The sequence below is a fragment of the Carcharhinus amblyrhynchos genome, chromosome 9 (genome assembly GCF_965287045.1).
Source record: "Carcharhinus amblyrhynchos chromosome 9, sCarAmb.v2.hapA, whole genome shotgun sequence".
In the NCBI taxonomy this organism is placed as follows: Eukaryota; Metazoa; Chordata; class Chondrichthyes; order Carcharhiniformes; family Carcharhinidae; genus Carcharhinus; species Carcharhinus amblyrhynchos.
In genome coordinates, this window is record NC_137332.1 from 99,976,229 (window position 1) to 100,048,317 (window position 72,089).

Consider the following 72,089-nt stretch of genomic DNA (forward strand, 5'->3'; position numbering starts at 1 on the left):
ATACCAGCATACACACACACACACACACACACACACACATCCATATACACAGCAACATATATATGCACCCACGTACATATATCCACATACACTGACCCTCTCATACATTAGTTACTTTCATTAGTTTTGGGTCAAACACAACAATTTATTGCTATGATATTGCTGTACCTTTGCTCAGCAATTGTTGCTTTCATTGATTTTTTTTTGTTGGAAATCAGTATATTTTTATTCCAAACCCTTTTTCTGATATTTATTCATCTGTCCCTTGAGTGCGAAAAACATTTAAATGTGTTCTTGAGCGAACAGGTTGGGAAAAGCCTGTTGGTGAGACCGCACCTGGAGTATCTTGTTCAAATTCTCATGACCATAGGAAGGATATTCCTGCCCTAGAGTGCAATGGACTTTGACCAGTCTAATACAAAGGGCATGGAGTGGGGCGTTGGGTTGTTTTTGGTGGATTCCAGAACCAGGGGATACAAGCTCGGATTAAGGGATAGCTTATTTGAAAAAGAGTTGAGGAGGAATTTCTTCACTCAGAGGATGATGAGTCTTTGGAGTTCTCTATCCCAAAGGGCTGTGGAAGCTCAGGTATTGAGCAAGTTCAAAACAGAGTGACACGTCAAACAGAAGCAGAAGGAAGCCAGACGACCCATCGCATCTGCACTGACCACAATCCCAACCAGGCCCCATTCCCATAAGGTCACATACGAATCCCCCTGGCATGAATTTGGCATGGTCAATCAACCTAATTTTGTACATCTTTGGACTGTGGGAGGAGACCGGAGCACCCAGACGAAGCTCACGCAGACACAGGGACAACATGCAAACTCCACATGGACAGTAGCCTGAGGCTGGGATTGAATCTGGGTCCCCTACACAGTGAGGAGGCAGTGCCAACCACTGTGCCACCACGCTGCCTCAATAGTGCAGAAAAGTGGCGTTGAGCTAAATGGCAGAGTGGACTCAATGGGCCAAAAGGCTTACTCTTGCCCCTATACTCCAAAAGCAAACTTGAGAATATTCTCCCACTCAATCGTGCAAAGCTTTTTTGAAATTCATGTATGTGATGTGGGCATCACTGGCTAGGCCAGCATTAGTAGCTAACTGCCCTCCATTACAGAGGGCATTTCACATTGCTGTGGGTCTCATACACATGTAGACCAGACTGGGTAATGAAATTTCTTGAAACATAGAACTCTACAGTGCAGAAAGAGCTCTTCAGCCCATTGAGTCTGCACCGGCCACAAACTCACCCAGACCCTACCCCCATATCCCTACGTATTTTACCCGCTAATCCCTCTAACCTATGTATCTCAGGAAACTAAGGGACAATTTTAGCAACATCTTTGGACTGTGGGAGGAAATTGGACCACCCGGAAGAAACCCACGCAGACACGAGGAGAATGTGCAAACTCCACACAGACAATGACCCGAGCTGGGAATCGAACCCAGGTCCCTGGAGCTGTGAAGCAGCAGTGCTAACCATTGTGCTACCGTGCCACCCAAATGGGCATTAGTGAACCAAGTGGTTTTTATGACAATCAATAAAGGTTTCATTAGACTTTTAATTCCAGATTTTTTTTATTGTTGTTAGATTTCACCACCTTCCATGGTGGGATTCGAACCCCCGTCCCCAGATCTTACCCTAGATTTCTGGATTTCTAGTCCAGTAAAAATGCTGCTGTTCCACCACCTTCTCTTATTAATGGCTATTTGCCCTAATCTCACTGCCATCAATCAGCTGAGGTCTAAGGTTACAGTTGTGTTAAAATGATTGTGAACAAGGAATCCGGTGCTGGTGGAGTTGAGTCCGTCTCCCATTTAGCACTGGCTCCATCATCCCACCGAACAACTCGCCGAGGTTTCTTTTGGCAGCGCAAGCAAATGATAATTCTGTACCATAAATCTTCAAAGAACCTGTTGACCAAGTGTGGAGTATTCAATTGTGGTAAGGTACCCAGTGGAGACATTCAGAACCTGTTCAGTGATTTTACAAAATGTAATTATCTGAAATGTCAGATCAAGGAGCTGAGATGATAATTCTTCCAAAGCACAAATATTCCACAGGAGTTCCCGATACAGATTAGGAAGTGATTCCGCTGAACAAGAAATCAATGATGACTAATATCCCCGTCTGGTACACCATCGACTGAAATTTTTGCAGGGCACAATATCTCTTCCACTTTATTGCAGCTAAAGCTTTGAATCCTCTGTGTAAAATAAACTCAGGACAAAGTGAAGCAGACAGATGGAAAACTGCCTCACCAGCAATAAAACACTTCACAAGTGCAGTCCCTGTTATTATGTACGAGATACAGCAGCTACGTTGGGGACAGCAAGATCCCAATGCAGCAGTGATTGGCCAACATAACTGCCCTCCCACACCACCACATTGCTGCCACTACTGCTCCAGCCCTTTCCTTCCTCTTTGACTCCAATCCACCCCTCCCCTCACTCCAGATCAGGTATAGGCTGCCATTGCCAGGGATTTCCACAATGACAAATATATTCACCAACACAGACAAGAATCACATCGCATTGTGTCATTACAACTAAATAACTTCATCTTAGTAGGAAACAATTAGCAAACACATTTACGTTGTGGTACTGTTCAGGAATATTCCCGTCTCCATGGATGGAAGCGGGACTAGGAAAGTGATTCCACAAAGACCACAGTGACCAGGATTACAGAGTAACACTCGCCAAAGCTCAGGCTGTGGGGAACTTGGAACTTCTCCTGGCATTCACTCAGGTTTTGCCTGGTCCGCACTCAGCAATCCCTCATGGGAGGGAGGGAGGAAGTGAGGGAGAGAGGGAGAAGGAGGAAGTGAAGGAGACATGAGGGAGAGGGGAAGGAGAAACAGAGGGTGAATGTAACAGAGAGAGGGGAAATGAAGGAGGCAGCAGGAAGGAAGGAGAGGAAGAGGGGAGGAGGGAAAGATGGATGAGTGATGGAGGGCAGGGGAGGAAAAAGGGAGAAAGTAGTGGCTATATTACAAGAGTTAAAATGTACCAATGAGACCTTAAACTGAAGCTCCTGTCAAATAGGTGTAAGATCCCAGAGTCAGTAATTGAAGACGAGAAGGGGAATCTTCCCAGTGTGAATATTGATCCCTCCATGTCTATCACTGAAACAGATTATGTGGTCTTTAATGCATTGCGGTTGATTGAACAAGTCCCACATTGGCTGAAAGAGAGCTTTGGGATGTCCTGAGGTGGTGAAAGGTTCAGTAGAAATCCAAATCCTTTCTTTGTCCCAAAGCTGGACATGGGTTGAGTGAGTGGTGATTGGAGAATAAAGATGAGCAGTTGCCTGGGTCCCACCAGGGGGAGATTCAGAGAGTCCAGTTCCCCTGCACTGTCTGTCCATTCCTTCCAGTCTCTGAAATCCAGGACTCGGGCCTCAGTTCCAGTTTATCATTCCCGGGAAGGTGTGGGGGAGCAGGAGGGGAGAGTGTTTTGTTTTTTCAAACAGTGATTCAGTCAACGCCGGATTATCCTTCTGCTCCTCGCAGCTTCCAGTGAGCGGTCAGTGCGCTGGAAGTGGATCAGAGCCGGGGATGGCTGTTAGCAGCAGTGAGCAGTGCAGTCAGTGACAGCAGCACCCGGTGTAAGGTGGGGAGCGGAGGGGATTGAGATGCACATCCTGCCACTCCCTTCGCGCACTGGACTTTCTCACACAGGAGACCGGTGTAGGGAGCGGGGCAGAGACACCTCCCGTTGTCCTCACACACTCCTCCATTCTCACACCGCGTCAGCAGGTTATCACACACGCCCGCTGTGAGAGAACAGAGTAATAGAAAGGTCAGCTCATTAAATAAACTCCCCACTTTATAGACTGTTTTGACTGTTCACATTTACAACAAGATTTTATACAGAGGAAAAATAATCAGAAGCCAAGGATATTGTAATGATTAATCAGGTCAGATTCCCAAGGGAATATCACAGATCTATAAAAAGAGGCCAGTCAGTCCATTGTGCCTGGACTGGAAGAAAAATAAAAGTTAAATACTCTCTGGCCATTCTAATCCTACCTCCCAGTAGTGTCCTTGAATGTTACAGCAGCCTAAGTACAGATCCAGGTACTTTTTTAATGAGTTTGAGGGTATCTACCCCCCACCAGCAAACCAGACAATAAATTCCAAACATCCACCACCCTCTGGGTGAAGAAATAGTATGAAAAATAGAGTCTTTAAAAGAAATTAATTAACAATGAGGAAAATGCAGGGGATCTCAATAAATAAAGAAACACAGGAAATAAAATTAAATTGTAAAGTATTCAACAAGAAACTTAAAAAAATCAACTGGTTAATCAGGGCAGAGAAAATGTCACTCAGAAGTGACAGAGAAAAGGCAGAAATATTAAAATACTTTCTATCAGCATTTCCCAAGAAGAATAACATGGAGGAGGTGACATTAATTAAGGGAGGATATAATTGATAAGTGAATCAAGCTTAGAGAGGATAACATCCCTGGTCCAGATGGATTACATGTATGGATATTTAAAGATGTTAGGAAGAGGGAGCAGAGGCATTAGAACAGAGATAGCAAGTTTAATCAGGAATGGGAATACTTCCAGAGGACAAGTGCACAGTTAATTCCAATGTTTAAAAAATGGAAGACCAAACAAGTCCAGCATTTGATAGACCGATAAGATTACCATTCCTAATAAGAAACGTAACGGAATCCTTATTCAAAAATATTGTTGTAAAAACATCTAGAACTAAAATTATAACAAAAGATATTCACACCGATTCAAGAAGAGAATACCCTTGTACTGCCTTCTCAGGACAAAACAAGCAACTATTGCATATGTGGGGTCGAACGTAAACAACAACATGGCTTTATTTAATAGCTATTAACTCCACAAAGGTTTGATTCAGGCTGAGGTAAAGATGGTGAAACAGTCGATAACGACACAAACCATACATATGATTAGATTTGCAAAGAGCCTCTTAAAGTGAAACAGAAGAACCTCAAACAAATAACTGTTCACTCGTATACTGATTCCACACTCACTCCTTGCTCACTCCTACTCCTGTTCCACACTCACTCCCTGTTCACTCCTATACTTGTTCCACACTCACTCCCTGCTCACTCCTACTCCTGTTCCACACTCACTCCCTGTTCCACACCAACTCCCTGCTCACTCCTACACCTGTTGCACACTCACTCACTCCTCACTCCTACACCTGTTCCACACTCACTCCCTCCTCACTCCTACACATGTTCCACACTTACTCCCTGTTCCAAACTCACTCCCTGCTCACTACTACACCTGTTCCACACTCACTCTCGGCTCACTCCTCCACCTGTTCCATACTCATTTCCTGTTCCAAACTCACTCCTTGCTCACTACTACACCTGTTCCACACTCACTCTCTGCTCACTCCTACACCTGTTCCATACTCACTCTCTGCTCACTCCTACATCTGTTCCTCAGTCAGTGAGGAATGAGGGAGGTTTGAGTGGAGTTTTTTTTTTCAGAAATGCACTCTGGGTTAGTAGATCTTAGATCAGAGAGCTTAGGTCATACTTACAGCCCTTGGTGACAATGTCCGGGAGACCTGGAGAGGGAAAGAGAAACAAAGATTCAGAGATAAGTCTGAATAACAGTCTTTATCTATAAGCATATCAATGCCACTCCACACAATCAGTGGTCATGAGGTTGACTTTACTAAAACTCATGGACAAAAGTTTCTCTATGATCTTTGAATGACAGGCTGCATTTTCTGACCACTCACAGCAGCCCCCTGGGTGAGATGAGATTGAGTTGCTCAATCGGTTTATTTTGACACTCATGGGTAAGTGGATTCCAGTAAATCATGATTCATGTGTAAGTGCATAGCGTTAATATATGAGTGTGTCAGTAGTCACATATAGCTCTTTCCCATTGCCAATTCATGTCGCTATCTGTTGACTGAACTCGATGTGTTCCAGACACAGCAATGACCACAAATATCCCTCCCAGAATTCAGTGCCCAGTTCACTCACAGAGATTTATTATAAAGTGATGTGTTTCCCTGCAACCCTGCTCCAGCTGTTTCCCAGATGCTCATCTAGCTATTAATATTCCATACGCACATTAGTCTTCACCGCATTGCTGCCTGTACATCTTTGTGTGTGTCCACAATGAGATTTCATCATATTTATTCCAATAGACGACTATAACCTCACCCCCTGCAGAATGTCATCAATTTCACCTTGCCCATTGACTCTGTCATACCACCTAGAGAGGGGTTCAAAAATCGGAGAGGGCTCTGATAGAGAAAATAAGGAGAATGAGTTTTCAAGCGGCAGAAGGATCGGCAACCAGAGGAGACAGATTGAAGATAACTGGGACATAAGCCAGAGAGGGAGATGGGGAAATATTTTTAACTTAGCAGGCTGTTACCACCGGAAATTGTGGGAGTGCAAGATCAATGGGAGTAATTCCAATAGTAACTTTCAACAGGGAATTGGAACAATACTTGATAAAGGAGAACTTTCTAGGGTTATGGGGGAAGAGCAGGGGGAGTGGGACTATTTTGTTTGCACTTGTTTCATCGAAGCAAATGAATAGGAGCAGGAGGCCATTCGGCCCTCTGCACCTGCTCCCCATTCATCTGATCCGGCTCCCCCCATATCTGTAAAGTCCCTTTGCCTGAAAAGCTATATCTAACTCCTTCTTGAAGGCGTACAATGTTTTGGCCTTAACTGCTTTCAAATCCCACAGGTTACCATTTTCAGGGTGAAGACATTTCTCACTTCAGTCCTAAACGGTCTACACTGTATCCTTGGACTAATATGCCTGGTTCTGGACTCTCCCACCATCGTGAATAACCTCTTCCTGTGTCTGCCCTGTTTGGTCCTGTTAAAAAGTTATACGTTTCTGTGAGATTTCCCCCTCATTCTTCTGAACTCCAGCGAATATAATCCAAATTGACTCAATCTCTCTTCTTTCTATAGCAAGTACTTCCTTCCTTAGAGGAGGCCAAAACTACACAGACAATTCCAGATGTGCTCTCACCGATGTCCTGTATAATTGCAGCGACACAGTAAAAAGTCTGACAACACCAGGTTTTAGTCCAACCGATTTATTTGATAATACTCACAAGCTTTCAAGGTTTCTCTGTCAGGTGAATGGAGAGTTCTGGCCTCAGACAGAGCATATAAAGCACAGACAGTTTAGAGATTACTGATTAGAATGCGAATCCTTACACCTAACCTGCTGTTCAAGACCTGAAGTGGCCGACAATGTGAGTGGAAGCAGCATTGATCACAGGTTACAGAGATGTGTATTGTCTCCAGACAGTACAGTAAGTGAGGTTTTGCAAACCCAGGCAAGTCACGGGGGTTACAGATAGTGCGACATGAACCCAAGATCCCTGTTGAGACCGTCCTCATGTGTGCGGAACTTGGCTATCAGTCTCTGTTCAGCGACTCTGTGCTGTCGTGTGTCGTGAAGGCCACCTTGGAGAATGCTTACCCGAAGGTCAGAGGCTGAATGCCCGTGACCACTGAAGTGTTTGCCAACAGGAAGGGAACAGTCTTGCCTGGTGATTGTCGAGCGATCGAGTGAAGGCGGCCTTCACGACACACGACAGCGCAGAGTCGCTGAACAGAGACTGATAGCCAAGTTCCGCACACATGAGGACAGTCTCAACAGGGATCTTGGGTTCATGTCGCACTATCTGTAACCCCCGTGACTTGCCTGGGTTTGCAAAACCTCACTTATTGTACTGTCTGGAGACAATACACATCTCTGTAACCTGTGATCAGTGCTCCTTCCACTCACATTGTCATCCACTTCAGGTCTTGAACAGCAGGTTAGGTGTAAGGATTCGCATTCTAATCAGTAATCTCTAAACTCTCTAAACTGTCTGTGCTTTATATGCCCTGTCTGAGGCCAGAACTCTCCTTCACCTGACAAAGAGGGAAACCTCAAAAGCTTGTGGGTATTATCAAATAAATCGGTTGGACTAAAACCTGGTGTTGTCAAACTTTTTACTGTGTTTACGCCAGTCCAATGCCGGCATACCCACATCATAATTGCAGCGAGACATGCCTGCTCCTGTATTCAAATCTTCCAGCTAAGAAGGCCAACATATCATTTGCTTTCCTTAACACCTGCTGCATCTACATACTTACCTTCAGTGTACAAGGAAATTCAAGTCTCGTTGCCCTTTCAGGTAATGATCTGCCTTGCTGTTCTTCCTACCAAAACAGGTAACCTCATAGTTATCCACATTACATTGCACCTGTCATGCATTTGCCCATTAAATCAGCTTATTGTCCTCACAGCTCACTCTCCTACCCAACTTTGTCTCCTCTGAAAAGCTGAAGATATTGCACCTAAATATTGCATATAATCATGACTAGCTGGGGTCCTAGCAGCAGTCCCTTCAATAACCTACTCATTACTGCCTGCCATTGAAAAATGACCCATTTATTCCAACTCTGTTTCCCGTCAGCCAACCAGATTTCTATCCATTGCAATACACTACCCTCAATCCCATGTGTTTTAATTTTACACACTAATATCTGATGTAGGACTTGGTCAAAATCCAAATAAATGACACTTGCTGGCTCTCCTTCAACAACTCTACTAGTTACACCCTTAAAGAATTGTCTTAGATTTGTCGAGCACAATTCCCCCTTTTGTAAATCCATCTTGATCCTGTCCAATTCCAGCACTGTTTACCAAATGCTCTGCTATAAATTCCTCGAGAATGGACTCTAGGGTTTTGCCCATTACTGACATCAGGCTGATTGGTCTATAATTCCGTTATTTCTCTACCTCTCTTTTTAAATAGTGTCGTTATAGTAGCTGTAGGAACTGTTCTAATCCGTAGGAACTGTTCCTAAGTCTGTAGAATCTTGGAAGTTGACCACCAGTGCTTCCATTGTTTCTAGAGAGATGTTCTTTGGTACTCTTGAATATTGATTATCAGACCTTGGGATGTTTTGGCATTCAATCCCATCAATTTTCCCAACAGAGGAATAGATGGATCTTTGGGTGCTTACTCACAGATCCCTGAAGGTGGAAGTACAGATGTTAAAAAGGCATATTGGATACTTGTTTTTATCAGTCACGGCACTGATGATAAGAGCAAGGAGGTAAATTTGGAGAATGTGGGTTAGGATACAACTGGGGGAACTGCATGCAGTTCTGGTCACCTCACCATAGTAGGATGTGATTGCACTATAGAGGAAATTCACTGAGGATGTTGCCTGGAATGGGGCACTTGAGCTATAACAAGAGGCTAGATGGGCTTGTGTTTTTATCTTTATAGCCGAGGAGGCTGTGGTGGGGCAGGGGAGAACATGATTGAGAAGTATATGATTATGAGGGGAATGGACAGGGTAAGTAGGAAGCAGCTGTTACCCTTGGTTGAGGGGTCAATCATGAGGGGGCATAGTTACAGGGTGAGGGGCAGTAGATTCAGAGGTATTTGAGAAAGCCTGATTTCACTCAGCGGGTGGTGAGAATCTGGAATGCACTGTCAGGGAAAATTGTGGAGACTGGAAATCTTACAACCTTTAAAAAGTATTTGGATGACCATTGACATATGATAACATTCAAGGACATGGGACAAGCGCTAGAAAATGGGATTAGTGTGACCTTGTGTTAGTTATTGTTCGCACAGACTTGATGGGCCAAAGGGTCAATTCTGAATGTCCGACTCTGTGCACCATTTTTCTGCCAATATCGATTTCCTTTCATTCCTCCCTTTCACTAAAGTCTATAGTCCTCAACATTTCTGGTACATTATTTGTTGCCTTCATTGTCAAGTCAGAACCAAAGTATGTACGTAGTTGTCCAGCCATTTATGCCCTCCCCATTAGAGACCTCCCTGTTTCTGACTGTAAGGGACCTACATTTGCCTTCACAAATATTTTACTCTTCAGATAACTATAGAAAATTTTACAATGTGTCTTTTTTTATATTCCCAGCCTCGTTAATCTCATATTGTATTTTCCTCTTGATAATCAATCGTCTTTTGCTGTATATTAAACTGCTCCCAATCCTCACGTCTGTTCATCTTTTATTTCTAGCCAATTTGTATGCCTCTCCCTTGGATCTAACACTAGCTCTAATTTCCCATGTATGTCATGGTTTCCCATTTCAGTTTTGCACCAGACAGGGGTGAACAATTGTTGCAGTTCACCCAGGCACTTTTTGAATATTTGCCATTGCCTATCCACAGTCATCCATTCAGGTATTGTTCCCCAATCTGTTGTGAGCCATCAAGAGTTTCAGAAAGCTATCACGGGAAGGTCGGTCCGAAGGGCAGCCTCTCCCCATGCTGTCCGTTCCTCTGTCTCATCCCCAGTTGTGTGAGTCCCAGTTTGCAATGAACACAGTCACAGACGTCCACTGAGTCGGACAATGGAGAAGCGGGAGTGGAGAATGAAATCCGGGGAATGAATCTCTCCGCCCGTTTACTCACAGATATTGGCCGTCCCTTTGGGGATTGGGAGGTAGGAGCCAGCTCTCCACCGCCGCCCTTGAAAGCCTTTCCGGCATCTCCCGCAGTCCGGCCCTGTCGTGTTGTGCTCGCACACGCAGCTCAGCCTGTCCCGCTTCATGATGCAGTTGTTGGCGTGAAGATTGCACTTACACCTGGAAAAGAAAGGAGAGCGGGAGATGCTCAGAATCCAGGATTCTCCATTTCCCCCTCTCACCCTTCATCACCCTGCAGGGACACAGCCACATTTCTCAGTGTAGGGGCAGCAGGACAGTTTCTGCTGGTGTTTCTGCCCATTGATTCCGAGCAGCAGCAAATTAGGGGGGATTTGTAACCAGCTCAGCCCCAAGCCCCCCCAAAGGGAGAACTTGGATTCTTATAGCACCTGTCCCCTCCTCAGGACCTTCCACTGACTGTCAAGCTCTCTGAAAATGTACTGGTGAAATTGCAGAATCTTCCTTTCTTAATAACAACAACATCACCAGTACACTTTCATTTCTCTAGCGCCTTTCAATATAGATTTACAATCCGATCCCAAATTGTTTTGAAGTAGTTTTATTTTAAATCAGCACATATTGCCCATCCCTAATGTTCAGCACTGTGGTGCAGTGGTTAGCACTGCTGCCTCACAGCACTGGGCAGTTTGCACATTCTGTGTGGGTTTCCTCCGGGTGCTCTGGTTTCCTCCCACACTCTAAAGATGTACAGGTTACGTTGGTTAGCCATGGTAAATTGCCCATTAGTGTCAGGGGCATCAGCAGGGTAAATCCATGAGGTTACTGGGATAGGGCCTGGGTGGGATTGTTGTCAGTGCAGGCATGATGGACCGAATGGTCTCCATTCTGGGATTTTATGATCCTATACATTCTGAGAATCAACCATATTGCAGTGGACCTGGAGTCACATTTCGATCAGAACTTGTCAGTGGATCTCTAGGTTTCTAGTCCAGTGACAATTCCACTGCCTCCCCTTGAGTGTTATCAAATCAAATATAACCATTGGTGTCCGTGCCTTCCGCTGCCTGGACCCTCAGCCCTGGAAATCACTGCCTGAAACCTTTCCCAGTTTGTTGGTGGCATAGTGGTTAGCACTGCTGCCTCACAGCACCAGGGACCCAGGTTCAATTCCCAGCTTGTGTCACACTCTGTGTGGAGTTTGCACGTTCTCCTTGTGTCTGCATAGGTTTCCTCTAGAAAGACATGCTGGTTAGGTCCATTTACCTGAACAGACGCTGGAGTCTAGTGACTAAGGGAATTTAACAGTATCGTCATTGCAGAGTTAATGTAAGTCTTAGTTGTAACTAATAAATCAGCTCTAAACAAATAAACTTTTAAACTCCTCTGACAGTTAAACCTCCCTCTTCATTCAATCTTCAATTCACCCTTTCTAATATCTCCTCATGTGACTCAATGTTCCACTCTGATTTACAGTCTCTGATTTACATTTACCTCTTTCAAAGGTGCTATATAAATGCAGGTTGTTGCTGTTTAGTGAAGACAATTTGGAAAAGCCCAAGCCCAAAGGGTCATCCTGACCCGAAACTTTGGTTCTGTTCCCTCTCCACAGATACTATCAGACCTGCTGAGATTTTCCAGCATTTTCTGTTTTTGTTGTGTTGGGAATGCTGAGATTGGAGGGAGAAGGGTGTCAGTCTCTGCAGTGAATTGTGAGAATGTGGCTCTCGGTGTTAATAGCTTTGAGCCGCTGTTTCACTCTCTGCTGAAGAAAAGCTTCAAAATCTGCAGTTTGCTCATTTTACAAAAATTCCCAGCTCTGCCAGCTTTTTATTTTATTAAATTCAGCAAAACCCAGATTGTTCCTGGGAGATGGCTGAACAGCAGCGTAAACATTTTCCAGCTCCTGTTCTTTAATTAGTGTCTGAAAATTCTCCTGGATTAAGAACTCTGGTGAATCTCTTGGAAGCCTGAACAAAAGGGAATGAAGCCCAGGATCCCGGAGATTGTATGATGGGTGAATGGGAATGCACTGATACAGACTGAATGGACTTTGGACAGGAAGGGAATCTTAAAACAGAATCATTCATTAAATCATGGACCGCTTTGATAGAGTAAATGAGGAGAAACTGTTCCCATTGACAGGAGGGTCGGTAACAGGATGAATTAATTAGAGAAAGATCCAGAGGGAGAGATTTTTTTTTACACAGTATTGTGATCTGGAATTCACTGTCTGAAAGGACGGTGGAAGCAGGCTGAATAATAATTGGGAAATGTTAAGAGTGATAGGGAAACAGTGAGGGACTAGGTCTAATTGGATTGCTCTTTTACAGATCTAGCACAGGAATATACGGATGGAACAGCTTCTTTATCTTCAATCTGGTTCTCTGAATTCTGATGAGACTGGAGGTGGGCGGTGTTGAGAGTAAAGGGATAGGTTCTGTTCACTTGCTACTGAGAGATTGGCTGAAGGGTGAACGGGAAATCATTCCCTCAGTGTCAGCCAGCCAGCAGATCACAGAACTCACCAACAAGCCCATCACCAGAGGCAGGGGAGGCTGTCACAATGCTGGAGTGCATGCACTGTCATAATGCTTGTGTGTACGCACTGTCACAATGCTGATGTATACGCACTGTCACAATGCTGGAGTGTACACACTGTCTCAATGCCGGCATATATGCATTGTCGCAATGCTGGCATGTACGCACTGTCACAATGCTGGCATGTACGCACTGTCACAATGCTGGTGTGCACGCAGCGTCACAATGCTGGAGTCTACGCACCGTCACAATGCTGGAGTCTATGCACCGTCACAATGCTGGTGTCTATGCACCATCAGAATGCTGGTGTGTACACAGCATCACAATGCTGAAGCGTACACACTATTACAGTGCTCATGTGTACGCAGCATCACAATGCTAGTGTGTATGCACTGTCACAATGCTAGAGTGTACACAGCGTCACAATGCTGGTGTGCACACAGCATCACAATGCTGGTGCGTATGCAGCCTCACAATGCTTGTGTGTATGCAGCATCATAATGTTGGTGTCTATGCACCATCACAATGTTGGTGTCCCTGCACCATCCCAATGCTGGTGTGTACGCAGCGTCACAATGCTGGTGTGCATGCAGCATCACAGTGTTGGCTTCTACACACCGTCACAATGCTGGTGAGTATGCACCGTCACAATGCTGGTGAGTATGCACCGTCACAATGCTGGTGAGTATGCACCATCACAATGCTGGTGAGGACGCACCATCACAATGCTGGTGTCTATGCACCATCACAATGCTGGTGAGGACGCACCATCACAATGCTGGTGTCTATGCACCGTCACAAGGCTGGAGTGTATGTAGCGTCACAATGCTAGTGTGTACAGACAATAATGATACTAGTGTGTGTGCAGCGTCACAATGCTGGTGCACACACGATCACACAGCCATTCAGGAAAGGATTTAGAGTCAGCACTCAGGCAGCATATAATGCTGAGTGACCACCGTAGGGGTGTGCATGAGAAAGGGACTGGGTGATCCCAATCTGTCCTGTAAATCCCTCACCAGTTACTGAGCACTCATTCCAGAGACTCTGGGCAGAAGCATCGAGGAGCTCTCACCCTCTGAGAAACTCCCTAGAATGAGAGTGACTCGAGATGTTAGACCTGGCAAAATGATCCAGATGTTAGACCTGAGAGAGACTTCAGCTGTTAGCCCTAACAGACTGACTCCAGATGTTCCCCCTGATATTGTTCCCCAGATGTTTGGTCTAATTGTGCTCTCCAGTAGGGGAGGGGTTGGTGTAGTGGTAATGCCACTGGATTAGTAATCCAGAGAGCTCAAGTTAAAGTTTGGTGAACATGGGAGCAAATCCCACCACGGCAGCTGGGTGGAGTTTTATTCCAATTGATAAAATCGGGAAATAAAAATTAGTCTCAGGAATGGTGGCCATGAAATCATATCATTGATTGTTGTAAATCTTGACCATTAATTCTGATTTAAGTCCTCAAGGGAAGGAAATCTGACATCTTTACCAAGTCTGGCCTACATGTAACTCCAGACCCACAGCAATGTAGTTGACTCTTAACTGCCCCTCTGAAATTGTCTCGTAATCTCTTCAGTTGAAGGACAATTGGAACATAAGAACATAAGAAATAGGAGCAGGAGTAGGCCATCTAGCCCTTCGAGCCTGCCCTGCCATTCAATAAGATCACGGCTGATCTGAAGTGGATCACTTCCACTTTCCCGCTTTCCCCCCATAACCCTTAATTCCCCTGTCTATCAAAAACCTATCTACCCGTGTCTTAAATATATTTAGTGAGGTAGCCTCCACCACTTCAACAGGCAGAGAATTCAGAGATTCACTACCCTTTGAGTGAAGAAGTTCCTCCTCAACTCTGATCTAACCAGGTCTCCCCTTATCTTGAGGCCATGCCCTCTAGTCCTGCTATCCTTTCTAAGTGGGAAGAATCTCTCTACCTCTACCCTATCCATCCCCTTCATTATCGTATACATCTCTATAAGATCCCCCCTCATCCTTCTAAACACCAACGAGTACAGACCCAACCTATTTCGTCTCTCTTCATAGTCCAACCCCCTCATCTCCGGTATCAGCCTAGTGAACCTCCTCTGCACTCCCTCCAAGGCCAATATATCCTTGCGCAAGTGTGGCGACCAAATCTGCACACAGTACTCCAGCTGCGGCCTCACCAGTACCCTGTACAGTTGCAGAAAGACCTCCCTATTTTTATATTCTATCCCCCTCGCTATCTTTGCCAGTGGTATTCTTACCCCACCCCCCAAAAAAAGATGGTGACACTGACTCAATGTCACCCTGATTATACTCCACAGATGTTGACCTTGATCCGGTGCCACTCACATCTTCCCCCTTATCATGCTTCTCAAATGTTGACCCAGTTCCCCTCCCCCAACATACTTGACCATGTTGGGGCACCCCCCAGATGTTCCCTCTGCTGGTGCACCCCAGATGTTGAGCCTGGCCCTTTGCTCCCTGGAGGTGAATTGTGGCCTCAGTGACTCTACCCAGAAGGGTCAGGGAGCTCTCACCTGCCGCGGATGTCCAGGTTGGAGATGGCGTAGAAGTACTTGGACAGGTTGAGTGGGTCGACACTGGTGGGTCCAGTGGCCGGCCGGAGAAGCCTGATCCTCAGGTCGGTCAGGGTGAAGAAGTCCCTCAGCTTCTTGGTGGTGTCCAGCTGGCCATACAGCGAGGCCATGTCACCGAGACGCGGACCCCCAAACTGGGACAAGCGTTCCTGGATCTCGAAGCGAACCATTTTGTCCACCTTCCACACGTATCCCCTGGAGTACTCCTCTGTGCAGATGATGTCCAGCACTGAGGCCGGTCTCAGATCCCGGGCCCTCCTCGCCTCCATCCCAAAGGAGTTGAGGCAATCAGCTGCGTAGAACTGGTAAGGCTGCCACGTCCGGCCATGGTCCAGAGACTTCTCCAGGACCATCTGCTCCGGCCGGCCCGACTCGAAGGTGATGACGATGTCCTCGGTCAGCTCGATACTCTTACCCCAGGACAGAGTGATGTTCACCAGGAGGGGCTTCGGAAAATTCTTCCAGGAAACACTTTGCCAAAAAGTGCTGGGAATCCGTCCCTCATCATCCAACATCAGCTCAGGTGGGTGTGCGAGCTCGGGCGTGCGAGCGTCACACTCATTGTTGCACATGTATGGATTCTCCTGGGAATAGAGACAGAGTAACACAGGTTAGATACGAGAAACATTCCCTCTACACCAACCCCATCAAACGCCCAGGACAGATACAGCACGGGGTTAGATACAGAGGAAAGCTCCCTCTACACTGTCCCCATCGAACACTCCCAGGACAGGTACAGCACGGCATTAGATACGGAGAAAATCTCCCTCTGCCATAAGGGGAGAGTATTTCCCAAATGCCATGTAGTCTTTTCCCGTGTATGTAGTTATGTTGATTTTAGTTTCTCAATCTGAACAAAGTTAATTTTCTGTCAGGAAGTGACAAACAGAATTAAAAGACTGAGTCAGACTGTAGATGTTCTAAAACACAGCTCTAACAGGTGCTGCTATTATTGTTCTTTATAGGCAATGGTCTGATTATTATTGTGGATGTTTAAGTGACTGAAGGTTTCACCAATGTTAGATACAGAGTAAAGCTCCCTCTACACTGTCCCCATTTAACACTCCCAGGATAAGTACAGCACGGGGTTAGATACAGAGTAAAGCTCCTTCTACACTGTCCCCATCAAACACTCCCAGGACAGGGACAGCACGGGGTTAGATACAGAGTAAAGCTCTCTCCACACTGTCCCCATCAAACACTCCCAAGACAGGTACAGCATGGGGTTAGATACAGAATAAAGCTCACTCTAAACTGTTCCCATCAAACACTCCCAGGACAGGTACATCACGGGGTTAGGTACAGAGTAAAACTCACGCTATGCTGCCCCCATCAAACACTCCCAGGACAGGTACAGCACAGGGTTAGATACAGAGTAAAGCTCCCTCGACACTGTCCCCATCAAACACTCCCAGGACAGGTACATCATGGGGTTAGATACAGAGTAAAGCTCTCTCTACATTGTCCCCATCAAATACTCCCAGAGCAGGTACAACACGGGGTTAGATGCAGAGTAAAGTTCCCTCTACACTGTCCTCATCAAACACCCCCAGGACAGGTAAAGCACAGGGTTAGATACAGAGTAAAGCTCTGTCTACACTGATCCCATCAAACACTGCCGAACAAGTGTAACATGGGGTTAGATAAAGAGTAAAGCTCCCCTCTACACTGTCTTCATCAAACACTCCCAGGACAAGTGCAGCACAGGGTTAGATACAGATTAAAGCTCTGTCTACACTGTTCCCATCAAACAACTCTTGAACAGGTACAGCAAGGGTTTAGATACAGAGAATAATTGTGTATTTAGATCTCCAAATGACATTTAATCAGGTGCTGCATAAATAACTGGTGCATGAAGTAAAGGCCTCTTGTAATTTGAGGAAATGTGTCAGCATGTACTGAAATCTGGCTGTCAGATAGAAAACAGAGTTGGAACAAATGGGTCCTTTTCAGAGTGGGAAGGTGTAACTAGTGGAGTACTGCAGGGATCAGTCCTTGGCCTGCAATTATTCACTATTTACATTAATGACCTAGAGGAAGGAACAGAATGTAACATTTCCAAAGTTGCTGATGATACGAAGATTGGTGGAAGGGCAGAGATGTGATGAGAATATTGTCATTCTGCAATGGGATATAGAATAGGTAACTGGGCGTAATGGACTGATTCTGCGTCGTAAAATGTTATGATTCTTTGATTCTAAATGAGAGTGGTTACTCAGAGGGGAACCTGGAGGCGATGGTGTTCCGATCTACCTGCTGCCCTTGTGGAGGGAATGGGTTTGAGGGGTGCTGTTGAGGTAGTCTTGGTGAGTTGCTGCAGTGAATCTTGTAGATGGCAAATGGAATTTAACTTGGGAAGTGTGAGGTTGTGCATTTTTGGTAGGAAGAATCAAAAGGCAGATTATTATCAAAATGGAGAGAGACTACATGTAAGTGAAGTACAGAGGGATCTAAGTGTTCCAGTGTATGAATCACAAAAAGCTAGCAGGTAGGTCCAACAAGTAGCTAAGAAGGCAAACAACATCTTGGTCTTTATTGCAAAGAGGTTGGTGTTTAAAAATGAGGAGGTTTTGTTGCAATTGCTTTGGGTGTTGGTGAGGCTTTACCTGCAATAGTGCATTCTTCCCCTTACATAAAAAAACACATCGTAACATTGGAAGCAGTCGAATCATCACAAGCTAATTCCTGTGATGAGAGGTTTGTCCTATCAAGAGAGACTAAGTGACGGGTCTATATTTCTTGGAGTTTAGAAGAGTGAGAGCTGACCTCATCTAAACATGTAAAATCCTGAGGGAGATGGTGAGATGCTTTCTCTCATGGGATGGTCTTGAACAAGGGGACATAGGTATATGATAAATGGCTTGTCATTTAAAATTGAGGTGTGTAGAAATGTCTTCAAGGTGTGGTGAATCTCTGAAATTCTCTGCCCCAAAGGGTGGTGGAGGCCAGATTATTAGAAGTATTTAAAGTAGAGGCGGGTAAGTTTCTGATAGATGGCGGAACAGAAGGCTATGGGGAAATGGCACTGAAAAGGAGTTGAGGTTAACATACATCAGTCATGGTCATATTGAATGGCAGGGCGGGCTTGAAGAGCCTGTTGGCCCCATCAAACGCTCCCAAGACAGGTACAGCATGCGGTCAGATACAGAGTAAAGCTCCTTCTACACTGTCCCCATCAAACACTCCCAGAACAGGTACAGCACGGGGTTAGATACAGAGTAAAGCTCCCTCTGCACTGCCCCATCAAACACTCCCAGGACAGGTACAGCACAGGGTTAGATACAGAGTAAAACTCCCTCTACACTGTCTCCATCAAACACTCCCAGGACAGGTACAGCTTGAAGTCAGATACGGAGTAAAGCTCCCTCTGCACTGTCCCCATCAAATACTCCCAGGACAAGTATAGCACGGGGTCAGAAACCAAGCAAAGCCCCTTCTACACTGTCCACATCAAACACACAGAGGACAGATAGAGTACAAGGTTAGAAACAGAGCAAAGCTCCCTCCATACTGTTTCCGTCACATACTCAGAGGGCAGGTAGAGCACAGGTTAGAAAAAAACACTAAAGCTTCCTCTGCACTATCTTGGAAACATGGAATATTTACACACCCTCATTATTTCAGGGAGATGTCTTCATAAATCTGTCGGTGCTACATCATGCTGCACTCTGTACTGGACAGCTCGACAGCTAGGTAATTATTATCACTGTTGTGTTGAAGAATGATGTTCACTGTCTAACTAAAAATAGCTTCCCACCACTAAAATATTTACAGACACGAGTTTTAGAACATCACAGGATTTGAAAACAAGTGTTGTTCCCCATGACCTTTGCAGGGCAATGGAAATAGCAGGGGACTAATTGGAGTATATTTTTCAAAGAACTAGCACAGATGGATTGAATGGCCTGATGCTACCATATCATTTTATGATTCTAAATCAGGGTGGTGCGTAGCTGATAGGAGAACCTGGAAGCAATGGTGTTCCCATGTACCTGCTCTCTCTCTGGGTGGTGGAGGGAGTGGATTTAGAGGGTGCTGTTGAAGGTGCCGTGGTGAGTTGCTGCAGTGAATCCTGTTGATGGTCCACACTGCAGTCAGGGTGCACTGTTAGTGGAGGGAGCGGTATGGGAGATGCTGTTGATGGAGACTTGGTGAATTGCTGTAATGAATCCTGTAGATAGAACACACTGCGGTCAGGGTACACTGTTGGTTCAGGGAGCGGGTTTGGGGGGCGGTTGCTGTTGAAGGAGCTTTGGTGAGTTGCTGCAGTGAATCCTGTAGATATTACACACTGCAGTCAGGGTGCACTATCCCAGGGCAGAGTGTGTTTTGGAGGGGCTGTTGAAGGAGCTTTGTTGAGTAGCTGCAATGAATCCTGATGATTAGACAGACATCTGCACTCCCTGAAATCAGCAACATTGAATCAGCCTAAACTCCTTCCCTAAGTGATCATGCAGCTCACCCTGTTAGAGCAGTAACTGTATGAAGTGTCAGTTTACAGCAAGCTATCAAACTAATGTGTGTGTTAAAGATGGAGAGTGTGGTAACAAACAGAGAATCAAGATTAATTAATCTACAATTGTCACAGCATCGACTAAAGTCATTAACTGAAAGCTGCATGTTGGAATCAAGTATTTTTAATCCTCAATGTTAATCGAATCCACTGAATATTAGTAACAGGATCCTAAAGCTGTGTAAATGATGAATGAATAATTGAACAGTACAGATGTTAAGTGTTCCAGAATTACTGTCTCCTTGGGACATCATTAACAGGTCTGTGTCCCAGTGCTGCAACTGATGTTTCAATGAAAAGGTACTGTTTAAACAGAGGTCTCTGGATGAAAAGAAATGCTGATGGGAGTTCAGTGGAAACAACAGAAGGTGTGGAGTGAGATATGGAGATGGTACCTTGCTCCACTGTTCCCTCGCTCCACCGTTCCCTTATGAGAATTTTACAGCACAGAAAGAAGCCCTTCATCCCATCGTGTCCTATCTACTCGAATCCCATTTTCCAGCACTCGTTCCATAGCCTTGGATGCTATGGCATTTCAAATGCTCATCCAAATACTTCAGAAATGTTCTGTGGGTTCCTGCCTCTACCACTCTTTCAGGCAGTGAGTTCCAGAATCCCACCACGCCCTGGATGAAAAAGATTTTCCTCACTTCTCCTGTAAACCTCCCACCCTGAATCTTAAGCTTCTGCCCCTAGTTATTGACCCCTTTTTCATAGAATCGCTACAGTGCAGAAGGTGGCCATTCGGCCCATTGAGTCTTCACCAACTACAATCCCAACCAGCCCCTTTCCCTGTAGCCCCATGTATTTACCCTGCTAATCCCTCTGACATTAAATAGCAATTTAGCATGGGCAGTCAAACTAACCTGCACATCTTTGGACTGGAGGAGGAAATCAGAGCACCTGGAGGAAGCTCATGCAGACACTGGTAGAATGTGCAAACTTCACACAGAGGCCGGAAATGAACTTGGGTCCCTGGCACTGTGAGGCAACAGTGCTAACCACGGTGCCACCATGTCACTATAAATGATAGGGGGCACCTGGATTTGAACCAGGGACCTCTTGATCTGCAGTGAAATGCTCTACCACTGAGTAGATACCCCCTCTGCTAAGGGGAAATATTCCTTCCTATTCACACTATGTATATCCCTCATAATTTTATACCTCAATCAGGTCCTCCTCAGTATTTTCTGATACAAGAAATGCAATCCCACTTATCCAGTTTTTCCTAATAGCTGAAACTCTCCAGTCCAGGGAGTATCCTAGTGAATCTACTCTACCTTCCCTCGTACAACTATTTCCTTCCTATAGCGTTGCAACCAGACCTGTGCACATTACTCCAGCATATTATACAGCATCGTACCCTCCCTGCTGTTATATGCAATGCCCTGGTTAATAGAGGCAATTATCTGATATGCCTTCATGTCCACCTTATCTACCTGTCCTACTGTCTTCAGAGATCAATTGACTTGTATACATAAGAACATAAGAAATAGGAGCAGGAGTAGGCCATCTAGCCCTTCGAGCCTGCCCCGCCATTCAATAAGATCATGGCTGATCTGTCGTGGCTCAGTTCCACATTCCCGCCCTCTCCCCATAACCCTTAATCCCCTCGCTTATCAAAAACCCATCAACCCGCGTCTTAAAAATATTTAGCGAGGCAGCCTCCACCACTTCAACGGGCAGAGAATTCCAGAGATTCACCACCCTTTCAGTGAAGAAGTTCCTCCTCAACTCCGTTATAAACCGTCCCCCCTTTATCTTGAGGCTGTGCCCCCTAGTCCTACTGTCCTTTCTGAGCGGGAAGAGTCTCTCCACCTCTATCCTATCCATCCCATTCATCATCTTATACGTCTCAATGAGATCTCCCCTCATTCTTCTAAACTCTAACGAGTACAAGCCTAGCTTATTCAGCCTCTCCTCATAGCTCAACCCCCTCAACTCCGGCATCAGCCTAGTAAACCTCCTCTGCACTCCCTCCAAGGCCAAAATATCCTTGCATAAATGTGGCGACCAAAACTGCACACAGTACTCCAGCTGCAGCCTCACCAGTGCCCTATACAGCTGCAGCAAGACCTCCCTACTTTTATATTCAATCCCCCTCGCTATGAAGGCCAGCATCCCATTAGCCTTCCTGACCACCTGCTGCACCTGCAGGCTGGGATTTTGCGACTCATGCACAAGGACCCCGAGGTCCCTCTGCACCGTCGCCTGCTGCAGTTTTTCGCCATGTAAGTAATAGCCCTTCCTACCATTATTCCTACCAAAGTGGACCACCTCACACTTGCCAACATTAAATTCCATTTGCCAGTTCTTGGTCCATTCACCCAGCCTATCTAGATCCTTCTGCAGACTCTCCACACCCTCCGCGCAATTTGCCATTCCACCATTCTTGGTGTCATCATCAAATTTCGACACCATACCAAGGTTCCACTGAGCCTCTGTACTTCCTAGGTTCTCACTGTTCATTGTATTCCCTTGCCTTGTTCTTCCTCCCAAAATACTTTTCAGAGTTAAGTTCCATTTGTCACTGTACTGTCCATCTAACCAGCTTGTCTAGATCCTCCTGTGAAGGAAGGCTTTGATCCTCACTACACCAACAATATTTTGTGTAATCTGCTAATTTACTTGTCACAACTCCTACATTCAGGTCCAGACCATTAATGTGCACTACAAACAACAAGGGATCCATCACCAATCCCTATGGAAAACCATTGGACACAGTCATCCAGTCACAAAAACAATTCCAACATTCACCCTCTGCTTCCTGCCACCAAGCCAATTTTGGATCCAGTTTGCCAAATTGCCCGAGATCCCATGGGCTCTCATAAAGTTCATCAGTCTTCCATGTGGGACCTTGGCAAAAGCCTTACTGAAGCCCATATAGACTACACCGACAGCATTGCCCTCATCTACACACCCAATCACCTCCACAGAAAATTCAATCAAATTTATACAACATTATCTACATTTGACGTTGACTACCTTTGATAAATCCTTGCCGCCCTAAGTGGAGATTAATTCTATCCTTCAGATATTTTTTCCATTTTTTCTCCTCACACTGAAGTTAGTATTACTAGCATGAAATTTCCTATATTTTTTCCTACTTCCTGTCTTAAATACTCATGGTGCATTAGCTGTCCTTCAGTCCTCTGACATCTCTCCTGTAGCTAGGGAAGATAGGAAAATTGATGTCAGAGCCATTGCACGCTCCTCCCTTGCCTCCCCTTGCAGCCTTGAATACATCTCATCTAGACCCTGGATATTTATCCACTTTTAGGCTCAACATCCTCCTTATCAATGCTAAGTTGTTCAAATTAATCACAATATCCTTCCCTGGTTTATATAATACATCCTTCTTCCCCATACTGGACACAGATGCAAAGTATTCATTTAAAACATCACCTACCTCTTCTGGCTCCACTCACAAATTGCCACACTGGTCTCAAATGCTGCCTACACATTCCCTACTCATGCTGGCCTCAAAAACCCTCTGGATTTTCATTTATTATAAGCACCAGTGATTGTTCATGCCCCCTCTTTTGCTCTCCTAAATTCTTTATACAGTAAGCCCCTGCTACTCCTCGAGGGCTTCCTTTATTTTGAGCCCTCGGAATCTGCCATAAGTTTTTTTTTATTCATTTGTGGGAAATGGGCATCGCTGGCTGACCAGCATTTACTGCCCATCCCTAGTTGCCCTTGAGAATGTAGTGGTGAGCTGCCTTCTTGAAATGGTACAGGCCATGTGCTTGGGCTAACCCACAATGCCGTGAGGGAGGGAATTCCAGGATTTTGACCCAGCGACTGCAAAGGAATAGCGATATATTTCCAAGTCAGGATGCTGAGTGGCTTGGAGGCGAACATGTAGGTGGTGGTGTTCTCATGTATCTGCTGCCCTTGTCTGTCATATCTCTTGACACAGTGAGAAGTCTCACAACACCAGGTTAAAGTCCAGTAGGTTTATTTCGTAGTAAACACCACTAGCTTTCGGAGCGCTGCTCCTTTGTCAGGTGAGTGGGGAGTTCTGATCACGAACAGGACATATAAAGGTGCACACAGTTTACAGATAACTGATTAGAATGTGAGTCTTTACAGCTAATCAAGTCTTAAGGATGCAGACAATGTGAGTGGAGATAGCATTAAGCATAGGTTAAAGAGATGTGTATTGTCTCCAGACAGGACAGTAAGTGAGATATTGCAAGTTCAGGCAAGTCATGGGGGCTACAGATAGTGTGACATGAACCCAAGATCCCGGTTGAGGCCATCCTCATGTGTGCGGAACTTGGCTATCAGTCTCTGCTCAGCGACTCTGTGCTGTTGTGTGTCCTGAAGGCCGCCTTGGAGAACGTTTACCTGAAGATCAGAGACCAAAAGCCCATGACTGCTGAAGTATTCGCTAACAGGAAGGGACCAGTCTTGCCTGGTGATTGTCAAGCGGTGTTCATTCATCTGTTGTCATAGCGTCTGCATGGTCTCCCCAATGTATCATGCCTCCGGACATCCTTTCCTGCAGCGTATCAGGTAGACAATGTTGGCCGAGTTGCAAGAGTATGGATTGTGTACCTGATGGATGGTGTTCTCACGTGAGATGATGGCATCCATGTCAATGATCCGGCATGTCTTGCAGAGGTTGCTGTGCAGGGCTGTGTGGTGTCGTGGTCACTGTTCTCCTGAAGGCTGGGTAGTTTTCTGCGGACAATGGTCTGTTTGAGGTTGTGCAGTTGTCTGAAGGCAAGAAGTGGGGGTGTGGGGATGGCCCTGGTGAGAACTTTGTCTTCATCAATGACATGTTGAAGACTCTGGAGAAGATATCGTAGCTTCTCTGCTCCAGGGAACAGCTCAATTTCTCAGAACATTTATTTCTTGTCCAGCTTTGTTGCTTTCCGTAACCTACAGAGTTATGGTCACTGTCACCAAAATGCTCCCCCACTGAAATATCTAACACTTGCCTGGCTTCATTGCCTAAACCTAGGTCCAGCACTGCCTAATCACTTGGAGGACTTTTGTCATTCTCTCTCTCTTCTTAATCTCTAACCAGGGCAAGGTTTCCTGTCACCTCTAGACTCAACCGTGCCAAATCTATTTTGCCCAGTGTCCCATCTTGAAACTGTTGTAAACTTCTGCTCACTCAAACCACTGCTGCCCATACTTTCACCAACTCCAATTAACCCATTGCCCCCCCCCCCACCCCCCTCCCCACCTGCCCTCTGCTCACTGACCTCCATTTACTCCCAGGCCAGCAACACTTCAATTTGAAAATTCTCATCCTTATTTCATGGGCTCAGCTCCCACCTCTCCCTGTTGTCTCCATACAATCATAGAGATTTACAGCATGGAAACAGGCCCTTCAGTCCAACTTGTCCATGCCGCCCTTTTTTTAAACCCTGAAGCTAGTCCCAGTTGCTGACATTTGGCCCATATCCTTCTATACCCATCTTACCCATCTAATTGTCTAAATTGCTTTTTAAAAGACAAAATTGTACCCGCTTCTACTACTACCTCTGGCAGCTTGTTCCAGACACTCACCATCTTCTGTGTGAAAAAAAAATTACCTCACTGGACACTTTTGTATCTCTCCCCTCTCACCTTAAACCTATGCCCTCTAGTTTTAGACTCCTCTACCTTTGGGAAAAGATATTGACTATCTAGCTGATCTGTGTCCCTCATTATTTTATAGACCTCTATAAACTAATGAGGGAGTCAACTCTTAATTCCAGATTTTTTTTATTGCATTCAAATTCCACCACCTGCTGGGCTGGGATTTGAACCAGGGTCTCCAGATTATTTCCTGAGTTTCTGGATTAATAGTCTAGCAATAATACCACTTCGCCATCATCTCACCCTATCAAGTCTGCACTAACCACAAATCCACCCAGGCCGCCTGGATTCCCGTAATCCCTATTCACCCTTGTTAGTGTCCCTGACACAAAGGGCCAATCAACCTGACCTGCACATCTTTGGAGTGTGGCAGGAAACCCACACAGGCACTGAGAACGTGCAGATGCCATACAGGCAGTGACCTGAGGCCAAAATTGAACCCAGGTCCCTGGTGCTGTGAGGCAGCAGTGCTAACCACTGTGCCAGCATGCTGCACTGTCTGAAGTGGAGAGAAAGAGGTGGAGATATCAAAAAATGTTTACAGAGCAAATTCAGAATTCAGGGTCCAGGCAGCCTTCTACGCTCCAGAGAAAAAAGTCTCAGTCCATCCAATCTCTCCTTATAACTCAAACCATCAAGTCCCGGTAGCATCCTAGTAAATCTTTTCCACACTCTTTCTGGTTTAATAATATTCTTCCTGTAATAGGATGAATAGAACTGTACAAAGTATTCCAAGTGTAGCCTTACCAATTGTCTTGTACAGCTTTAACAAGGCATCCCAGCTCCTGTATTCAATGTTCATTGATCCACATTTCTGCAGGGCATCCATACTCCCCCAACTCTGGCTTTTTTGGACATCCCCAGCTTTAATCCATCCACCATTAAGGGGCTGTGCCTGCAGCTGCCTGGACCCAGGAAGTGGCTGGCTAGGGTGAACGTTGAACCCTTAGAGGATGAGAGGGGGGACTTAGTGGTAGGGGATGGGGAAATGGCTGAGGTCTTGAATAACTTTTTTGTTTCGGTCTTCACGGAGGAGGACGTGAATAATTTGCCGGGTGTTAGTGATGGAAAGGTGGTAGGCCTGGAGGGTCTCAATGACATTATTGTTACTAGAGAGGCGGTGCTCGACAGACTGGAGGACTGATTGTGGACAAGTCCCCAGGACCGGATGGAATGCATCCGAGGGTTCTGAAAGAAATGGCGGAGGTGATAGTGGATGCCTTGGTGGTTATTTTCCAAACGTCGCTGGATTCCGGGGAAGTGCCAGAAGATTGGAAAACGGCTAATGTTATGCCGTTGTTTAAGAAGGGTGCCAGGCAAAAGGCAGGGAATTATAGGCCGGTTAGTTTAACGTCTGTTGTAGGTAAAATGTTAGAATCCGTCATCAAGGAGGAAATAGCGAGGCATCTTGAGGGGAATTGCTTGATAGAGCAGACGCAGCACGGTTTCGTTAAGGGGAAGTCATGTCTGACAAATTTATTGGAGTTCTATGAGGATGTGTCTAGGGCGGTGGATAGAGGAGAGCCGGTGGATGTGGTCTTTCTTGATTTTCAGAAGGCGTTTGACAAGGTACCTCACAAGAGGTTATTGCAGAAGGTAAGGGGGCATGGAGTTGGGGGTAGGGTGTTAGCGTGGATAGAGGATTGGTTGTCAAATAGGAGGCAGAGGATGGGGGTTAATGGGTGCTATTCGGATTGGCGGCTGGTGACTAGTGGAGTGCCCCAGGGGTCGGTGCTGGGGCCTCAGCTATTTACCATTTATATAGATGACCTGGAGGAGGGAACCGAGTGTAGGGTGTCAAAATTTGCTGATGACACCAAGACTGGTGGAACGGCAAATTGCGCGGAGGGTGTGGAGAGTCTGCAGAAGGATCTAGATAGGCTGGGCGAATGGGCCAGGAACTGGCAAATGGAATTTAATGTTGGCAAGTGCGAGGTGGTCCACTTTGGTAGGAATAATGGTAGGAAGGGCTATTACTTACGTGGCGAAAAACTGCAGCAGGCGACGGTGCAGAGGGACCTCGGGGTCCTTGTGCATGAGTCGCAAAATCCCAGCCTGCAGGTGCAGCAGGTGGTCAGGAAGGCAAATGGGATGCTGGCCTTCATAGCGAGGGGGATAGAATATAAAAGTAGGTAGGTCTTGCTGCAGCTGTATAGGGCACTGGTGAGGCCGCAGCTGGAGTACTGTGTGCAGTTTTGGTCGCCACACTTACGCAAGGATATTTTGGCCTTGGAGGGAGTGCAGAGGAGGTTTACTAGGCTGATACCGGAGTTGAGGGGGTTGAGCTATGAGGAGAGGCTGAATAAATTAGGCTTGTACTCGTTAGAGTTTAGAAGAATGAGGTGAGATCTCATTGAGACATATAAGATGATGAATGGGATGTATAGGATAGAGGTGGAGAGACTCTTCCCGCTCAGAAAGGACAGTAGGACTAGGGGGCACAGCCTCAAGATAAAGGGGGGGGGGGGGGGGGGGGGGGTTTATAACGGAGTTGAGGAGGAACTTCTTCACTCAAAGGGTGGTGAATCTCTGGAATTCTCTGCCCGTTGAAGTGGTGGAGGCTGCCTCGCTAAATATTTTTAAGATGCGGGTTGATGGGTTTTTGATAAGCGATGGGATTAAGGGTTATGGGGAGAGGGCGGGAATGTGGAACTGAGCCACGACAGATCAGCCATGATCTTATTGAATGGCGGGGCAGGCTCGAAGGGCTAGATGGCCTACTCCTGCTCCTATTTCTTATGTTCTTATGTTCTTTTGTTGACCCTGAATTCTGAATTTGCTCTGTAAACATGTTTTGTTATCTCCACCTCTTTCTCTCCACTTCAGACAGTGCAGCATGCTGGCACGGTGGTTAGCACTGCTGCCTCACAGCACCAGGGACCTGGGTTCAATTTTGGCCTCAGGTCACTGCCTGCATGGCATCTGCATGTTCTCAGTGCCTGTGTGGGTTTCCTGCCACACTCCAAAGATGTGCAGGTCAGGTTGATTGGCCCTTTGTGTCAGGGACACCAACAAGGGTGTATAGGGATTATGGGAATCCAGGCGGCCTGGGTGGATTTGTGGTTAGTGCAGGCTTGATAGGGCGAGATGATGGCGAAGTGGTATTATTGCTAGACTATTAATCCAGAAACTCAGGAAATAATCTGGAGACCCTGGTTCGAATCCCAGCCCAGCAGGTGGTGGAATTCGAATGCAATAAAAAAAATCTGGAATTAAGAATTGACTGATGACAATGAAACCATTGCTGACTGTCGGAAAAACCCATCTGGTTCATGAATGTCCTTTAGGGAAGGAAATCTACCATCCTTAGGTGGTCTGGCCTATATGTGACTCCCGAGCCACAGCAATATGGTTGACTCTCAACTGCCCTCTGAACAAAGGCAACCAGGGACAGGTAATTAATGCTGGCCAGCCAGAGACACCCATGTCTCATGAATGAACAAAACAAAAATAGATCGAATGACCTCTTTCTGCACTGTAGGGATTCGATGATATCTGTTGTGACAGAGATTTTGATCAATTTCCTCATATCTCCTGGCATGATTTTTTGCTTTGCTTAGTTTACTCGCCGATGAAGCACTTTGTGTTGTTTCTCTCTGCTAAAGGTGATATATAAACACAGGTTGTTGTTGTTGAAACAGTCATTGCACATCACCACCCAGCCCAGGCAGAGAGAGAGAGAGAGTGATAGAGAGACAGCAGCTTCCTGCTGTGTGTGTGGCAACATCAACAAGGAAAGGGAAGAGATTCCTGTATAACCATTATACATTTCTATATATTCCAGAAACTCTTCCCGACACACTGGAGTGCAAACGCAGCACCTTATGAATCAGTGTTACCTCGACAAATCCACTCACCATTTGACATTCATTTCAGAGCTTTTAACGTGTTGTTACCTTGCATTTACAACGTGACGTGTGACTAAGATCCTGTCGGTCTCACCAATTATAAACCACTCACTATCAGCAGGTTCAGTTCCCTAGTTAATGATGTTCGCTAATGGGTTATTAAGGACAAATGTTAATGGCTCCATAAAAGGCCAAGCCCACAGATTCCTGTTGCTGCCCAGCAGCCAGTAATCAGGCCCTTTGTTTGTGTGAGTTTACGTAGCACCTTTAACATAGCAAAATATCCCTAGTTGCATCACAGGAATGTAAATCACACAGCGATTGGCATTGAGCCACATTAAGAAATGTTAAAGGTGTTTCTCAGCAGCTCAGTTAGAGAGAGAAGTTAAAGAAGCCGGAGGTGGGGGGAAGTAGGAAAGAAGGGGGAAGAAACCAAGATTTAATCATGTGGTGACATGCTGTAGAATTGCAGCATTTTCCTTCCTCAGCATGTGTTAAGTTTAGATTTTTTTTTACTCACAAGCATCAATTGTAAAAGGAACAAGTTGGCCACAAGACACCTGGTAGTTCTGAAATCTACATAGAATTACATTGAGTTTCCATACACGAAACAGGCCATTCATCTAAAACAGAAAAGACCAGAAAATCTCAGCAGGTCTGATAGAATCTGTAGGGAGGGAATAGAGCCAATGTTTCAAGTCTAATGACCCTTCATCAAAACCTGTTCTGACGAAGGCGTTATCTAGAGTTGAAACTGTGTGTCTATTCTCTCCCCACAGGTGCTGTCAGACCTGCTGAGATTTTCCAGCATTTTTTGTTTTTGTTTCAGATTCCAGCATCCGCAGTATTTTGTTTTTTTTCCATTTGGCCTCACCAGTCCATGTTGGGTTGAGATACCTCCTCCCACCCCCTCCATCTCATCACATCAGTAAATCCATCTTTCTCTGGTGTTTATCTAGCTTCCTCTTATTGTTCACCTCCACCACTCCCTCTGGTAGCAAGGTCTATATTGTCGCCCTCTCTGGGAAAATTTATGTTCCGAATTTCCTAATTCTCTGTTTGATCGTTTTGTGACCATCTCATATGATCCTAGTTGTGACCCCATCCCTGCAACTGGAAACATCTCTGCCACATCTGCCTTAGTAAACTCCCTCATCAGTTTAAATCACTCTATCAGGTCCCCACTTTAAGAGAAAAGGATCTTCAGTCTGTCATAGCTCCATTGTGCTGTATTTAACTCAATGTAAAGCAGCCAGGTAGAGCAGGACAAGGTGTGCAGTCTAAGGATTGTTAGTGGATTAATAATCCAGAGATTGTGAGTTAAAATCCCACATTGGGCAGTTTCAGAACTTGATTTCCCTTCCAAAACGCTGGGGGTCAGTGAAAGTTGGATCACTGCAGAATTCCAGCTGGTTCACTGATATCCTTTAGGGAAGTGTGGTTGAAGAGCCAGCTACAACAATGATTTCAACAACAGTAACGGCAAGATTAGCTGTAAGAGCAATTGTGACAATGAGAGTCAAGCATGCTGAGATTTTTTGGTCAGGTTACAATCAAAATTAGATGCAGATCATAAAGTTGTTGCAAGATGTGACCTACACTTCCTGTGCTAACCAAAAATGGGAGAATGTTTAGATAAAGCTAGATTCTGTGTGCCGAGATTTCCTTCAAGCCCATATATGGGTTAAGGCCATGTGACCCACATGCCATTTAAACTGAGCATTAAGGTCATTGTTTGTGAGTAACTCCACTGACCTGGTTTAACAATGTGATTGGTTTCTGGTTACACCATGGGCTGAGTGCCAGAGAAAGTTCTGCAAGAATATGGGAAGTTTAAGATAAAAATACATGTTTCAGCCTTTGTCTCCAGTAAAAACTCGACCATCGCAATTGTGCCTTGAAAGAACATCTTCAAAGAAGATGAAGAATCACAAGGATTCAGGGGCGGTGTAGTGGTTAGCACTGCTGCCTCAGCACCAAGAACCCGGGTTTGATTCCCAGCTTGGGTGACTGTGTGTGGAGTTTGCACATTCTCCCGGCGTCTGTGTAGGCTTCCTCCAGGTGCTCCGGCTTCCTCCCACTGTCTAAAAATATGAGGGACAGGCTGATTGGCCATGCTAAGTTGCACCTTAACATTAGCAGGGATGTCAATAGGTATTAGTAGGGTGAACATAATGGGTTACAGGGATAGGGCCTGGGTGGGATTGTTGGTGCAGGATTGATGGGCCGAATGGTCATTTTCTGGACTGTAGGCATGCTGAATCTACATCGGGAATGGATTTGGTCGCTTCATTCTGGACTGTGTTTCTGAAACTGTTTTCAGTCAGAGGGATAAATTTTCTCAACCAGGCTACCACAGGAATTGTAGCAGGTGTGTGTATGTGTGTGTGTGTGTGTGTGTGTGTGTGTGTATGTGCAAAGATCTGTTTTGGGGCAAGCACAGCTGCAAAATCCAGCCCAAAGCATTAGCGTTAAATTGAAGGATTTGCAGGGAGCAGATTCTCCATTCTGCCCGCCACGGGAGTCGTAGTGGGTGAAGGGCGGACCATGGAATGGCCCATTGACCTCAAGCGGGATTTTCCAGTTTCGGGACTGGTGCAGCTGGAAAATCCCACCCGAAGAGTTAAAGTGTTGCAACTGTTGTAAATTTGAGTTTGGTACCTAAAGTGTTAAATAAACAAAAGGCTGTTTAAGAGAATTTGAGTCGAATCCTGTTCTTTAGGTTAGTAACGCTAAATACCCGGAAAATATTTTTAAATTTTGAGCTCGATAAGAGAAGGAAAGCTATTTTTGCTGGTCTTTGGTTTCCCAGGTAACAGACAAATCCTTCAGTCTGACCTTCTCTCCTTGTGATGGGTAGGTGTTCCAGTGACACATTATTGACAGGATCCTGTGTAGATCAGTCCTGATCGACCGCAATCACCTTTCATTTGACACTCAGCTTACAAATTCACTCCCTATCCCAGCTGTGGGAGTCTCTGTAACTCCATTCCCACGCCAACACCCTCTGAAGTGGCTGAACGAGACACTCAGTCACATCAGGGCTGCCAGTAGCTCAGAAGTGAGGCCCCACCTTCTGGGGTTAATTAGGGAGGGGCTATAAATGCCAGTGAATCCCACACCCGAGGATGAATTTAATGAAGGAAATGGCAGAGGATTTATGTTAACATCTTGTGAGGGAGCTCAGTGGGATTATAAGGGCTGGAATTTAATTATAAAGAGTGTGAATTGGCAGAATGAACGTCGGTCCAAGTTAATGAAGCCCAGGCGTTGGAATGAGAAGACAAGGGAGTGGGACAGAAAGCAGATTGGAGGAAGAATCTCCAATAAGTGTTGGTGGAAATCCCACGCTATTGACAGGACCCTGTTGTGGATCAGTCCTCGCAGGCCACAGTCATTCTTTCATTAAAAACTAATCCCATCTTGAAACCCTCTCTCTCCAGTGGATGACCCCCTTCAAACAAAAGGTCTCCGATGAAGGGAAATGTTCCCAATTGATCTCTCTGTCTCCTCCTGCTCCCTGCCATCCACTGCCCCAGCCTCACTGAGACGTTGAGCAGGTGTGTGGGTACCTCGCCAACTGTCCATGAAACCACATTCAAAGGACCACTTTAATCCCAGTCTCATTGCTGCTCCGTCACTGAGCAACTGGGGGGAGAGGATAATGAATGCAGTGGGAAGTAAGACAGGAACTCACAGCAAGAGCTAAACACTATTATGAAAAGGCATCAAAATCCAAAATAGGGTGAAAATCCTAGGGCTCCCCCCTCCCCCCCCATATTTATTTGGGTGTACTGAAAACACAGACTGAGGTTCAAGAAGACGGCTCACATCAGCTTTTCAAGGGGCAACTGGCAATGTGATGTGCTCTGCCAGCAATGCTCACATCTTGTGATTTCATAAAATCACATAAAATAGTGTCTTGTGAATGAATCAATGCAATGTCTGTGTTTGTGCGTATGTGTGTGTGTGTGTGTCTATGTGTGTGTCTGTGTGCCTGTGTGTGTGTCTATGTGTGTGTCTGTGTGCCTGTGTGTGTGTCTGTGTGTGTGTGTGTGTGTGTGTGTGTGTCTATGTGTGTGTTCTGTGCCTGTGTGTGTGTCTATGTGTGTGTGTGTGTGTGTGTGTGTGGGGCGTGTCTCTGTACATCTGTGAATGTACAAGAGAGAGAAAGAGAGAAAGTGTGCAAGTGCGCACATCTAATTGGAGATGTATCCCCCTGTATGTGGTGTTTGTGTGTGAGCGAGAGTGTGTGTGTGTGTGTGTGTGTGTGTGTGTGTGGAGAGGGGGGGAGGCGCATGTCAAATTGGAAAATGTATCCTTGTGTGTGTGGCATGTGTGAGGTGCAGGTGGGGGTGAAGTGGGGGAGGAGGTGCTGGTTGTACAGCATAAAAGAGAGATTGAAATAAAGGTTATAATATCAGATTCTGTGCAGGGCTGGGCAGCGAGCCTATAAAAGTCCATTAACTTCGGTGGGACTGGAAAATTCCGCTTGCGTACAATTACGCCCAGAGATCGAGAGAGATGATGAGCGAGAGGAAAGAGAGACATGAAAAGAAAAAGCACAAAGATGAACAATCGGTTTTCATTGGGTCATCCCAGCCTGGAAAGTATTTATAAAGTGTAGTCATTATTGCAATGTAGGACACTCCAAGTGTGCACAGCAAGATCCCACACAAAGCAATGCAACAATGACCAGATAAACTGCTTTGAGTAATCTTGATTGAAGGATAAATATTGGTCCAGGGACACTGGGAGAGGACTCAGCACTGGGAATGACAGACTGGATTATACACAAGTCTCCAGAGTGGGAGCTTGCAGGAGTGTCAGAGCGAATTTGGACTCTGGACTGGTTCCTACAAATTGGAGGGTAGCTAATGTGAGCCCACTATTCAAAAAGGGAGGTAGAGAGAATACAGTGAACTATAGACCAGTGAGCCTAATGTCGGTACTGGAGAAGTTGCTCAACTCCATTATCAAGGATTTCATAACTCAGCATTTGTAAGGCAGTGGTCTAATCAGAAAAAGTCAGCATGGACTTTAGTGTCCATGCAAAGGACAGCAAAGGGAAATCATGTTTGATGAATTTATTGGAATTTTTGAGGATGCAACTAGTAGAGCTGACAGAGGAGAACCAATGGATGTCATTCATTTAGACTTCCAGAAAACTTTCAACAAGATCGCACAGAACAGATTATGTGTAAAGTTAAAGCACATGGGATTGCAGATAATGTTTTGAGATGGATAGAATGCTGGTTAGCAGATAGGAAGCAAAGAGTTGGCTGAAATGTGTCTTTTTTTGTGATTGGGCAGTCAGTGACTAGTGGTTTTGCTGGGGTCTGTGCTGGGACCCCAACTGTTTACATGACACATTAATGGTTTGAAAGAGGGAACTGAATGTATTATCTTTAAATCTGCAGATGCTACAAAGTTAGATGGGAGGGTGAGCTGTGAGGAAGACAAAGAGATGCTTCAGCGTGATTTGGACAGGTTCCATGTGTGGGCATATGAATAACAGATGCATATAATGTGGATAAATGTGAGGTTATCCACTTTGGTAAGAATAATAGGAAAACAGATGAATGGATGCAAATTGAGAGAGGCAGGTACTCAGCGAGACCTTACTGTCCTCGTGCATCAGTCGCTGAAAGCAAGCACACAGGTACAGCAGGCAGTAAAAAAGGCAGTTGATATGTTGGCCTTAATATGTTGGCGAGGTGATTTCAGTATAGGAATAGGGATGTTTTGCTGCAATTGTATAAGGCATTCGTGAGACCACACCTGGAGTATTGCGTGGAGTTTTGGTGTCCTTACCTGACGAAGGATGTCCTGGCTATAAAGGGAGTACAGCAAAGGTTTACAAGGCTGATTCCTGGGATGGCAGGCCCATCGTATGAAGAGAGACTAAGCTGGTTAGGACTATATTCACTGGGGTTTAGAAGAGTGAGAGAGGATCTCATAGAAGCTTATAAAATTCTAACAGGGTTAAACAGGATAGATTCAAAAAGAATGTTCCCAATGGTGGGGGAGTCCAGAATTAGGGGTCATAGTTTGAGGATAAAGGGTAAACTTTTGCTACTGAGGTGAGAAAAAATTAATTCACCCAGAGGATGGTGAATGTGTGGAATTCATGACCACAGAATGCAGTTGAGGTCAAACCTTTATCTAGTTCCAAGAAGAAATTAGATATATCTCTTGGGGCTAAAGGGATCAAGGGAAATTGGGGGGAAAGGGGGGGAAGAGGGATATTGAATTCAATGATTAGCCATGATCAACATGAATGGTGGAGCAGGCTCAAAGGGTCAAATGGCCCACTCCTGGTTTTTATGTTTTTAATGAGAAACAGAGACAGAGACAGAGAGCAACAGGAGATGGAACTGAGAGTCCTCATCATTTTAAATTGCTCGACAGAAAAATCCATGCCCTGTTGACAGGGTCAGGGGTCAGTCAATCAGCCATCTCCACAGCAACGATACATAATTCTTCATATATTCTCCTCTCTCAGCTGCTAAAGTGAGCAGAACATTCCCAGAGACAACAGAGCAGTCAAGGCGCTCTGATCTGGGAATAAAGAGATTGGTAAAAATTTAATGAGATGTTGGTCCGGGTGAGGATTAGTGGGGATAAAGTCTACAGCCTCAGATTTAATCCACTCTTTCTCAAACGCTGCATTTCCATCAGAGTATTGAGGCTTTATCCGTAGAAACAATAGACTGCCCTACTACAGAGCGAATGTACCATCTCACGCATATGTAGCATTTCATCCCAGTCACACTGCATCTCACTGTACTCAGTGTCCCATCTCTCTCTCTCTCTCTTTCTCTGGGTCACACTGTCTCCAGTACCCACTGTTCCATCTCCCTCTCTCTGGGTCACACTGTCTCCAGCACCCGCTGTTCCATCTCCCTCTCTCTCTGGGTCACACTGTCTCTAGTACCAAGTGGGTCTGTCGCATTGTGTCGTCTGTATCCAGTGTCCTATCTCTATTTTGCAATGTGGAGTCAAGTCTGCTTGCCGTGTCCCTGTTGTGGCTGAGCTATTGTTTTGGCCAAAATCAGCAGGAGTTCTGTTTCGTAGCTTGAGAAACACTCAAATCAATGACACAAATTGACACTAAAGTGGAATTGGATGCAGACACTTTGAAAGGGTGCCAGAGATTAATCAAATGGGGATTATAGAGTCACTAGAATATTCCATTTACAACACCGAGATCGATGAGAATTAACTTGACGCCTTTGAGTCTGGAAGAGCTGAGAAAATAAACATCTTATCTCCAACACCAAAGGGTGGTGACTTTCACCTGTGCAATATGGTGTGGTTCAATCCCTGCCTCATCTCATCTGCTGACGAAATCCTCAGCAAACTCTTTAATTTGATTTGCTTCGATTTAATTTGATTTAGTATTGTCACATGTATTAGCATACAGTGAAAAGTATTGTTTTTTGGGCGCGATATAGACAAAGCACACACCGTTCATAGAGAAGGAAAGGAGAGAGTGCAGTTCGTTGTGTTTCGGTTATAGCTAGAGTGTAGAGAAAGATCAGCTTAATGCAAGGTAGGTTCCAATCAAAAATGTGATGGCAGCAGAGGAAAAGCTGTTCTTCAGGTAGTTGGTATGTGACCTCAGACTTTGGTATATTTTTCCCGAAGGAAGAAGATGGAAGAGAGAATGTGTGGGGTGTGTGGGGCCCTTAATTAATCTGGCTGTTTTTCTGAGGCAGTGGGAAGTGTAGGCAGACTGCAGTGGTTTGTTATTGCCTACTGCAATATGGCTGACCAGGAAACTTAGGGGTGAAACCGGGATCAGGCAGGGGAATGGGCTAACCCATTGCACTGGGGGTGTGCTGACACCTGCAATCGTAGAACCAAAAGAGTAAAGGCTGGAAAATCTCAGCAGGTCCAGTAGCATCTGTAAGGAGAAAAAAGAGCTGGGAAGTGTAGGCAGTCAATTGATGGGAGGCTGGTTTGTGTGATAGATTGGGCTACATTCATGGAGTTTCTTGCCATCTTGGGGAGAGCAGGAGCCATTCTAAGTGGTGATACAATTGGAAATAATGCTTTCTACGGTGCATCTGTAAAAGTTGGTGAGAATCATAACTGACATGCCAAATTTCCTTCGTCTTCTGAAAAGGTAGAGGCATTGGTCGTCTTTCTTAACTATAGTGATGGCATTCAAGGGGGAGCGGGGGCACAAAGACAGGTTGTTGATCTAGACACCTAAAAACTTGAAGCTCTTGACTAAATCTACTTTGTCCCCGTTGATGGTGACAGGGGCATGTTCTTTATACTTTACAGACTCAACTATTAGATTACTGTCCTGGCCAGCCTCTGAGATCATCCAAAACTGCTGTTCACATCGATCCCCATCCCAAATCTTATTCACTCCTCACCCTTATACTTGATGAATCACCGAATTCTTACAGTGTAGGAGGAGACGATTTGGACCATCCACCGTGTCTGCACCAGCTCCCCAAAAGGAGCATTATGACTTAGTGCCATTCCACTGCCTTTTCCCCATACCCCTACACATTGTGTTACGCCCTCTCAAATCCCTCAATTGAACCTGCCTCCACCGCACTTCCAGACAGTGCATTGCACAAGTTTTTTCCTTCCCCACACCACGTTTTCTCCTTTTGCAATTCACTTTAAATCTGTGTCCTCTCATTCTTGATTGTTTGACCAGCAGAAACAGTTTCTCACCACATTGGATTGTGGTCTGGCGAAACCTCAAGATCAATATGCTCCTGTGGCCTCCCAGCCACACAAGCCTGTAATATTGTAGAGCTTCTTCAGTTCAGCACATCCGGCTTTAACCACTAGGGGGCAGTGTCAACAGTACCTCGGGTTGCCATTGCCCTAAACTCTGAATTTCCCTCCCTAACATGGTCCAGCTCCCCAGTTACATATTCTCCGGCCGGCTCCTTCATTAGACCCTTCCACAAATCATATTGCCCCCCTCTAACTGCCTTCAACAAAACGGTGATGGGTCACCTTCTTGACAAGTGAATTCAGCCCTTTCAGAGGGCAGTTCAGAGTCAAGCATGTTGATGATAGTCTGAAATCACAGATAGACTAGATCAGTAAGGACAGCAGATTTCCTTCCCTATAGGAATAACAGTGAACCAGATGGGGGACTGTTTTCATGACAATCTGGTCATTTCATAGCCTCATATTATTGAGATTTTTATTCCAGGTTTATTCAATTAACAGAATTTAAATTCCTGCGGCAGGTTTTGAACTTGTGTCTGTGGAATATTAGCCCAGATCTCTGGACTCTTAGTCCCATGACATAACTATTGATATCGAATTTGCATTTACATTCTGTCTAATTTACAGTTCAAATAAAATCCATTGAAATGTAAAGTAGATTAAATTCATCCCATTTTATGTTGACTCAGACATTCAATTGATGAATTAATCTGATTGAGGTTTTGCTGTATTTATGAAGAGCTGGGATTCTGAATCACTCTTTCCTCTGATCTCCTTTGTTGAGCAGGTTTAGTGACTGTCTGAGCTCCTGAACGTGTGTATCTATGTGGTGTGTGTGTGTGTGTGTGTGTGTGTGTGTGTGTGTGTGTGTGTGTGTGTGTGTGTGTGTGTGTGTGTGTGTGTGTGTGTGTACGCGCATGTCACTCAAATGAACCTCCCATCCATCGACTCTGCCTATACATCCTGCTGTCTCAGAAAAGCAGCAGCATAATCAAGGACCCCACACACCCCAGACATACTCTCTTCCACCTTCTTCCATTGGGGAAATGATACAAAAGTCTGAGGACATGTACCAAGCTTCTTCCCTGCTGCCATCAGTGTTTTTGAACGGTCGTACCTTGCATTGAACTGATCTTTCTCTACACCCTAGCTATGGCTGTAACAATACAATCTGTACTCTCCCCTTTCCTTCTCTATGTGCAACATGCTTTGTCTGTATAGCACAAGAAACAATACTTTTCACTGTATACTTACACCTGTGACAATAATAAATCAATTCTTTTAAAAAAAAATTGTGTGTGCCTAACGTGTGTTGCAGGGGAGGAGAGATAGGGGCAGGATGGCAAGTCAATAGCTTAATCTTTGATCTTCTCCTGCCAGTACTAATGTGGAAAGCGTCAGAGTTTCTGCTGAGCAGTGCTGTCTGTTCAGGTCAGATTGTAAGAGGGAAATGGACAATGTGACTGGTCTAAGAGCAGAACCCTAACCCCAATATCTCCCTCAGCCAATTCTCCACTGAGGGGACCGGCACTGCCCTTCTCTGGATTGCTGCTTCAGTAACGTAGCCCCAACGCCACCCATACCCCCAGGGTATTATATCACCACAGCATCTGTGTAGGAATAAATGTCTTTGCACCAACGTCAGAGCCACAGGCTGAATACATTCTCACCCTGGAGTCTTTCCGTCTCCTTCACCCACTCACACCGAATACAGAATCAGAAAGCAGAAATTCAGGAGACGGAGCAGATTGGGAAAGGAGGAATGAAGGCATGTGTCAAAAAAAAACACAGCTACAGAATCAAAAATATGAAGTTAAAGAGTTGCATGCATTTTTCAGGCTTTAACAGGGCTAACATGGTGGACAGGAAGTCAATATTTATCCTTCCACCAGCATCAGGAACCAGATGATCTGATCATTATCATATTGCTCTCCTTCTCTGGAATCTTGCTGTGCACAGATTGACTGGTATGTTTCCTACATTACAACAGTGACCTACTGTTGCTTCTACTTTCTGTGTCTCTGTGGATTTAAAGTATTTATGTTTATTTATTATGTCACCAGTAGATTTACATTACCTCTGCAATGAAGTTATTGTGAAAATTCCCAAGTCGCCACACACTGGCACCCGTTCGGGTACACTGAGGGAGAATTTAGCATGGCCAATGCATCTAACCAGCACGACTTTCCGATTGGGAGGAAATCGGAGCACTTGCAGGAAATCCACGCGGACGTGGGAAGAACATGCAGACAGTAACCCAAGCCAGGAATCGAACCTGGGTCCCTGGTGCTGTGAGGCAGCAGTGCTAACCACTGTGCCACCCATAAAAGATCAGGATATTGAATTTGATGATCCGCCATGTTCAAAATGAATGGCGGAACAGTTCCAAAGGGCCGAATGGCTACTCCTGCTCTTATTTTCTAGGTTTTTATGACTGTCCTTCAAAGAGTATCATTGGCTATGAAGGGCTTTGGGACATCCCAAGGAGGTTAAAATGGGACAGTGACAATGAGTCTGGTCTCACTGGGCACTGGTCAATGTTTCAAATGCACTCCAGACAGTGCAACATGGAACAGTTGTCAAATTTACCCCAAAGACTGGTGGTATTTTTATAACAGCTTACTAATTGATCTGGAGAATAATTCCCTCTGATAAACGACATGTCTGTGATAAATTATACATTTTCAATTATTGCTGAAACATATGGCTTGTTATTAAATCAGCAGTTCTTCCTCGAACAATGATGTAGGAAGTCGTTCCACCGAGGAGATGATTCATTTAACCAGAGAACTATTAAGATTTAGAAATAACCCTGAATTTACATCTCAATGACTTCATTGTCATATAGCCAATCAGATCAGATTGTCAGGCAAAGTCAGATCCCAACTATATTCATCAGAATCCAGTCTGGAATGCTCCAGGTAAAAAAAATCGGACCACCAGAAAATGAAATGCCTCACAGCAGCCCAGGAGAAACTGCACATTATCGATCTCAGTGACCAGGAACACAATTGGACAGGTTCCTCACCAGAGATATTAGACAGAGTCAGAATCGTAACATTATTACAACGCAGAATGAGACCATACAACGCATAGAAAATATTGTAGATGCTGGAATCTGAAACAAAAACAGCAAATGCTGGAAAATCTCAGCAGGTCTGACAGAACCTGCGGGGAGAGAATAGAGACAACATTTCGGGTCTAGCAGACCTTTTGGACGAGGTTCATCTGGGCTTGAAATGTTGGCTCTATTCTCTCCCCACAGATGCTGACAGTCCTGCTGAGATTTTCCAGCCTTTTTCTGTTTCCATTCAGCCCATTGTGTCTGCATTGACTCTCCAAATGAGAAATTCACCAACTTTCATTCCCTGTAACCCAGCATGTAAGAAACAATTACCCCACCGGAGATATTAGACAGCCCATATACCCCACTGGAAATACTGGAGCAGCACAGTGGCATTTCTGCCTCACAGCACCAGGGACCCCGGGTTTGATTCCTGGCTTGCATTGCAGTCAGTGGAGTTTGCATGTTCTCTCCGTGTCTGCATGAGTTTCCTATGACGCTCCAATTTCTCCTACAGTCCAGTTTAGGTGCATTGGCCATGTTAAATTCTCCCATAGTGTGCCCAAACAGGCACGAAAGTGTGGTGACTACAGGATATTCACGGTAATTTTATTGCACTGTTAATGTAAGCCTACTTGTGACACTAATTAATAAACTTGAAATGGACATAATCCATATACTCCACTGGATATACCAGACAGAGTTCATGTACCTCATTGGAGATACTGGATAGAGTATGTATTCTCCAGTGGAGTTGCTGCACAGAGTCAGAAACACAATTGGACATATTCTCCAGAGCAGATACAATCCCACCTTCTCCAGTCTCTCAACTGAATCAATTCAATCCTCCATTCCTGCAACCACTCTGCTAAAGCTCCTCTGCAGCCACCCTTCCCAAAGCGTAATCATGGAATCATAGAAACCCTACAGTGCAGAAGGAGACCATTTGGCCTATCGAGTCTACACCGACAACAACCCCAACCAGGTGCTATCCCTGCTTGTTGCGAATCCCTCCAACTATCATATCCCAGGACACTGAGGGTTAATTTAGCACGTCCAATCAACCTAGCCTGCACATCTTTGGATTGTGGGAAGAAACCGGAGCACACAGAGGAAACCCACACAGACACAGGGAGAACGTGCAAACTCCACACAGACAATGACCCAGAATTGTTCAGAATTAATTAAACGTGATACCCACAGCGGCGGTCTAACCAGTGATTTATAAATGTTTCCCATATCTTCCCTGAGTTTGTACTCAGTGCCCATGGCAAATCTAATGTGAGAGTTTGGATAGAATTCACTTTGGTGAAGGCAGTTCAGTGAGTGTCCAGTCACAACATGACTCACAACAGAAGCTGATTCAGAAAGGTTTCTACTCACCAGTGTGCAATACATCTCAGGGCTCTGTCCACATGTACTGTTGGGGGGATCCAAGCTGATCTTCAGGAACCTGGTGAGCAGACTGGCCTCAGGCTGGCAGGCCATGTAATCCCAGCTCATTCCCTGGTCCCAGTAAAGCCGTGTCTTACACAGGTCATAGTGACCCCAGGACGGGAAGTGCTGTGCAGCCAGAGACAGGGTCACACAAAGGGTCTGAATGGGCAACAGACTGGACAGACACATCACTCCAACTGGATCCCACTGGGAGAGGGGGAATCTCAGTGTGTCCGGGAATGATTCAGGAGGGTCTCCACCCTGACTGGATCCCACTGGGAGGAGAAGTAATCTGTCAGGGATGATTTAAGCAGGAGGTCAACACTCTAACTGGGCCCTTACTCAGCGAAGAGGAATCTCAGTGCTGGCAAATGTTCCAAGTATCAGGATCTAGATGCTTTCCCAGTCCTGGTGCTGAGATTCCAGGTGTAAGGATTCCAGCTGTTCTTCCCAATGTTGGCGCTGATATTCCAGATGTTAGGATTCCAGCTGCTCTTCCCAGTGTTGGTGCTGATATTCCAGATGTTGGGATTCCGGCTGTTCTTCCCAGTGTTGGCGCTGATATTCCAGGTGTCAATATTCCAGCTGTCTTTCCCAGCTGCTCACTGTCAGGCAGTTTCTGATTGGCTGATCAGTCAGTATTGGGAGCCAGTGTGGTGACTGTGTCCTGACCAGAGTCCGTTTCCCCATCGATCATCTCTTCCTGCTGGAATTAACTCCCTGTTCAGCAAGAAGACAAACTAATAGGTTTCAGAACAGGTTTGGCTCCTGACCTTCGACCTTTCACCCCTAATCTCAGCCTCCCCCTCCCATTGATTGCAATTTAACAAAAATAATGACACATTGCAGACATGAGGGGAAATATAAATGAGACAAGAAATGCTCCCGAATGAGACAAATGGCCAATGAATCTGTTTATTTTGTGACATTGATTGAGGGGTAAATAATCACGAGGACAGTCAGGAGAACTACACTGTTAAATTGAGAACGAATGACTGTATAATCACTAAATTAACACATGATGGAAAAACACTGGATTAAAATGAAAGATCACAAATTCAACACTGTGATGCTCTCCCATTACTTACCCTCTGAAAGTGCAGAACATCTGCAGCATTTACCCTCTGACAGTGCAGTACTGCCTCAGCACTGACCTTCTGTCAGTGCAGCACTCCCCCACCACTGACCCTCTGAAAGTGCTGCACTCCCTCAGCACTGACCCTCTGACAGTGCAGCACTCCCTCAGTACTGACCCTCTGACAGTGCAGCACACGCTCAGCACTGACCCACTGACAGTGCAGCACTCCCTCAGTACTGACCCTCTGGCAGTGTAGCACTCCCTCAGTACTGACCCTCTGACAGTGCAGCACTCCCTCAGTACTGACCCTCTGGCAGTGTAGCACTCCCTCAGTACTGACCCTCTGGCAGTGCAGCACTCCCTCAGTACTGAACCTCTGACAGTGCAGCACACCCTCAGCACTGACCCCCTGAGAGTGCAGCACTCCCTCAGTACTGACCCTCTGACAGTGCAGTATTCCCTCAGCACTGACGTTCTGTCAGTGCAGTACTTCCTCAGTACAGATCCTCTGCCAGTGCAGCACTCCCTCAGTACTGACCCTCTGACAGTGCAGCACTCCCTCAGTACTGACCCTCTGACAGTGCAGCACTCCCTTAGTACTGATGCTCTGACAGTGCAGCACTCCCTCAGTACTGACTCTCTGACAATGCAGCACTCCCTCAGCACTGACCCTCTGACAGTGTAGCACTCCCTCAGTACTGACCCTCTGACAGCGCAGCACTCCCTCAGTACTGACCCTCTGACAGTGCAGCACTCCCTCAGTACTGACCCTCTGACAGTGCAGCACTCCCTCAGCACTGCACGAGAAGTGTCAGCCGCTATTCTGTGTACAATTCCCTGCCCAGGGTTTGAATCAGCTTCTTCTGCTGAAGAGGAATCTATAAAAATAAAAAAGCTATTCACACTGCCAGGTCAGCTCCCCTCAATCTCAGACTGGATTTAAAGCAGCAAGTTCGGAGATGTCAGGAAGCACAACAGAAGCACAAAAGCTATTACCCTTTCTCCATCCTCTCCTCTCAATATATTGCAATGGGAAAGCCAAAATCTCTCCGTCTGATATCCCTTTAAACAGTAACGCCCATCCCACAACCCACTTTGCAACATTAGGTGTTACTCTGAGCTGTGACTGATACACAGAATATTACCTCGGATATATATAACAAATTCTCAAGACAAATACTATGGGTGTCTAAAAACTGCTCCAGTGTGAGCAGAAATAGTCTTTGAATATCTCACTACCTCCCACATAATGCTGTTACCGTTCTGCTAGAATGTCACAAAATACAGTCTCATTCTGACACAAAAGTAAATGTTCAAACCGCCGAACACACACTCACCATCTCCAATCAAAACCCCCCAACACAAACTCACCATCTCCAATCAACGCCCCCCAACACACACTCACCCTCTCCAATCAAACCCCCAACACACACTCACCATCTCCAATCAAAACCCCCCAACACAAACTCACCATCTCCAATCAACCCCCCCCAACACACACTCACCCTCTCCAATCAAACCCCACCAACACACACTCACCATCTCCAAACACGACCGCCTACACACACTCAACATCGCCAATCAAACCCCCCAGCAAACACTCACCATCTCCAATCAAACCCCCCAACACACACTCACCAACTCCAATCAAACCCCCAACACACACTCACCATCTCCAATGAAACCCCCCAATGCACTCACCATCTCTAATCAAACCCCGCCAACACACACGCACCATCTCCAATCAACCCACCCAACACAAACTCACCATCTCCAAACAAACCCCCAGCATACACTCACCATCCCCAATGAACCCGCCTCAACACACACTTACCATCTCCAATCAAATCCCCAACACACATTCACCATCTCCAATCACACCCCCCCCAACACACACCCACCATCTCCAATCAAACCCCCAACACACACTCACTATCTCAAATCACACCCCCAACACATACTCACCATCTCCAATCAAACCCCCAACACACACTCACCATCTTCAATCAAACCCCCAACACACACTCACCATCTCCAATCAAACCCCCCCAACACACACTCACTATCTCAAATCACACCCCCAACACATACTCACCATCTCCAATCAAACCCCCAACACACACTTACCATCTCTAATCAAACCCCCAACACACACTCACCATCTCCAATCAAACCCCCCCAACACACAATCACCATCTCCAATCACACCCCCTCAACACAAACTCACCATCTCCATTCAAACCCCCAACACACACTCACCATGTCCAATCAAACCCCCTCAACACACAGTCACCATCTCTGATCAAATCCCCCCAACATGCACTCACCATCTCCAATCAAACACCCCAATGCACAATCACCATCTCCGATCAAACCCCCAACACACACTCACCATCTCCAATCACATACCCCCCCAACACACATTCACCATCTCCAATCAAACCCCCAACACACACTCACCATCTCCAATCACACCCCCAACACACACTCACCATCTCCAATCAAACCCCCCAACGCACACTCACCACCTCTAATCAAACCCCCCCAACACACACTCACCATCTCCAATCACACCCACCAACACACACTCACCATCTCTGATCAAACCCCCCAACGCAATCTCACCATCTCCAATTAAACTCCCAACACATACTCACCATCTCCAATCAAACCCCCAACACACACTCACCATCTCTAATCAAACCCCCCCAACACACAGTCGCCATCTCCAATCAAACCCCCCAACACATACTCACCATCTCCAATCAAACCCCCAACACACACTCACCATCTCCAATCACACCCTCCCCGCAAACACACACTCACCATCTCCAATCACACCCCCCCAGCACACACCCACCATCTCCAATCAAACCACCAACACACACTCACCATCTCCGATCAAACCCCCCAACACGCACTCACCATCTCCAATCAAACCCCCCAACACATACTCACCATCTCCAATCAAACACCCAACATACACTTACCATCTCCAATCAAACTCCCCTCAACACACACTCACCATCTCCAATCAAACCCCCAACACACACTCACCATCTCTAATCAAACCCTCAACACACACTCACCATCTCCAATCAAACCCCCCCAACACACAATCACCATCTCCAATCACACCCCCTCAACACAAACTCACCATCTCCATTCAAACCCCCAACACACACTCACCATGTCCAATCAAACCCCCTCAACACACACTCACCATCTCTGATCAAATCCCCCCAACACGCACTCACCATCGCCAATCAAACACCCCAATGCACAATCACCATCTCCGATCAAACCCCCAACACACACTCACCATCTCCAATCACACCCCCCCCAACACACATTCACCATCTCCAATCAAACCCCCAACACACACTCACCATCTCCAATCACACCCCCAACACACACTCACCATCTCCAATCAAACCCCCCAACGCACACTCACCACCTCTAATCAAACCCCCCCAACACACACTCACCATCTCCAATCAAACCACCCAACACACACTCACCATCTCCAAACAAACCCCCAACATACACTCACCATCTCCAATCAAACCCCCCTCAACACACACTCACTATCTGCAATCAAACCCCCAACACACACTCACCATCTCCAATCACAACCCCCCAACACACACTCACCATCTCTGATCAAACCCCCCCAACACACACTCACCATCTCCATCAAACACCCCAACACACACTCACCATCTCCAATCAAACACCCCAACACACACTCACCATCTCCGATCAAACCCTCAACACACACACACCAATTCCAATCAAACCACCAACACACACTCACCATCTCTAATCAAACCCCCCCAACACACACTCACCATCTCCAATCACACCCCCCAACACACATTCACCATCTCCAATCAAAACCCCCCAACACACACTCACCATCTCCAATCACACCCACCAACACACACTCAGCATCTTTAATCAAACCCCCCAACGCAATCTCACCATCTCCAATTAAACTCCCAACACACATTCACCATCTCCAATCAAAACCCCACAACACACACTCACCATCTCCAATCACACCCCCCCAACATACACTCACCATCTCCAATCAAATCCCCAACACACACTCACCATCTCCAATCAAACCCCCAAACACACACTCACCATCTTTAATCAAACCCCCCCAACACACAGTCGCCATCTCCAATCAAACCCCCCAACACATACTCACCATCTCCAATCAAACCCCCAACACACACTCACCATCTCCAATCACACCCTCCCAGCACACACCCACCATCTCCAATCAAACCACCAACACACACTCACCATCTCCAATCAAACCCCCCAACACGCACTCACCATCTCCAATCAAACCCCCCCAACACATACTCGCCATCTCCAATCCAACCCCCCAACACATACTCACCATCTCCAATCAAACACCCAACATACATTTACCATCTCCAATCAAACTCCCCTCAACACACACTCACCATCTCCAATCAAACCCCCAACACACACTCACCATCTCCAATCAAACTCCCCAACACACACTCACCATCTCCAATCACACCCCCCCAAACACACACGCACCATCTCCAATCAAACAACCCAACACACACTCACCATCTCCAAACAAACCCCCAACATACACTCACCATCTCCAATCAAACCCGCCTCAACACACGCTCACCATCTCCAATCACACCCCCCCAACACACACTCACCATCTCCAGTCAAACCCCCGAACACATACTCACCATCTCCAATCAAACACCCAACATACACTCACCATCTCCAATCAAACTCCCAAACACACACTCACCATCTCCAATCACACCCCCCCAAACACACACGCACCATCTCCAATCATACCCCCCCAACACACACTCACCTTCTCTAATCAAACCCCCTCAACACACACTCGCCATCTCCAATCAAACCCCCCAACACATACTCACCATCTCCAAACAAACACCCAACATACACTTACCATCTCCAATCAAACCCCCAACACACACTCACCATCTCCAATCATACCCCCCCAACACACACTCACCTTCTCTAATCAAACCCCCTCAACACACACTCGCCATCCCCAATCAAACCCCCCAACACATACTCACCATCTCCAAACAAACACCCAAACACACACTCACCATCTCCAATCACACCCCCCCAACACACACTCACCTTCTCTAATCAAACCCCCTCAACACACACTCGCCATCTCCAATCAAACCCCCCAACACATACTCACCATCTCCAAACAAACACCCAACATACACTTACCATCTCCAATCAAACCCCCAACACACACTCACCATCTCCAATCATACCCCCCCAACACACACTCACCATCTCCAATCAAACTCCCCTCAACACACACTCACCATCTCCAATCAAACCCCCGACACACTCACCATCTCCAATCAAACTCCCAAACACACACTCACCATCTCCAATCACACCCCCCCAAACACACACGCACCATCTCCAATCAAACGACCCAACACACACTCACCATCTCCAAACAAACCCCCAACATACACTCACCATCCCCAATCAAACCCGCCTCAACACGCTCTTACCATCTCCAATGAAATCCCCAACACACATTTACCATCTCCAATCAAACCCTCAACACACACTCACCATCTCCAGTCACACCCCCCCAACACACACTCACCATCTCCAATCAAACCACCCAACACACACTCACCATCTCCAATCAAACCACCCAACACACACTCACCATCTCCAAACAAACCCCCAACATACACTCACCATCTCCAATCACGCCCCCTCAACACACACTCACCATCTCCAATCAAACCCCCAACACACACTCACCATGTCCAATCAAACCCCCTCAACACACACTCACCATCTCTGATCAAATCCCCCCAACACACACTCACCATCTCCGATCAAACCCCCAAAACACACTGACCATCTTCAATCATTCCCCCCAACACACACTCACCATCTCTTATCAAACCCCCCAAATCACACTCACCATCTCCAATTAAACCCCCAACACACATTCACCATCTCCGTTCAAACCCCCTGAACACACACTCACCATCTCCAATCACACCCCCAACACACACTCACCAATTCCAATCAAACCACCAACACACACTCACCATCTCCAATCAAACCCCCCAACGCAAAACACCATCTCTAATCAAACCCCCCCAACACACACACACCATCTCCAATCAAACCACCCAACACACACTCACCATCTCCAATCAAATCCCCAACACACACTCACCATCTCCAATCAAACCCCCCAACACACACTCACCATCTCCAATCAAACTCCCCTCAACACACACTCACCATCTCTAATCAAACCCCCAACATACACTCGCCAACTCCAATCAAACCCCCCAACACACACTCACCATCTCCAATCAAACCCCCAACACACACTCACCATCTCCAATCATACCCCCCCAACACACACTCACCTTCTCTAATCAAACACCCCAACACACACTCACCATCTCCGATCAAACCCTCAACACACACTCGCCATCTCCAATCAAACCCCCCAACACATACTCACCATCTCCAAACAAACACCCAAACACACACTCACCATCTCCAATCACACCCCCCCAACACACACTCACCTTCTCTAATCAAACCCCCTCAACACACACTCGCCATCTCCAATCAAACCCCCCAACACATACTCACCATCTCCAAACAAACACCCAACATACACTTACCATCTCCAATCAAACCCCCAACACACACTCACCATCTCCAATCATACCCCCCCAACACACACTCACCATCTCCAATCAAACTCCCCTCAACACACACTCACCATCTCCAATCAAACCCCCGACACACTCACCATCTCCAATCAAACTCCCAAACACACACTCACCATCTCCAATCACACCCCCCCAAACACACACGCACCATCTCCAATCAAACGACCCAACACACACTCACCATCTCCAAACAAACCCCCAACATACACTCACCATCCCCAATCAAACCCGCCTCAACACGCTCTTACCATCTCCAATGAAATCCCCAACACACATTTACCATCTCCAATCAAACCCTCAACACACACTCACCATCTCCAGTCACACCCCCCCAACACACACTCACCATCTCCAATCAAACCACCCAACACACACTCACCATCTCCAATCAAACCACCCAACACACACTCACCATCTCCAAACAAACCCCCAACATACACTCACCATCTCCAATCACGCCCCCTCAACACACACTCACCATCTCCAATCAAACCCCCAACACACACTCACCATGTCCAATCAAACCCCCTCAACACACACTCACCATCTCTGATCAAATCCCCCCAACACACACTCACCATCTCCGATCAAACCCCCAAAACACACTGACCATCTTCAATCACTCCCCCCAACACACACTCACCATCTCTTATCAAACCCCCCAAATCACACTCACCATCTCCAATTAAACCCCCAACACACATTCACCATCTCCGTTCAAACCCCCTGAACACACACTCACCATCTCCAATCACACCCCCAACACACACTCACCAATTCCAATCAAACCACCAACACACACTCACCATCTCCAATCAAACCCCCCAACGCAAAACACCATCTCTAATCAAACCCCCCCAACACACACACACCATCTCCAATCAAACCACCCAACACACACTCACCATCTCCAATCAAATCCCCAACACACACTCACCATCTCCAATCAAACCCCCCAACACACACTCACCATCTCCAATCAAACTCCCCTCAACACACACTCACCATCTCCAATCAAACCCCCAACATACACTCGCCAACTCCAATCAAACCCCCCAACACACACTCACCATCTCCAATCAGACCCCCAACACACACTCACCATCTCCAATCAAACCCCCAACACCCACTCACCATCTCCAATCAAACACCCAACACACACTCACCATCTCCAATCAAACTCCCAACACACACTCACCATCTCCAATCAAACCCCCCAACGCACACTCACCATCTCTAATCAAACCCCCCCAACACACACTCACCATCTCCAAACAAACTCCCAACACACACTCGCCATCTCTAATCACATCCCCAACACACACTCACCATCTCCAATCACACCCTCCCCCCCAACACACACCCACCATCTCCAATCAAACCCCCAACACACACTCACCATCTCCAATCAAACTCCCAACACACACTCACCATCTCCAATCAAACCCCCCAACGCACACTCACCATCTCTAATCAAACCCCCCCAACACACACTCACCATCTCCAAACAAACTCCCAACACACACTCGCCATCTCTAATCACATCCCCAACACACACTCACCATCTCCAATCACACCCTCCCCCCCAACACACACCCACCATCTCCAATCAAACCCCCAACACACACTCACCATCTCCAGTCACACTCCCCAACACATAATCACCATCTCCAATCAAACCCCCAACACACACTCACCATCTCTAATCAAACCACCAACACACACTCACCATCTCCAATCAAACCCCTCAACACACACTCACCATCTCTAATCAAACCCCCCCAACACAACACTCGCCATCTCCAATCAAACGCCCCAACACATACTCACCATCTCCAATCAAACCCCCAACACACACTCACCATCTCCAATCAAACCCCCCAACACACACTCACCATCTTTAATCAAACCCCCAACACACACTCACCATCTCCAATCAAACCTCCCAACACACACACCTTCAATCAAGCCCCCCAACTCACACTCACCATCTCCAATCACATCCCCCCCCACTACACACTCACCATTTTCTGCCAAATCCTAAACACCTCAATTTTTCGGAGATTGCGTTGTACATATTTTGGTGAACATTGCACTGTTATCGAGGTTTATTCAGGCTATAGAATTTTGCACACACAATGAGAGTTTGGTTGGATGTCTTTACAGAGATAGGTATGATATTAGTGTTTGCAGATGTTTACAGAGATTTGGAATGATATCGGGTCTGGAGGGTGTCCCTCAGATAGGGAGGGTTGTCAGTCTAGAAGGATGTTAAAGAAATAATTAGAGGTGTCGGGGCTGTAGGAAGTTGCATCAATATGGGGTGTTGTATTAGTTGGAACTGGTTAGAGTTGTGGAGAATTTTAGGGCTGTGTCAGAGATAGAGAGCTTTTTTGGGTAGAGATGGAGACTAACTCATTTGGAAGCCAGGTTCAAATCCCACCAGGGCAGGTGGTCGAATTGAAATGCCATAAAATATTTTGAAGTAAAAATCATTGTTGACCATCAAACCATTGTCAATTACCATAAAATATCCTGTCTACTTAACTGAAGTCCTTGAGAGAAGGAAATCTGCCGTTCTTACCTGTTCTGGCTTTCACGTGACTCCAGTCCTTCAACAATGTGATTGAATTTTATACGCCCTCTGAAATGGTCGAGAAAGCCACTTAGTTGTTTGCAACCACTACGAAGAAAGTAAGAAGGAATGAAACTGGATGGACCACCCAGCATAGCCAAACGACAATGGCAAACACTATCATGTTTGCCCTGACACGTCCTCCCTGCAAACATTTGAGACTCGTGTCAAAATTGGGAGAGCTGTCTCACAGACTGCTCAAACAACAGCTTGACATCGTCATTCTGATAGAATCATCCCTTATAGACAATGTCCCAGACACCACCATTGCCATCCCTGGATATGTCTTGTCCCACCGGCTGGACAGACTCAGTAGAAGTGGCAGCGTAGTGACACAATCGGGAAAGAGTTGACCTGAGCATCTAATGGTGCCAAGACAAACATTGTTAAGAAATCCTCTGCTGATTATCACACACCGCACCCCGCAGCTGATGAATCAGTACTCTTTTGAAACACTCTTTGTGTTGAAAACCACTTCCAGGAAGTATTGAGGCTGGCATGGCGCAGATTGTAATCTGGATGGGGGAAATTCAATGCCCGTCGCGAAGAGTAGCTTGGTAGCACCACCACAGACTAAGCTGGCTGAGACCTAAAGGGTATAACTGCTAATCTAAAACAACAGCAGGTGAGGAAACCAACAAGCTGGAAAAACATACGTAAGACCATAAGATATAAGGGCAGAATTAGACCATTTGGCACATCAAATCTGCTCCGTCATTCAATCATGGTTGATATGTTTCTCATCCCCATTCTCCTGCATTCTCCCCAGAACCCTTGATCCCCTTATTGATCAAGAACCTATCTATCTCTGTCTTAAAGACACTCAATGACCTGGTCCCCACAGCCCTCTGTGGCTATGAGTTCCACAGATGCAACGTCATGGTGGTGAATTCATCTGGCAGCACTGTGATTAGCACTGCTGTCTCACAGCTCCAGGGACCTGGGTGCGATTCCTGGCATTGATCACTGACTATTCAGAGTTGCACATTCTCCCTACGTCTGCATGGATTTCCTCTGGGTACTCCAGTTTTCTCCCACACTCCAAAGATGTGCGGGATAGGTTGATTGGTCATGCTAAATTGCCCCTTAATGCCTCGAGATGCATAGGTTGGTGGGATCAGCGGGGTAAATATGTGGGTTTAACGGGGATAGGGCTTGGCTGAGATTGTGGACAGTGCAGACTCAATGGGCCAAATGGCCTCCTTCTACACTGTAGGATTTTTGTGATTTCTTTTTAAATCACCCTCTGCTGAAAAAATTTCTCCTCATCTCAGTTTAAAAGGAGTGTCCCTTCACTCTGAGGTTGTGCCCTTAATTTCTAGTCTCTCCCGCGAGTGGAAACATCTACTCCATATTCACTCTATCAAGGCCTCTCTGTGTTTTGTAATTTTCCCCCATCCTTCTAAACTCCATCGTGTATGGACCCAGGCTCCTTAATTGCTCCTCACATGACAAACCCTTTATTCCTGGGATCATTCTTGTGAACCTCCTCTGGATCCCTCCAAGGTCAGCACATCCTTCCTTAGGTATGGGGCCCAAAATTGCTCACAATTACATAACCAGGTACATAACCCTGATCTTCACCAACCTGCCTGCCGCAGATGCATCTATCCCTCACAGTGGCAGTAGAAGTCACCCATGCTCAGTCCTTGTGAAGCCAAAGTCCTATTTTGACATTGAGGCTATACTGCACAATGTTGTGTGGCACTACCATCATGCTAAATTGGACAGACATTAAAGAGATCTTGAAACTCAAGACTGGGCATCCATGAGGTGCTGTGTGTGCCATCAGCAGATTTGTACACAAACACAATTTGTAACCACGTGGCCGATCATAACTCACACTATACCATTATCACCAAGCCTGGAGACCAACCCTGGTTCAATGAAGAGTGCAGGAGTGCATTCTAGAGTAACACTAAGCATAACTAAAATTGAGGTCTTATTTGTGGTAGGGTGGCATAGTAGCACACAGGTTAGCACTGCTGCCTCACAGCACCAGGGACCCAGGTTCAATACCTGGCTTGGGTCACTGTGTGGAGTCTGCATGTTCTCCCCATGTTTGCATGGATTTCTTCCTCATGCTCCAGTTTCCACCAACAATTCAAAAGATGTGCTGGTTAGGTGCTTTGGCCATACTAAGTTCTCCCTCAGCGTACCCGAACAGGAGCTGGAGTGTGGCAACTGGGGGATTTTCACAATAACTTCATTGTAATATGAACATATGCCTACTTCTGACACTAATAAACAAGTTTTATTAAATAAAACCTTGTGAAGCTACAACACAGAACTTCTTGCATATCTAGCAGCAAGTAATAGACAGCTAAGCAATTCCACAACCAGCATCTAAGCTCTGCAATCCTGCCATATTGAGACGTAAATGGTGGTGGACAATTAAACAACACACTGGAGGAGGAGGCTCCACAAGTATCCCCATCCTCAGTGATGGAGAACCTCAACACATCAGTGCTAAAAATGAGGCATTTGCAACAATTTTCAGCCATAAGTGCTGAATGTACGTTCCATCTTGCCTGCCTCTAGAAGTCTGCAACATCACAGATGTAAGTCTTTAGCCAATTCAATCCACTCCACATATCAAGAAATGGCTCTGCACTCGACACTGCAAAGGATATTGGCCCTGGTAATATTCCAGCAAAAATACTTGTGCTTTCAAATTTGCCATGTCCCAAGCCAAGCTGTTCCAGTCCAGCTACAACACTGATATCTGCCTGGCAAAGTGGAAAATTGCCCAGGCATGTCCTGTACACGTGATGCATGGGCGAATTGAACCCAGCCAATTTCCGCCACCATCAGTCAATTCTTAATCATCAGTAAAGTGATGGAAGCAGTCATCAACAATGCTATCAAGCAGCTAACTCAGTAATAACTTGCTCGGTTTGAGTTCTGTCAGGATCACTCAATTATGACCTCATTATGGCTTTGGATCAAACATGGAAAAAAGAGCTGAATGCCAGAGGTGAGGTGAGAGTCATTGCCCGTGAGGTCAAGGCACTATTCGACTGAGTGTGGCATCAAGGAGTTCCAGCAAATGTATAAATCAATAGGAATCAGGGAAAAAAATACTTTTGGAGTCATACCTGGTACAAAGGAAGCTGGATGTGGTGGTTGAGTGTAAATAATCTCAGTTTCAGGGCAGCATTGAAGGAGTTCCTCATGGTAGTGTTCTGGGCTGAACCATCTTCAGCTGCTTCATCAATGATCTTCCTTCCATCATAAGGTCAGAAGTGGATATTCGTTGATGATTGCACAATTTTCAGCACCACTCGCGACTCCTCAGAAGCTGAAACAGTCCCTGTCAAAATGCAACCAGACCTGGACAGCATCAAGGCTTGGTTTGACAAGTGAGAAGTAAGATTGATGCCACACACGTGCCAGACAATAACCATCTCCAACAAGAGAGGATCTAAATATCACCCCTTGATTTTCAATGGCATTACTATTGCTGAATCCCTCACTGTCCATTCCGGGGGGGTTACCATGAACCACATACTGAACTGGACTAGCCATGTAAATTCTGTGGCTATAAGATCAGGTCAGAGGCTTGAAATCCTGCTGTGAGTAACTCACCTCCTATCTCCCAAAAACTGTCCACCTACCAGGCACAAGGCAGGAGTGTGTTGGAACACTCTCCACTTGCCTGCTTGGGTGCAGCTCCAACAACACTCAAGAAGCTCAACACCATCCAGGACAAAACAGCCTGCTTGATTGACACCCTATCCATAAACATTCACTCCCTTCACCAGTAAAGAGGTACTATCTGCAGGATGTGCTGCAACTCACCAAGCTTCCTGAGCCAGCACCTTCCAAACCCATGAATGTTACCATCTGGAAGGACAAGATCGGCAGATACTTGGGAACAATGCCACCTGGGAGCTGCTATCCAAGTCACTCACCATCCTGACTAACAGCAAAGTGGATATAGTTACACTATAAGTACTGCAGTGGCTCAAGAAGACAGCTCACAACCACCTTCTCAAGGGTAATTAGGGCTGTGAAATAAATCGGGGCCTTGCCAGCAAAGCTCATATTCCATAGCAATGAATTTTAAGAAGAGGCTGGAGGACGTTATAGCGATAGAGAGGGCAGTAGGGGTTAGGCGAGATTACAGAAACAGAGGGGATGGAGCATATAACAGGAATCGGGCGGGGGGGGGGGGGGGGGGGAGGCGGTGGGGGGTGGTGTAGGCACTGGTGGAGGTCATACAGGTCAGAAGGTATTTTAGGGTGGCAGAGGTTACATGAAAGGACGGAGTGCAGAGGCTACAAGAGGTAATAGAGTTGGGGGTGATTCAGGGATTGGAGGAGGTCACAGACACAGGGTGGGGAGAAGGGGCTGGATGAAGTTGCAGTAATAAGAGCTGTAGGAGTTGCAGGACGTAACAAAAATAGGGATGTCTGTAGCAACTGAAGGAGGTGACAGAAAGTGAGGAGTGTAGAGGCTGGAGGAGATTCATTGAATCATAGAATCTCTATACTGCAGAAGGACGCCATTCAGCCCATCGAGTCTGCACCGACCACAATCTCACCAAGACCCTATTCTGGTAGCCCCACATATTTACCCTGTTAATCTGCCTGACACGAGGGTCAATTTACCATGGCCAAACAATCTAACCCGCATATCTTTGGATGTGTAGAAAACAGATTTTGTTTTAACTAATCCATGGGAAATAGGCGTCGCTGGTTGGCCAGCATTTCATGCCCATCCCTAATTGCCCAAGGGCAGTTGAGAGTCAACCACATTGCTCTGGTGCTGGAGTCACATGTAGGCAAGACCAGTTAAGAATGACAGATTTCCTTCCCTAAAGGACATTAGTGAACGAGGTGAGTTCACCCGATCATCGACAATGGTTTCATGGTCATCAATAGATTCTTAATTCCAAATATTTTTTGTTGAATTTAAATTCCACTATTTGAACCCAGGTTCCAGAACATTAGTTGAGTTTCTGGAGTAATAGTCTAGCAATAATACCACTAGGCCATCACCTCCCCTTAGATAGGAGTGGTGTAGGGACTGGGAGAGGTTACAGAGGTAGGAGTGGTGTAGGGACTGAAGGAGGTTACAGAGACAGGGATGGGTGTAGGAACTGAAGGAGACTATAGAGACAGGGATGGGTGTAGGAACTGGAGGAGATTATAGAGATAGGAGTGATGTAGGAAGTGAAGGAGGTTACAGAGACAGGGATGGGTGTAGGGACTGGAGGAAGTTAAGGAGATAGGAGTGATGTGGAGACTGGAGGAGGTTAGAGGGAGAAGATGGTTTGTCAGGCTGGATGCTCTCACTGTCAGATTTTACTGGAGTTTGATGAGGTTGCGATATACCCTGCTGTGTTTATTGCAGATTATTTTCACTTTCACTTTAACTCCATAAACAGCAGATCAATATAAACAATTCTACTTTGAGTACAGGCAAGTTGAGTTTGAATTTTTTGACAGCTCCGAGCTTAAGGCAATTTGTATCTTACCCAGTTTGTGGTGTGGGGTGTTGGCTGGTTTGATATCCTCGCTCTGGAAACAAGATGATTTCCACATTAAATCAAATGTTGGGGAAAGTTAATCTAATGCCATTCAGGAGCATCAAAGACCCCACGGCAAAACAGAACATGATCAGAATCCGGCTGTTCATCAAAAACTCATTTCCAGCAACATTGATTTAATTCTCAGCCAATTTCACCGTTTGTGTGTTCAGGAATATTTCATTCTTAACCATTAAATAGACAAAACTCCTTCCGCATCTCAAATCAGTTTTAGTCAGGCAATGTGGGAATGAGTGAATGGGGAGATTTCTCAGTGAAAATTAATTATTCCCAATGCTGGCGGGGGGGTCCATGGAGTGAGATTGAGTGGGACCAGCAGGAGGCGGTGCTCAGTGTTCCAACTGCTCAGTCCCTTGGTATGAGATTGAGTGGGAACAACAGGAGGCAATGTTCCATGTCCCAGGCGTTCTGTCCCAGAGGCAATCGGAATATGAGCTTGTCAGTGTTGGAAATTGTCTGATTCTGGGAAGCAGTGTGCCTCGCCTGCGCTGCACTGTACACAAGGTTGTATATACATATATCCTGCAGTAAAATGGAAACAACCCTCTTTGACAAACATTTGAGTAGAAAGGCTCTTCCACCAAATAGAAGATAGCCATTACTTTCAGAACCCACCATCAACTCCATTCTTCAGTCCCTGACTCCATCCCTCTCCCTGGTAACTATCTAAGGCTGAACAAGGCCATTCAAATTCTTTGAGTGGTATTTGACTCCAAGTTGAGTTTCTGGATCCCATCTCCTCTCCATCATCAAGCCCAACCATTCCCCCCTCCTCAGCATTGTCTGACTCCTGTCTCAACTCCTCTCCTGCTGAAATCCCCACCTATTCTGTTGTTACTTCCAGACTAGACTATTGCAATGCTCTGTTGGTAACTCTTCCATTCTCTGTATCTTGAAGCTTAAGAAATGCTCAGTTGCCCATGTCCTAACTCATAGTGCATCCCAGTCACCCATTCCACATTCCATGTTTGCTGATCCACATTGGCTCTCAGTCCAAAAATACCTCAAATCCAACTTCTTATCCTGGTTTTCAAACCCCTTCCTATTCTGTAATACCATCCAGCTCCACAGCCTTTGTCATCTCTGCCCTTCTCCAATGCATTCCTCTCGCATATCCTTGATTTTCATCGTTCCAGTGTTGGCTACCTGGGCCCTACTAAGATCTGAAATTTCCTCCTTAGACCTCTCTCCTCCTTTAAGATATACTTTAACCCGAGCCTTTTTTGCCCAAGGTTTTGGTTATTTTGCATCTGGGTGTCACCTTTAGATTGATATCTGCTGCCATGAAGCATCTTAGGACATTTCACTGTGTTCAAGGCACCATAGGGATACAACAGCAAAACACTACAAGTACTGGAAATCTGAAGTATGAGCAGAAAATGCTGGAAAATCTCAGCAGTTCTAAGAGCATCTGTGGAGATTGAAACAGAGTTAACGTTTCAGATTAATGATCCTTGTCAGAACCAGACAGAAATGCACGTGTCGTAATACAATGAGAATGTCCATCCAATAGAATTTACCTAACCCTCCTATACAATCTTCACATGTGCTGTGCAACTCCATCCCTGCTACACAATTCTACATCTCCTTTACAATTCCAACATCATTTACAGAATTCCTACATTTTCAATACAATACCCACATATGCTGTATAATTCCCAGCCTTTTGCTCTGTTCTGCATTCCCCCATATTTCCTATGCATTCCCTTTGCCATTCCCACATTCCCCATACAATACCTGTATTCCTCAGCTCCAATGTCTGGATGCCTTTTTCTCTATTGTGAACATTGCTTCTATGGAATGCAGCCAGAATCTCCCTCTCCAATCCCTCTGCTATCCAGTGCCATTAGCAACTTGTCTGATCCCCGGGAGAAGCCATCAATCACTGTTGCGAACAAGGAGGTGATCCGGGGAAAGTGGAGGGCACAGGAGACCCTGGGAAGAGAATCCCAGTTCCGGGAAATGGAAAACTGCAAAATATGTGGGAAGTGCCAGAGAAATGTGAGATTGTGTGATGGTTCAACAGTTAAACCAGAGAGAGAAAGGAGGGGAGGGAAGGAGGGGAGGGGGGAGGGAGTGAGGGGAGAGGGGGAGAGGCAAGGGGGGAAGAAGTGAGCAAGGGGAGAGAGGCGACAGAGGGGGAGGAGAGGCGAGAGAAGGGGAGGAGAGGTGAGTGAGAGGGGGAAGAGGGGAGAGAGGGAGGAGAGGGGAGTTTGAGGAGGGAGATGGAAAAGGGGGGTAGAGAGAGGGGAGAGAGAGAGGGGAGAGAGTGGAAAACAGGGAGTGAGAGGGGAGTGAGAAGGGGGAGAGAGGAAAGAGAGGAAAGAGAGGAGAGAGAGAGATGGGGGAATCAAAGGGGGAATGGAGAAAGTGAGGTAGAGAGGGGGAAGTAGAGAGGAAAGGTAGAGAGGGGGAGGTATGAGTGGGGTGAGCAGGGAAAAGGGAAAACGAGAGAGGAAACTAGAAGGAAATGGGAGGAAGTGAGGGAAGCTTGAGCGAGAGGGAGACGGGGAAGAAGGCCATGAGATTGGGCAATGGGAGGGAGAAACAGTATGGAAGATAGGAGGAAGAGAGAGTATAGAAGAAAGGAAGTGATGAGGGATCAATAGAGAAATTGGGATAATGAGTGAAAAATGGTTAGAAATGGTTAGATAGAGATGGAAAAGTGAGATAGCTGAAAAAAGAAATAGAGGCGTGGATGCAGAGCTGGGGAGGAGAGATGGGGATAGAAAGGTACAGGCACAGAAATAGAGGTGAGAGTTGAAGATAAATGTAAATAGAGAGACAGAAAGAAAGAGATGAGGACAGAGAAATGGAGATAGATGGAAACAGAGAAGTGAAGAGCTGTTCCGGGGTCCAGAGATTCACACATTGAAAAGTAAAAAGTGTATCTTGGAACAGACTGGATCCGCTCCACCTGGGGATTCCGCCTGGTCCTAAAGCCCGCAGCAAAACATGAAACTACTTTTAAACTGCCCGAACCAAATTGTATCAAATTCAGCATGGTTTTAGGCTGTGAAAAGCGCTGTTATTTACAAAACTTAAAGTATTAAGGGGAGACGATAACCCAGGCATCAGACTTGATGTTTGAATTACCTCAGTGATCTGTTCCTGTCGCTGTTTCTATTCTTCCCGGGAAAGTTGGCTGATATCCCAACCGTACAGGAATATGGGGAAAGAGCGAGTGGGACCGATCGAATAGCTAATGAAGAGCCAGCACAGGCGTGATGGACGGAATGGTCACCTCCAGCCAATCCCCCCCCCCCCCATCCCATAGTATTCCTTTTCAAATCCCTTTGACTTTCTGAGGAATTGGCCAGACCTCCTACACCGGGATCATTCGCCAGTTTCCCAGTGAGAATTCCTCAGGCACCAACATGCTCAGCGTCCCGAGACTCACTGAATAAACAGATGGCCGGCTCTTTGTATCACATTGCTGTTTGTGGGATCTTGCTGTGTATCAACAGGTTGCTGAGTTTCCACCATTAACACAGTGATTGCACCTCGGGAAACTGGCTCAAAGGTGTACAGTGCTTTGGACCATTCTGAGCTGGTGAAAGGGGTTTTAGAAATGAAAATTACTTTTTTAGGAATCAGCAGGGATGTTCGGACTGTGTGAATAGATTATACCTTGACTAATGTAACAGGACAGTTATATATGCAAGTGAGCACGTATGTGTGTGAGAGCGAGCGTGTGTGTTTGTGAGTGAGTGTTTTAAAGTTCATTTATTAGTGACACAAGTAAACTTACATTAACACTGCAATTAAGTTACTGTGAAAATCCTCTTGTCACCACACTCTGACACCTGTTCAGGTACACTAAGGGAGAATTTAGCATGGCCAATGCACCCAACTAGCATGTCTTTCGGACTGTGGAAAGAAACCTGTTGGAAGAAATCCACCGAAAAAACAGGGAAAATGTGAAGACTCCGCACAGACATTGACCTGAGCTGAAAATTAAACCCGGGTCCCTGACATTGAGGCAACAGTGCCAACCACTGTGGCACCATGCCACCCATCACCACGAGTGTATGTGTGTTCAGATGAGCTTGTGTGTGGGTGAGTGTATGTACATGAGTGTGTGAGCATGAGTGTGCATGTTGTATGTGGGAGTGTGTGAGTGTGTCTGCGTGTGTGTGTGTGCATGTGTTCATGAGTTTGTGTCTGTCTTTGTGCGTGAGTCAGTGAGTGCACATGTGAAAGAGTGTGGGTAGGGAGCGTGAGTGTGCATATGTGTGGAACATAATATTATGTTTGCTTTGAGTTTGAAGGGAGGCATGTTGGCACAGTGGTTAGCGCTGCTGCCTCACAAAATCAGGGACTCGGGTTCAAGACCGGCCTCGGGTGACCGTCTGCGTGGGGTTTGCACATTCTCCCCGTGTCTGCGTGGGGTTTCCTCCTGATGCTCCGGTTTCCTCCCACACTCCAAAGATGTGCGTGTTAGGTTGATTGGCCATGCTAAATTGACACTTACTGTCCGGGGGGATTCGCAGGGTAAATATGTGGTTTACGGGAATAGGGTCTGGGTGGGATTGTGGTTAGTGCAGAGTCGATGGGCTGAATGGCCTCCTTCTGCACTGTAGTGATTCTAACTGAATGTGTGGGTGTGAGGAAGGAAAGTATGTGGAATTTGTTATTATGTGTAGTTGTGTCTGTCTAGTCAGTGTGTGTGCAAGTGTTGACTCACTCTGTCACTGAAATTTACTCTCTGTGCTAAACTGTTCCACACCAACTGCTGTCTCCTAACGAGCCACCATCATTCTCTCTGAGTCCTTAATCATTCTTCATCATTAATATCCCAGAGGGTTCAATCCCGACTGGAAAGCGGAGTCGAGTGGAATTAATGATGTAAAACGGTGAAAAGGGAATTTTCTCCCTAGCTCTGCTCCACGGTCAAGAAACAACAGACAACAATTAAACTGTTAGAGTTATAAAACCTAAGAAAGCAGCAGCAATAACTGGGGATTTTAGAAAGATTTCTGTACACTGATCCTTAGATTCGATTTAGAAGATCTCTGAAGGCAAAGAAATCGATCAAAATCAGAGTTTCGAAATTGCCCACTCCAATATTAAACATCGATTTCTGCGTTCCTCTCATCTTGGTCAGTGAAGCTCTTTGGGATCGTTTACTAGTTAATGGGCGCTATACAAATGCACCTCGTTGTTGTTATTGATGTGGTCTGCCCATTATCCACACGTTGTAACAAATTGGTGAGCTTGGACTGTAACAGAATATATATTCCCCTTCCCAGAACCCCCGATCTCTCTCCCCCCTCTTTCTCTCTCACTCACCGGCAATTCCTGATGGAAAATTCCTCTCTGGATTCTTTCTGCCTTCGCCTCGGAACCAGCTCCACTTTCAAGCTCCCAGTGGGAGTCGGTTTGTTTTTTGAGAGTCCTGTCTTCACTGGAGACGAGGTGGGGAGAGCGGTGGGGTGGGGGGCTGAAAAGATTCCCTTCTCCCCAAAGCGAGACAGGCTCACAGCCCCCCGGATCCACGGCAGCAGTAGCGGCGGCGACACTGACTGCACCGGCACAGGGGAAAAGTCAGCACTGGGCAGACAGAGGGGATGAGCAATCTTTTCACTCAGTGTCAGTGCTGACTCGGGAAAGCTTTGCTCTCTCCCTCCCTCTTTCTCTCTCTCTTTCTCTCTCTCACTCACACATACACACACACAAACTGCCTGTGGGGGGAGGAGGCTGGAATACAAACAGTGTCTAGAATCCTACAGCCTGGAATAAATGAGGCTCCTCACTCCACCGCCACAATGACCCTCAATGTCATTGCAAATCCCTATCCTCAGGCTGACTTCCCCTCACTGTTACAGGGGAATGAGTGAGGGGCAGAGTCCTGTGTATGTGGGATCTTCACCCACATACCTCAACTTGTGTATGTGTATGGAGGGAAAGAGATATGTGCACTCATTCTAACCTCTATATCCATTAACCCTCTCTCAACTTTATTTATTCGTCGCAAATAAGGCTTACATTAACACTGCAATGAAATTCCCCTAGTCGCCACCATCCGGCGCCTGTTCGGGTCAATGCGCCCAACCAGCATATCTTTCAGACTCTGGGAGGAAACCGAGCACCCAGATTGACATTTCTGACCCTTTGCCCCTGGTTTTTAAACACTGCATCCCTTGAGCTTTTGAATAGTTTTAGCCACTGGCTGGAGACGGAATCAGTTCCACCTGTGATTCCTCCCAAGGTTGAATATCCATCTGAGTGCATGGCCGACCAGCTCCCCGCCCCATGTCCAGTTGGGGCGGGGAGCAGAATTGGTGAATCCCAGGACGACAAGGAGCCACTGGGAGGGGAAGAGGAGATTTGATAGAAACAAGGAATAAGAAAATGGGCTAGAACGGGAGTGACAGGATTCCTCCCGGGATGTGGAAAACTCTGGGGATCACACCGAGTTGTGATAATCCCAGTTCCTGAATTCTCAACTCAGTTCACTTCCCTGGATTGTCAATGTGCAAACAGGACAGCAAGAATTAGACTGAGCTCAATGGCATTGGACCCTGGGCGGTCCCTGCTCCACCCAAATAGCAAGGAAAAGCAGGAACTGAGGGAGGATGAGACTCGGGGAGAGGGAGAGGGAGGTAGCAGAGGGGAATCTGAAATCTGCCCTCATTTATTGCCCGCCTCCAGGGAATAAACAAATTCTCCTCATTCTGAATGAGAATTAGGTGTGAACTCAGCCCAGCTCCGGCTCACAGCCGCGAAGAGAGAAAACAGTTGCATTGATATAGCGCCTTTCGAACCGCTTTCCAGCCAATGGAATACACATGCTATAAAGTTTACAGGCTGATAATTTAACCCGTTATCTCCAGTGGGTGGGTGTCCATTGCTGCCAAGCTACAGGGTCAGGTTTCCTGATTGTCTAATCTTTACCATTCACCCTGTCTCTGATCCCATTCCCCAGACTCTCACCGCCCTCACACTCCTCACTGGCGAATTTGTCTCCCAGAATTTATCAAATCATATCATTATCCAGCCGACGATATTAATCTTAAAGGTAACATGCTAACCTTTAACTAATTGCTCAGGGAGCGGCTTTCACTGGGCTGCTTGATGAATATTTAAACTTGAATTTTTTTTCTCAAGGAAAATGATCAACTAATCTGTCGCAGTCATGTCAGTTAACGGAGAAATATTGGTCCCAAATCATTGGGAGAGTGGGGCGATAGATTTTTCTTCGAAATTCTGGCCTTGGATTATTCATTACTCACTTGAGAGAATCAATAAGACCTTAGTTAAATGTTTAATTTGAGACACAGTATCTCTGATTAATAACCTTCCAACAGTGTAGCACTCCCTCAGAACTGACCCTCTGACAGTGTAGCACTCCCTCAGAACTGACCTTCTGACAGTGCAGCTCTCCTTCAGTACTGACACGCTGACAGCGTAGCACTCCTTCAGTCGCCCTCTGACAGTGCAGCACTCTCTCATCATTGACCTTCTGACAGTGCAACACTCCTTCAGTGCTAACTCTCTGACAGTGCAGCACTCCCTCAGAACTGATCATCTGACAGTGCAGTACTCCCTCAGTACTGACCCTCTGACAGTGCAGAACTCCCTCAGTACAGCCCTTCCAATAATGCATCTCTCCAGCCAATTTCCCCTCTGACAGTGCATACTCTCTTATTTAGTGCAGAAATTTCTCAGCACTCACCCTCTGACAGTGCAGCATTCCCTCAGTATTGACCCTCTGACAGTGCAACATTCCTGATGTGGAGATGCCGGCGTTGGACTGGGGCAAACACAGTAAGAGGTCTGACGACACCAGGTTTAAGTCCAACCAATTTATTTGATAGTAAACTCGCAAGCTTTCAGGGTTTGCCCCTTCGTCAGGCGAATGGAGAGTTCTGACAGTGCAGCACTCCCTCATCACTGACCTTCTGACAGTGCTGCACTCCCTCAGTACTGACCCTCTGACAGTGTAGCACACCCTCAATACTGACCCTCTGACGGTGCAGCACTCCCTCAGCACTGACCCTCTATCAGTGCAGTACTCCCTCAGTATGGACCCTCTGACAGTGCAGCACTCCCCCAACATTGACCTTCTATCAGTGCAGCACACCCTCAGTACTGACCCTCTGACAGTGCAGCACTCCCTCAGCACTGACCCTCTGACAATGTAGCACTCCCTCAGTACTGACGCACTGACAGTGCAGCGCTGCCTCAGCACTGACCTTCTGGCAGTGCAGAGTCTGTTTGCTGACAGCAGTTCACTGGAGAAATTGAATGTCTAAATGTTCGCATGTTTGGGCTGAATGTTAATGATGGACAATGCACCGGTGAACTCTGTATGTGGTACAGACGTCTCCCTGACAGGATCCCTGTGATGGCTTGGGTTACATCTCAATCACTCCCTCTGCTCTCCTTCTACTTGCCCCATGCTCTCTTGATGTACAGTCACTTTTACACTGAGACATCAAGGGAAGGAGCAACGGGGCCATCATTCCCATTGTGCTCCTCCTGATCCTCAGACAGGGCAGTCTAGTGTGTTTCCTCACCGCTCCTTTAACCCCCATCCCTCCCGCCCACAGTAAGACTCCCCCTCCACTCCTCGCCACACAGAGGGATTCTGTCCTCAGGATGAGACAGGAAATCAAAGTCGAATCTGTCTCCAGGTGAGATCCTTCAACACCAACTCATTCCCATAATGTGCACAACATCATTTGTTCTCCACCGTCTGTTCAAGTGAACATTGAGGTTTGAATGTTAAATATTTATACCTTGCAGACTAATTAAAGATTCTCACACAGCACATTAATTCACTAAACATTGGAATTGAAGAGGCAGTTTCGACGGTGACATTAGCATCAGGTTTACATATTCCACATCCATTGATAATCAGAATCAATTATTTAACATCAACACTCGCGAGGTGACTCATTTCTCATGTTCGGAGCAGTGGGCATTTTTAAAACATTGATTCTGGGGATAAGGGTGTCGCGGGCAAGGCTGACTTTTACTATCCGTCCCTGATCACTGAGAGACTGTACACCCCCTCAGTCTGGGTCAAATTAACCCTTCATTGTCCTAAGGGTGGATTTGCACCAAGCTCCTCACAGCCCCTGAGGTATTTTCAAAGAGTGGTCACTGTTATAAAGCAGAAAACATGGCTGCCAGTGTGTGCATAGCAAGATCCCACAAGCAGCAATTAAATAAATGGTCAAATATCCGGCGTTTTGTTGGATGTCAGAGATACCTTGGGATGAGTGGGAGATCCAGTGGCACAGTGGGAATATTCCTGCCTCTCAGCCAGATGACCTGGGTTCAGGTCCCATTTCAAGACCTGATGGCTACGGGAAGTGTGTTCATAAACAGGTTGATAATCAGCCTGTAAAACCTTCCAATGCACGTGGTAGGCGATGAAAGCAGGTAATTCCCTGGTCAACCGTATCTTTTTAAACTTCATTTACGAGATGTGGACAGCACTGGCTATGCCAACGTTTATTGCCCATCCCAAATAGCCCTTGGGAAGATGGTGGTGAGTTGGACCACTGCCATGTTTTGCCAAACACAATGAGGAACCTATCCAGTGGCAGTCCATAGTCAGCAGTACCCCCTGAGGCGCTGGTACCTGACCAGGGAGGGACACATAATGGTGGAATTTCAGGTTCCAACAGTGACATGAAATATGGTGGGACAGACCTTCCTGTTTCTGTCTCTGGGAGTATTTCCCCATGATGTGGAGATGCTGGCGTTGGACTGGGGTCAACACAGCAAGAAGTCTCACAACACCAGGTTAAAGTCCAACAGGTTTATTTGGGAACAAATGCCACTAGCTTTTGGTGATCTGACCCTTCGTCAGATGAGTGGAGAACTCTTCAGTTCTCCAAACTGTGATTGGAGGAGAATGAGGGAGAGGATCACTGAAGGAATGGAATCCAGATACCTTCCATTTCAGATTTTTCACATCAGAGCTCAGGTAACAGCTCAGAGCAGTAACTGTGACAGTTCAATACACCCAACCACATCCTGTCAACATAAGAGAGGCAGTTTGCAGAGATCTCCATATCTCTGTTTCCCTGCCTTTCATTCTCCCTCCTGACCTGTCCCTCTCTCTGTGAGTCTTTCTCCAGTTATGACTCTCTGTCTCTATCTATCATTCACTCTCTCCCTGTCTCTATCTGTTCTTCTCCCTGAATCATACTTTCTCTCTTTCATCATTTCTCACTCTGTTTCCATCTTTCTGGCACTCTCTCTCTTTCTGTCTTTCTTTCTCTCCTTGTCTCTCTCTCTTTCGCTCCACTTTTTCACTGTCTAGCTCTTGTCTTCATCTGTCTGCATCTTTTCCCTGTCTCTATCTTCTTTGCCTCTGCTGTTCTCCGTTTGTCTCCCTCTTTCTTTCAGTTCTATCTCTGATCTTTCTGTCCTCCCTCTCTGACTCTGTCTTTCCATTTTTCCTCTGTTTGTCTTCGTCTCTCTCTCTCTGTCTCTTTTGCTTTATCTATCTCCTTCTCTCTCTCTCTCTCTCTCTCTCTCTCACAACCTCTTTTATTGTTCTATCTTTCTGCCCCTAATTATGTCTCTTACTCTATCACCATCTGTCTCTGTCACTTTCGGTCTCTCTCCCTTTCTCTATTTCTGTCTCTGGTTTTCTGTAATTTGCTCTATCGCTATGTCCCCGTCCCTCATTCTGACTCGTGTTGTGTCCTATGTTTCTACAATCTAAACAATTGTGTCCTGCCTATGTCTGTGTTTTTGTGTAAAATATGGTTTGAGGTATCGTATTCCCTTGGTGAAGGATAAATTCAATTCCTGTTTGTTAAAGATGGGACCAGTGTTTGTTGTCTGTGAACCCTATTATTGGTGAGAAGAGGAAGTTTCCCTCTCATCAACTCCAGGTTCTGCCATCATTTAGCTAGATATTGGGGTGAAAGCCATGTGCTCCAGTTTAGAGAGACTGAACCAGTCAATATCCAGTATTAAAAAACCTTAAACTGTGGAAGACATGCTCTGACATTATCTTTCACCTGCTCACTGATGAGGGAGTATTTAAATATAAAGAATCACAGAATCTTACAGCTCACACAGAGACCCTTCAGCCCATCATACCTGTGCTGAAGCTCTGAAAGAGAGATCCAATTATTCCCACGCCCAGAATCCTGTGATTTTTCTCTTTCAAGCGTCTATCGAATTACGTTTCTGAATGTCCCTGCTGAATTGCCAGTGGAAACAGTTTCTCCTTAATTACTCCACAAAATTACTTCATAAATTCAAACCCCTCGATTAAATATCCTCTAATTCTTCTGCATTTACTGAACCCTCAGCACATCAGAGAATGAATATCCGGAGATCTCTATTACTCTGGCCCTCTTTGGGATGTCACAGATTGTTTCCTGGCAATAGTTTGCTCAGTAATCAGTTTTCATTGATGCATTCTAATCCAAAGGGATGGAAGGTGGGGGATGTATTTTGTCCTGAGGTGTTGTGAGTGACAGGTGATTGAATTTAATGTTCCACCCATTCCGCACAGTGTTCATGCTGGGCACATGGACATTCTGAGGAGATGGATCTCACCCAGGACAACACTGGAAGCAGCCAATTAACTGCGACAACCACCAAACACAGCAACAGGCCAGGAGCCGAACTTGTCTCCGAGAGAACTTGATTAGATTCAAAGAATCTAATCGAGCCGGGGGACTGTTTAACAATATCACAACATGTCTCCCTGTATCCATAGCAACAGACTGCACTGAATCCAATCAACTACGTTTCACCCAGCACTGGGAGTAGAAGCTGTTGTCTAACTCCTCATTCTTTTCTCCCATAAAGTAAACTCTTCAGACTTGTGTATCTGAGACTAATTCCTGGTTGGATCTGTGACGTTAATGCATTGCTCAGTATCGAGACCTCAGTGTGAACAAGGATGACCAATTCAATAATGACTGCCTATGCCTCAAAATCTATCCATCCATTTGATTACGTTACAATCATCATGTCACAGAATCAGAGAATTGCCTAGCATGGGAGGAGGCTATTCGGCCCAGCGTACCTGTCTTGACCTTTGAAAGAGCTTCTCGGGCCGCACGGTGGCACAGTGGTTAGCATTGCTGCCTCATAGCGCCAGAGACCTGGGTTTGATTCCAGCCTTGGGATGACTGACTGTGCATTCTCTCCGCGTCTGTGTGGGTTTCCTCCGGGCACAAGGTTTGCTCCCACACTCCAAAGATGTGCTGGTTCAGCGGATTGGCCATGTTAAATTGCCCTTCAGTGTCAGCGGAGATTAGCAGTGTAAATATGTGGGATTGCAGGAATACAGCTTGGAGGGGATTGATGTCAGTGTAGGTTTGATGGGCAGAATGGCCTCCTGCACTGGAGGGATTCTATGATTCTCTCCAATTATTCCCACTCCACTGCTCCTTCCCAATATCTCTGCAAATCATTCCTCTTCCATTTGATGCCTAATTCCACTTTGAAAGCTATTATTGAATCTTATTTCATTGCCCTTTCAGGCAGTGCATTCCCGATGACAACTCAGTGTGTAAATAGATTTTCTACTTGTCTTCCCGCACTGGATCTTTTACCAATTATCTGCAATCTGTATTCTCTGGTGCTGACCCACCTGCCACTGTGAAAGGCTTCTCCTTATTTACTTTTGCTATATAAAATCATCAAATCATATAATCCCTACAATACAGAATTGGCCATTCGACCCATTGACTGGAATTTTCCTACCATACCTGGAAACAAGGCAGGCTTTGCTCCCAGAATGGAAATTTTCATTGGCCTCGGACGGGATTTTACAGACTTGCCCAAGCGAGGTCATAAAATCCTGGCCATTGAGTGTGCCACAAGAGTCCATCAGAACGACTTCCCAGGCCCTATCCCTGAAGGCCCATGTATTTACCCCGCTAATCCCTCTAACCAACACATTTTGGGACACTAAGGGGCAATTTAGCGTGGGCCAATCCACCTAACCCGCGCATCTTTGGAGAGTGGGAGGAAACAGGAGCACCCTGGGGAAACTCAAGCAGACACGGAGAGAAAGTGCAAACTCCACACAGTCGCCCAACTCTAGATATAATGATGTTAGACTACAATTCGAAATCGCTGATTTGGACTCAGCTTGAGAATTGTTTCTAGTGCTGGGTTCCACACTTTAAGAAGCACATCAGGGCAATTGTGCAGAGGGGATTTACGAGAATACTACTGTGAGCTTGTCAAAGCAATAGAATGAGGGCATTTAGGCTCTCATGGTTGCAGCAGTTCTCTGGTTGAGCAACATGCACACAAAAATTAACTGTATTAGATTAACCATTTTTTAGATGCACAATTAAATAAAAAGTTATGCTGCTGCTAAATTGCACCTTAGCGTCAGGGGG

General features: G+C 46.1%; 1 protein-coding gene and 1 long non-coding RNA gene across 2 annotated transcripts; both read right to left on the reverse strand.

Moving 5' to 3' along the window:
* Positions 1-1,658: 1,658 nt before the first annotated feature.
* Positions 1,659-43,203, reverse strand: LOC145348487 (netrin-G1-like). The gene is made up of 5 exons (XM_080196676.1): positions 42,644-43,203; positions 15,469-16,112; positions 10,434-10,606; positions 5,541-5,567; positions 1,659-3,778 (listed from the first exon to the last, which is right to left on the reverse strand). Exons 1-5 carry the CDS (start codon positions 42,884-42,886, stop codon positions 3,549-3,551), a joined length of 1,317 nt encoding a protein of 438 aa, XP_080052802.1. The 5' UTR covers positions 42,887-43,203; the 3' UTR covers positions 1,659-3,548.
* Positions 43,204-43,213: 10 nt separating this feature from the next.
* On the reverse strand, positions 43,214-56,496 carry LOC145348488 (uncharacterized). The gene is made up of 3 exons (XR_013887942.1): positions 56,291-56,496; positions 53,142-53,240; positions 43,214-43,417 (listed from the first exon to the last, which is right to left on the reverse strand). It is a non-coding gene; the product is annotated as an uncharacterized LOC145348488 (long non-coding RNA).
* Between the last annotated feature and the right edge of the window lie 15,593 nt (positions 56,497-72,089).

What these genes read in the sequence shown, in the direction of transcription:
- LOC145348487 (XM_080196676.1), bottom strand. Translation starts at nt 42,886, where the DNA reads ATGTGTCTGTCCAGTCTGTTGCCCATTCAGACCCTTTGTGTGACCCTG. An exon ending in AACCTGGACATCCGCGGCAG is followed by an intron (nt 10,607 to 15,468) that starts GTGAGAGCTCCC and finishes TTTCTTTTCCAG; the next exon opens with GTGTAAGTGCAATCTTCACG. An exon ending in GGACATTGTCACCAAGGGCT is followed by an intron (nt 3,779 to 5,540) that starts GTAAGTATGACC and finishes GTTCTCTCACAG; the next exon opens with CGGGCGTGTGTGATAACCTG.